Here is a 72089-nt window from a genome sequence, read left to right as displayed (position 1 = left end):
ATTGTAAATAGTGCCACGATGAACACTGGGGTTCATGCATCTTTTCAAAGTAGTTTTCATCTTTTCCAGATACACAGCATAGAGTTTGAATCGTGACTCACATTTATTCAGGGTGTGCGATGGGCCAGATGCCATAACAAGTATGTCACATGTATTCACTTAGTAACTTTCTTGTTCTTTTTTTAAAATCACATGACAGAAAATATATATATTTTACATTTCAACTCAGGAAGTGATATGCATGTGTGCGTAGCTGTAGCCATATCTGTATCTCTGCTACTGTTGAAACCGAGACTTTAAAAACAGTACTCATCTGTCCTATATGAAATGCACGTTGATAGTTCATTCTGCTTAACATACTTTTTTTTTTTTTAATGCTAGTTATAATCCACGGAACAAGGGATTGGCAGGCAACTTGAGGCTCTGGGGCCAATCCAGCTTGCCACCTGTTTTTGTTAATAAAGTTTTATTGGGACACAACCACGCCTATTTATTTATGCATTCTCCATGACTGGAGAATCTTTGCATAACGCAAGCAGAGCTGCAACAGAGACTATTATACCTGCAAAGCCTGAGTAGATACTATCTAGCTCTTTAAGATGGAGAAGGAAATGGCAACCCACTCCAGTGTTCTTGCCTGGAGAATCCCAGGGACGGGGGAGCCTGGTGGGCTGCCGTCTATGGGGTTGCACAGAGTCGGACACAGCTGAAGCGACTTAGCAGCAGCAGCAGCAGCAGCTGTTTAAGAAAGAGTTTGCTGACACACTAAAAACTTGATTTCAGATTCACATAGGAGTTGCGAGCTACAGGTTTTTGGCTCATACGATTTTGACAACTGCCCTTTAAGGGTGGTGCAAGTAATCCTCAGTTCCAAGTGAGTACCCTGAGAAGGAGAGTATGACACTTGCTCCCAGACGGGCGTCAGCCTGCAGAGCTATGGTCTGACTTAAGTCACCCCAAAATGGAGCCCGTGGCAAGTTAACTAATGTGGAATTCTTCTCTGCTTTAGGATGACTTGAATGTATGTTTGTTGGTCAAAGGAACAATCTACAGATTGCATTTGTAACTTTAAAAAAATATCTCACAGGTAAACTTTGGAAGAAATGTTTGTCTATTTCTCCATCATATTTCTTGGCTAAACAAGTAAGGAAACGATACCAAGGAGTGTTTAGTAGGCAGTACAACCTTTTAAAATTAAGTCATTGCATTTTAATTTCTTATTTCAAATATAGGCTTGGCTGCCTTGTTGGATTTGTTATTTAAACCTGACCTGTAGCACTGATACATACACACATATGGCGGACTGGCAGCGTGGCAGGGCTCCCAGTGACTCATACCCTTGTGTAATCCCCTTCCCTCTGAAGAAGGAATTCATAGGGCCTGGACTCCATCTTAGGCCTGTTCATGATGATCATGCTCGGCCACCTTTCCAATGGACTCTGAACTCTGTGTTGAGTGTCTAGGAAAACAACAACAGAAGGATAAGACCCCCTCCTGACCGGGGAACCTTGAAGATCATATCTAGGTTACTCATTGCCTAAGAGAAAACATACACTAATCACCCCTTCCTCCAGACAGGCCATAAATTTTTCTGTATCTATCGGAGTGTAACCTCAGACTTATTGATTATTGGCTAATTGTTTGACTGTTTGAGCACATGAGAACATAGCACGTGAATGATGGGGTTATTGGGACTGTATTTTCCTCAGTTTATGTAAGTCTCAAGGAATTTGGAGTGGTGGGTTCAGACACGTATACATGGGGTATAAAAGATTTTCACAAATGCTGGTCGGGGTCCTTGGCTAAGAGGAGACTATGTCTTGGGCCCGCTGGTGTAATAAACTGCACTCCACTATCTGCATCGTCCTTCTGAATGAGTTTGTTTCCCGGAACGCGTGGCTACAACACCTCCAGTGTGGGGTAGACCTCCTGATATCCTCCTTACCAGTGGAGGAAGCAAAGGGATGGGACGTCATGTCTGAGGCCAGGTTGGAGAGGACCGAGACTTCCATCTTGCTGGCATGTTTCTTGGCCTCCACTGGCTGGCTCAGATGAAGTCTGTCATCATATTGGGGGCTGCCCCATGGAGGTGCCCACCTGGCCAGGAACTGAGGGAGACACCCAGTTCAACAGCCTGCAAGGAACTGAGAGCTTGCAGGCAGATTCTGCCCCAGTTGAGCTTGAAGATGACTGCAGTCTTGGCAAACTTCTTGACGCCTCTGTAGAAAACCTAGGCTGGGGGATCCAGCTAAATCATGTCTGGATTCCAGGCCCTGTAGCAACTATGGGATAAATAAATGCGTGTTCGTCTCAGTCACTAAGTTTTGGAGTAATTTGTTCAGCGGTAATAGGTGACTAATACATCCCACTTCTCTTTATTCAAATTTGGGTTTCTGGGGTCTTCATCAATCAAAAAAATATATCTTCAGCACTTATTAGGTGCTCAGACCTAAGAAGACAGAGCAGACGACCTGCTCACAGCCTAAGATTCCTACCCTTAGGACCTCACGGTCTGGTGAGAGACGAAAATATTGGAGCTAGGTCTCATTTTCTTAGCCATACTGGTGACTGTTAATCCATTGCCTTTCTCCTTCCATCTAAGAAGGTGCCCAATGGACTTTGCTTATTCTCTTCAGTTGAATGCTGCTTTCTTGTTTTTTTTTTTTTTTTAATAGATTGTCACAGCATGGGTCCCCCTTGGCTGTCCAGCTTGGAAACCCTTTTATAAGAGCAGGACACAGGAAGCCCTCCCGACATGGCTTTGGACTTCCTTAGTCTGACACCCTGAAACTGTAAGTTGGTTCAGAAGAAGCAGTGAGCGAGGCCTGATATTACCACAAATAATTTGGTTTCTGAAAGTCGAAAATGAACCAGATGGCTTTTAAGGAAAACAGGACACACATCAGATTCCAATTATATTAAAATGATGACCCAATTTAGGAAAACACAAAGTGTAATAAAAAAATGTTTAAGTAAACAAAATCTGCATATTTATGAAACTATAATATTCGCCGGGCTCCTCACTTTGGATAATGAATTTCTAAACTAGACGGATTGCATTCCAAACTCACCGCCGAAGGCAGGCTTGGAGGAGCCTGCAGTACTGTTTGGAATTGCAGACGATCGGAAGAGGAAAGGAAAAAAAAAATTTTTTTTAGCGTGTGTGTCAGTAGCCAATTTCGGAAAAGGAAAGGTCAGTCCCGCACAAATGTGAGAGATCCTATTCTAATGCAACCAGGAATAGTCAGCTCTGTTGGCTGAACATTTTGACACCTCTCGCTGGCGGCAGCCGTTAGTCACCCGAAAACCTTCCCCACTGCCACTGGCAGACCCAGTGCTGGGCTGGCTTGGCAGGGAGCACCTCGGATTTATCTATTTATTTTTTTTCTTGATAAATTAAAAACTCAGGGGGCACTTAAAATAAATTAGCAACTGCTCCTGACGGTGTCTTTCTTGCGGTGTCACACATTCAGGATTTTGGCAAGGACCAAGTTGCCTTGCCTTCCCATCTCTCCCCACCGAGCACAAACTGCTAACCGAACAGTGAGGGCGTGCGAACAGGCGCATCCCGGGAGTGGTTATTAATCCAGGAGAGGGAGGGCCAGGGAGGATCCAGGTTCAGCAAGAAGCTTTCAGGGTTACCTTGTCTCTGGGGCATCTGTGGGAGACTTTTTGAAGCCGGAGCAGGGGGTGCGATGGGAGGGAAGGCCAGCCATTCTCCTCTGGAATGAAAGGCTGGGAAGCTTTCTAAGCGAACTTTCACGTATCCCAGGGAGGAGGTTGCCTTTCGTTACAGGCACAGCATTTTCAGGGGGTGAATTTTCTGGAGAGGATGATGTCCAGGTCATCTCCTTCCCTGCAGTGTATGTACCTATTGCATCGCTAATTATTCACTGATCCTCCTCTGTGGCTAATATCTAGGAAACAGTCTTGTGAAAGGATGACAACATGTGAGTCTTCCTGGGGGGACAGTCCTACAGTTCACCACCGTCTGCCGAGCGTTATGACGTCAACAGTCTCCGTGTAAACGGGCAAAGAAAACGAGCCTGCTCTGAGCATCCTTCAGTGTGGCTGACAAAGTGTGGTTTAGTCCAATTTGCCAGTCTGAGGGCTGAAATGCTAACTTCCTCCAAAGAAATCTCTCTCCAGCATCCAAACTAGCTTCCCCACCATTCACTCCTCCGGATGGAACAACAGCATCTGAGCTACAGGGCAGTACAGTCTCCCTTTTTGCTCTCAACCAAGCAGCTTCTCTGCGCCTCTAGTTCTAGTTCTAAAGTCAGCTTTTTTCTCTCTCTCTTTCTTCCTTCTTTCCTTCCTCCCTCCTTCTTTCTTTCTCTTTCTCTCCCCTGTCCTTTTCTCCCTTCCCTCTTTTTCTCTCTTTCATTTCCTTCCTCCCTCTTTCCCTCTCTTTTTCATTCCTTCCTTCTTTTTCTCCCCCTCTCTCTTCTCTTTCGTATTTCATCTCTCTCTTTATTGAATTCCCTTCCTTCCTTCCCTTTGCTTTCTCCTTTCTGTCTTTCTTTTTTTCTCTCTTTCTTTACTTCTTTCTTTTCTTTATTAGGAAAAGGAAAAAATCCAGTCACTAAATTTGCATAACATGAAATGAGAAAAGGGTTCACTCTCCTTCCACGATGTGATATTCAATCATCTCCACCTCCCAGTAACATTTTCACACTCATCATCCATGTGAACAAAGAGTTAGAAATCTAGAAATGTAAAAATCTAAATCTATTTTAACTGCATTATATCATAAAACACTCACGCTATGATTATATTCCAGAGTCGTTCCTTTTATGTGAGTAACTTCCATGGAGAAGGCCTATTTTTCTTTTCTAATTAATAAATTTACTGTCAGGAAAATCCTTCATTACGGGAACCTGTGTAACTTCCTACCCGAGTACTCATATACAATATAAATCAGATGCTCCCTAGTTTTAGGTAATTTGGTTGCAAGCATCTAATTTTATCACAATATAACATCCTCCAGAAGACTATTTTAAAAGTGCTTATTCTTCATGGTTTTTTCTTTTACTTTTTTAAAGTATGATTTTTTTTTTTTAAGTCTTGGCAGGATTGGGGAAAGTACTAATTGTCTCTTTGCCAGAGTTTAAGTGCAACATTTTTCATTAGAATTTAACAAATGTTCATCTTAAAATAGACTGACAATGGGTCAAACGGCTTCAGTTTCTCCCTCGTGAACCTGAATGCATTAGACTTGAGGCTTTTTATTCTCAGATCAATGTTGCTTCTTATTCTCGGACTTAATTTAGTATAAGACTAATATGATGGTCTCTCTACTTCTCTCTTTTTGGCTTTAATAAAATTAGAATTAATTCAATAGAATGCAATCTCTAGCTTTTTTGTCAAGCGCAGAAATGCCAAATACAACAATATGCTTGGAATAATTTTTTTTTTTTGCCAGTGGTAAACTATTGTGCAAAATAATTATATAAATACACAAGAACATCTGGTCTTTTGAACTGTAGTCACTGCTGAATTTAAACATTGTACGCGTTTGACAAAATTAAAGGAGTTTATTCTTTGTTTTTCCTAGGCTTTAAATAGCAACCCACAAATAGTACTTAGAGCTATCATTTCTAGTTCATTTTGAATATTACATCGAGAAACTTATTCTGCATTCTCCTAGACTCTCAAGTACCTGGGGTCGATGGAATTTGGGCTACAGGTTAAAAATCTATTGCATTATTAAAACAATGACCCAAGTCAAATAAAAAGAGGGGACAAAACCTACTAAATGCTCTTCTTCCATTTTCCCCACAACAATTCCTAAATGCCACTAGACAATTAGAGCAATTTTGCTATCTTTTGTAGAGTAAAGTAATTAAAATTATTACCGCCACTTTTGTAATAAACTCGTGTGACTTTAAAAGTCTGTCCCCGCTCGCTTTCATGATGGAGACATCACACAATCTGTAATTGTGCTATTAAGGAAAAGAGAGCTAATCTTTTTGCATTTGAAGTAAGCCTTCATCTGCAGCCCAACAAAGCCAGACAGATCAAAAAAGAACCAGAGAGAGCATTTAAGGAAATTAGTACAAGTGTCAGTTAAAAGGTAAAAATTAATGCACTTATTATTGAAATATGGTTGAAACCTACGTTCTTTTCATTTCTTTGATATTGCCAAGGTCTAAAACATTCAATTAACTTTCCATTGTGTTTGGGGGAGAAAAGGCAGAGGATTGTCAAGGAAGTATGAGGGGTGTAGGTGGTGCTCAGTGCAAAAAAGAATAGCATGAACAGGGGAGAGACCCAGACCACACGGCCCAGAGCACAAAGATGGATCCACTTCTCTTCCTCTTGGACCGAACTTGGTTTAGGACTTCACATGGGCTCTAGACTGCTGCCGAGTTTAGTGGGGAGATTGAAAAATCGACATGCTGGGATTCTTCGCTTAAAACTCATAGACAATGCACAATTCTAGTTGTCCTGAGGCGTCATGAATGGGTTCACTTCTCATCCTCCGATACAGTGTGATCACGGTGATAAAACACAGAAGAGTGGGAAGAGAAATGACTCTTTATGGGTGTTGAGATGAATGCATGAACTTTTGTCTTTTGACTGTAATTTTTTTTCCAATTTTTTTCTGATGCTTCTGCATTTATTTCTGTAACCAGAACACAATAAAATAAAGTTGATTTGGGGGTATTTTAATAGAAGCATAGGGTAGAGAGGGGAGGATAAACATGGGCTGTGGGGCCATGCTGAATAATTCGGCCGTTTTATGCTGTGTGACTTCAGATAAGTTATTTAGCATCTCTGACAGGTGCCTTCCTCTGTGTTCCTATATGGTGATGTGAGTATCTGCTATCAATGTGGCTGAGTGTGAAAGTGTCTTAGCAGACATTCAACAAATATTGATTTTTTGATCCTGACACTATCTCTTCACAATCCTTTCATACAAAAAAAAAAAAAAGACCAAAAAAAGACCAATCAATGAATTTTATTTGATATTTTTAGGAGTACCAGCACTTGAGGTCACCTTTTCATGCTAAGTGTGTCTTAACTCTCCATCATAAGCATCACTTTTCAGGGCCAAGTCTTTTATTTTGCTTTGAAATTTTTGCAAGTTGATTCAGTGGGGTAGATTTATAAGGCTACTTTCAGAACATCAAAACTCCTTAGCTGAACAATCATTATTTGACAATCACAATTCAAGAATTTTTTTCAATTGTATAATGAATCAATCTCCCTAAATTGTATGCATGTCAAATTGTGATCAACTTGCTGTGAAAATGTTCGGCAAGAGAAGACCTAATGTTTAAAGTGAAAATTACTGGGATCACACACATTAATTTGTCTCTACCATTAATGAAACATTGTTTTATTGTCCCAAGAAAAAAGACTCTTGCACATATTATAAAACAAATTTAAATAGAGAAATATTAAGGAGGTGACTTCAGGCCATAATACATCAGATGCAGTCACTCCACATCCCTAAATCTTAGCCTGGTGCTGGGCACATCATAGGCTCCTTAGATATATTTTAAATTCAAACAAGCAGGCATAATTCCTTTCAGAGAAGGATTCTTTCTAATCCAAGCAGCCCATTTAGGGATTCATAAAGGCTACCGGGGAACGGGGGATATAGGACCATTTTATTAGCAGGGACGATTTTGAGTTTAGAAAAGAAAAGTTCCATGAAGCAAACTCCCTTTCTACCTAAAAAACAATATAAAGTTCCAAAATGCGTTTCCAAAGAAATGTTTTTTGCAATACCTGTGCTCCTTTCTAGCCAGCTCTGCCCAGGCACTTAAGGAAAATAACTCAGTTATAAAATCCACATCACTGAGGTTGTGATTATTATTCTTATTAACATGCCTATGATAGAAGTTAGTGCCAAAATGACAGATTTATGCTTTTGCAAAGGTAATGAATCAAAGTAAGAAGGTAAAACCCACTATTACCCTAAAACCTAAAAGTGATAGACTATTTGGGTCGCTGTTTTGTTTTATTTTTTTCCCTTCCCTGTGCAGATGGCTGATAATGCTTTTTTCTTTTTTTTCTTGCAGAAACACAGTAGGAATATAATCAGGAATATAAAACTAGCCACTGAAAGAAAGCTTGTGGCTTGTGTTTTCCTTTTTTGGAGCTTGTCTGATTCTAGGTCTTTTCTGAAAGGTGCTGGGACCTGGAGGTACCGGGGTTTGGGGGTGATGAGTGCAGAAACCTAGGGATGGAACTCAGTTTTAAGAACAAGCCTCATTAACAGAATCCCATGGACAGAGGAGCTTGGTGGACTATAGTTTCGTGGGGTTACTAAGAGTTGGACATGACTGAGTGACAGACACTTTCATTTCCACTCACTAACAGAGAGAGGATGAAGGGGCCAAAAAAAAAAAAAAGAATCCAAAGTGTAAATGCACACCCTGCTTTTTTAGTGAGTATGCTCAACGGCTCAACGGGTAAAGAATCCACCTGCAATGCAGGAGCTGTAGGAGATATAGGTTCAGTCCCTGGGTCAGAAAGATCCCCTGGAGGAGGACATGGTAACCAACTCCAGTATTCATGCCTGGAAAATTCCATGGACAGAGGAGCCTGACAGGTTACAGTCCATGGGGTCGCAAAGAGTCGGACAAGAGCACACACACACACTCTAAAAGAAAGAACTAGAGAACTAAAGAAAAGACCGTGGAAATGGGAAGAAAGCCCAAGGAGAGCTTAAGAACAAACAGATCTTCCTATGCTCTTTGGGTTGAGTCCCCTCCTATCGGCTATTTCACTCGGTCCTTCATTCAGTCCAGAGAGGTGAACACAATGAGCTAGTTTAGATTCTCAATAGAAATCGGGCCCTGGGGCAAAGGGGAGAGAGGTGACCCCTCACAGTCCAAGGTCAAAGCCTAAGGATCTGTGCTGCTTCAAGACCTGAGAGTGGAGTATGGAAAGCATTTTTGGAAGCTGGATTAGGAGCATCAAATCCCTAACTGGTTCACTTCGGGTCTGGAGAATTTCTTCCTGCAAATCTTTATCCTGCTGTACTCCCTAAGGGTGGACCCAATAGCAGCCTTTTGTTACATAAAGAGCTTAGAATTTCAGAAGTAGCAGGGATCATGAAGATTTCTATTTCACAAGGCCTGGGATAGTAAATCGAGACAAATCTAGGATTAACTCTCCAGACCCCACTAAAGTGCCCTAAATGAATACAGCAACAAAAATGCTTAACATGCTTCCTAACTCTGACACTTAGATGCATTTTCTCCAGGCTTTTCAAAGCACTTTTGCATACATTTTCAAATCCAGCCCACAAAGAATCAAGTTTTTGGCAGATCTGTGTCTTGGGTAAGGAACCTCTCTTGACCTCTGCCTCATCTTCTGGAATCTAGGGGATCATAAAAGTCCTACCTCATAAGGTAATGGTGGGAATTAAGTATAAATGTTCAATGACTTAGTTAGCACAAAATAAGTACCCAATAGAGGCTAGACATCACCCCATCTTCACCACCAGCTCCATCTTCACCACCAGCTCCATCTTCACCAACATGCCTACTCCTGTGAATCGAGGCAGGACAAATTTTTCAATCCCACTTCATAGATGAAGGAAGTGAAGGTAAGTGTCTTACTCAAGTGACTCAGAGGTTGAGCCTGACCTATGTCCCTTAGCTTTTAGCCCAAAGCTTATTTTACTTGTTTTATTGGAACAAGTGCTGACATTCAAAGTGTTGTTGGGTGAGTCCCAATGGTCTTGGAGGTGGAAAGAAAGTCATGGCACACCAATAATGATAATATAAAAGCGTCAGGTGTCTTATTTTCACTCAGCCTCTTTCTGCTAGTGGAGAATTAGCAGTATTTCTTACTCTTTGAGAATTCAAAGCTGTGCCCGTGTCAAAGGCCAAAGAGCTAAGTCACAGGGTCACGCATGTTTCTGTAACCAGTGAGAGAGGCAAAAGCTGGACAGAGAACCACTACTTGGAGTTGGTCCATAATAATTTGTGCTGCAGGAAGGCACTGCCAACATAGGACTTCAGAAAATATACAGCTCCCATGGGACAGAAAGAACTGGGAGCCGCAAAGTCCAGATGACAGACCCTGTGGGACTGTCCCGTTAGCAGATCAAGTAGATTTAAGTGGGTGCTTCTGGATGTCCCAGGACAGAGACCTGTGCATCCTTCAACTCACTAGGAAGGAAGCCAGCACATTCATATTTCTGTTCCCCAGTGAGGGCGCCTGTGAAGTCAGGGACCAAGAAGCTTGGGGGGAGGGCAGGATTTCTCCCTGCTAGGCTACTCATGACTCTAATCCAAGCAAAACTGAACTTTACTCCACCCTTCCAACTTCCACCTGTGCTGGAAAAATGTGCCAGCATTGACCTCAGCCCTGAGGTCAGAATTCACGATCCACATTCTGGCTTCTACACTTGCCTGCTGCATGTCCCTGACAACTCAGTGTCTCTGGGTCTCAATTTCTTCCTGTGTTAGAGAAAAAGCAGGGCAGGTAACGTAGCCACCCTGCCAGGCACCATGAGTCTGCTGCACACAGATGCTTCAAGGCGAGTTGGGTACCTCTAGCTGTTTCCCCCTTGACTGTGCTCATGGGTGTTTGTACTTGGAATAATGCAGCTGCTGGAACAACCCTGACCTGAAGGCCCTCCCTAGTTACCTCTGCCAGTGAAATATCCAAGTCTTGGGATTGCTGACTGGGTCTTTAACCGTGTCTGGAGAAATGCCTTCATTTGTTATTGTTCAGTCGCTCAGCTGTGTCCAACTCTTTGAGACCCCATGGACTACAGCACGCCAGGCTTCCCTATGCCTGACTACAGGCAAATCAAGGCACTCAATATTTGTGCTTTGTATTTATTTCCTTAAAAGTCATGGAGATCACAGGCTGCTGAGGACTGAGCTTGTGTCCAGAGTCCCCTGACCAGCTACAGGATTTCCTGCCTGCTCTCCGTGCCTCAGTTTCCTCATCACTCAAACAGATCAAAGACGATCTAGTATTCCAGCATTGAGAGAGACGGTGAGCAGTTAATGGGCATGAGGCCACATGTGGTCTGTATGTTTGGCTCAGGAAAGGTACTTAATGGATGCTGGCGACTGATCTGATCATTAGAAATTATGCTTAAAAGCGGGTCAAGATAGCTGTACACTGAGGAAACTTGAAACAGAATCAGGTGCTTGTGTCTCCAGCCAGATCAGGGTCTGTAGAACCAGATCCCCAAATGCCCCAGACTTAGAAGCTTGAATCACTGCTTCCGAAAATGTGATTGGGATTTATGAAACCAATAGTCCACGTTCAATCATATTAATGCTTCCAATACCATTTTAGTAAGGAAAAAAGAAATTTGTGTCCACAATAAAAAATAATGCCAATTATTATTTTAAAAAAGTAAGTCAAGTAAGGCAAAGTCTCTTCTCCACCTGCAAAGCACTCAGAGAAGTGGATGTGATGTGAACAAATACAGAAAAATAAACGTCGAGGCAAACCCCAGTTATGATGCTCTCCACTCAAATCCTCTTCCTCACTTGGTATTCGAACTGCTACATTCATTGAAAAAGCACCAGGCACCGGTCAAGTGGGGTAACGTTATATTAATATTTCTCACACTTTCAATTTACAAAAAACAATAGCATCCATTCTTTCCTCTGTCTGCCATTAAGCCTGTGAGGTAGGAGAGATCATTCTCATTATTATCAACAGCATATTATCTCTAATAAATCTGTATCTATTTCCACATCAACGTCCTTTCATATCTGTATTTCTCTCTTCTATCTCCACGTGCATATTCCCATGTCTCTGTCTTTTCCCAATATCTATACTCAGAGCCATATCTATACCTCAGCCTATACTTACATCTATATACCTCTGTCTGTATTCTTTTCAAATCCACGTCCGCATCTGTATAGGAAACCGAGTCTTCAGTGAAGCTCAGTAATGAGACAGAGGCCACTCAGCTGGGAACTGAGAGCTCATGAAAGACTTCAAGGCTTTTGGCTTTACATCCTGTTCTTTTCGACTTCTCCCATGTCACCTCGCAAATAAATGGGATTTAAAAAAGAAAAAAAAAGGAAAGACAAAGGAAAAAAGAGAGGAAGGCGAGAAGGAAGAGAGAAAGCCAACACTGTAATTGCTTTATATTCTGTTCACAAAGCCCAGTTTAAGGCCTCTGCTGCCTCCAATCCCATGAACTTGAAGTTTTTGGTGCGGGGTAGACATAGACGGAGGAGCCTGGCAGCCTACAGTCCCCGGGGTCGCACGGAGTCGGACACAACTGTGTCGTGACTTCGCACGCACAGCACGCACAGTCAGCGAAATGGGCTTCAAAACGGCCGGTCACTGTGCAGCCGCGTGTCGTTTCCTGAGACTCTTCACCACGGACACCTTCTTGCTTTAAATTCTTAGGAAAAGTTTCAGAATGCCAGATTTTTTAAGATTAGAAAATGCAATAGGATTTTTTCTTTTTGCAGGGGGAAATTAGGTAATTTATATTGTTAACAGCCATGTATATGAAGATATTCTGGAAATGTACTGTATTAATGCAAGTCTAAGCTGGGATTTTAGAAAACACTCTTTTTTATTTCTTTCTTCTTTCTTTTCTCTATTTTTCTGCACTCACAGCTTTGATAATAGGACATGGTGAAACAGTCTAATTGGACTGCCAGGATGATTAAAATTTGTATCATTTTTGCATCTGTTTTGAGAGGTATAATGCTAATTTAAAAACAAATTAAATATTTCAGGAAGTTGGATTGAAGATTACTCTTTATTCTCTCAAAATTTCAAGAATTGAATTGTTGTGAATAATTGGAGGGTTATTTTTTTGTATTTACCTGATTGAAACCCCAGCTTTCCTTCTGTTCAGAAAAGCTTACATACCTGCTCCATTTTACAATAATAATTTTTAGGGTCAAATTTCCAATCCTTCTAAACCCTTTTTTCCCCAGCTTTGAAATTTAGAGAAGGAAGAAAGCATAGATATTTCATTTTTGAAATTGAGTAGTAATGTTCTAAAGAATATATTTTAAGAGTACCTTCTAGGCTAGAGGTTTGCAAAACATCAGCTGTTTCTCCTTGTGCAAGGTTTTGTTTATGCGCTTCTTTTAAATCTATTTTTGGTCTCCCGAATTTAGCACAGGTTGCTTTAAAAATCAAAAACAATTATAAAATTTACCTGGAATCTGCCTTAGAACTTGAGTTTAAGCCATAGTATAATTTTGTTTTCTGTTGTTGCTTTTAACTGTATGAATGGTTCATGCCGCCTATGTTTTTGGGTTCCTGTATGGCAGAGGAATGCCTTTCTCACTCACACATTTTACTTACTCTCTCCTTGTTCTTCACTACCTTGTCTTTGCAGAATTATTCAACTCAGACTGCCATGCAAGGGGGAAATCATGAACCCTTAGGTGTTGTGTTTTAGCTTTTAGAGGTAAAGGTTTACTTTTTCAAAAGTCCTTTTCCCCCCTTAGAAAGAACTATCAGAGCAGCTATATTATCTAAGAAGAAGAGGCTGTCTCCTGGTTTTTGTTGCATTTATTGAAAAACTTCAATTTCTTTGCAGCAGGTTCTAATTTATTTTGCAATTCACACAGTGCACAGTAAACATAATGTAAAGTTTTCGAAGCTTCATTAACAGCTAAGGATAATGGCAGGCCAAGTTTTTAGAGGCATGTATTTAAGCTTGGCTCCAAAAAAATGAAGAGGCTTCCATGCAGGAAGCTGTGAACTTGAACCTCTTAAACAATATAACTGAGGATTCAGAATCCTAACTTTGCTTTTGATGCCAGGACCAGCACACCTGCTTAACCCCATAGGACCAAGATTCTTCTTGCAGGAGCCCTGCTCTGGAGCTGTTTTTCATTTACAGAGATGAGGCAGGAATAAGACAAAATTCCACAGCATTTCATCAAAGGTTCAGAACAATCCACTTTTAAATTCCACAGCGATGGAAGAGGGGGGGTCACTGATCTGAACAGAGTCACGGCAAAGTGGAACAGCGCCCCAAGTCTGAAGATGGGAACAACTGGGAGTGGTCCTCAGTCCTGTGGCAGGAGCAGAAGAGGCAGCATTGCCTGCGGTGTTGCAGTTCTGCCACTCCTAGCAGGAGCGCTTGATGTGGTCACTTAGTTGCTCCCAGCCTCAGTTTTCCCATCTGTAGCATGGGGCCGAGAATCTTACAAGTTGGGCATTGTGGGTTTTTTATTTTTCTGATGTGGACTATTTTTAAAGTGTTTATTGAATTTGTTACAATATTGCTTCTGTTTTATGGTTTAGATTTTTGTTGTTGTTGCCCCTGGTCACAAGGCATGTGGGATTTTAGGTCCCCAACCAGGGACTGAATCGGCACCTCCAGCCTTGGAAGGCAATGTCTTAACCACTAGATGGTCAGGGAAGCTTCAAGTGCTGTGCCCATTATCACGGAGAACTAGGTCAAGTCTGGTTTTGAGTCACTCCTTCACCAGCCTTGGGCAAGACCTCTCTGGACCTCAGTTTACCCATTTTGTAAATAAATGTGTTGCATTTTGACTTCATCTTTTCTCCAGGGTGGGTGAAGGGGACCAGTTTTTCCAGACCTCCTATTCACTGAAGATCTCAGTCTAGACTTTTGATTGCCTCAGCAAATGGGGACATAGGGTCAGCGTCCAGATGAAAAGGCACTGTTCACCACATGGTACATTGTGTCTCAATCTGCAGTCACCTGCCTGAAATACACAACTATTTGCTTATTATAACTCTCTCAATTACTTTGTCACTGTACACTTTTATTCCATTGTATTTGTGTTAGAAGGTTACTTTATTATTTGAGCTGTTTGGCATTCTCTCATTAAAAAACAAAACAAAACAAAAAATAACCCAAGCCCCTGGAGGGGGAAAAAATCAAGCTCTTACAGTTTAATGAATCTATTTGTACATCAAAGCGGAATTTTTATGTCACTTCAGTAATTCGTCTTGCATCCCTTCTAGACAAAGTGCTCAGGGACAGTTCGAAGCCGCTGCCAGGTCAGCAAGGCCCAAACCAGCAGGAAGCACCCGGCAGTGGGGCACTCTCGTCAAAGAAAGGACAGGCTACCGCCCCGCGCTGGAGGGAAGGTAGGGACTCCTGAAGGGGATGGTGGCAATCTGCTGTAGAAGCCAGTGCCCCCAGCCACCTGTGGTTCACCCTGAGGAAAGCCTCTGCCTTTGCAATCCTGAAGTCAAGGGGGGAAAGGAAGACCCGGCGAAAGCTGAAGGGTCTGGAGGAGGAAAGAGTTTCCTGGTCTCCTGGGGAGGAGGCGGAAAGGCTCATGCGGCGACCAGAGCCCAGCTCGGCTCCGAATTTTCACTTCGTGGCGGCCGGTGAAGAACTGAACAACAATCATTTAAAAAAAAAAAAAAAGACTAAGTGAGGCCAGGCCGCCAAGATTAGTCCTGCGGTGTCGGGATCGCCTGGCCCGCGCAGGGGTGGTGCGCCCTCCCCTAGCGTAATGGCATCCGCCCAGGCTCTCCAGGTTTCGGGGTTCCTTGATGAATGTCCGCCTGGGAGGCAGCCGGAGCAGAGACCCCCCCGCTCAGAGAAGTCTTCTCACCCCGAGCCGGTTTGCAAACTCGAACGTGTGCCAGGGCGCCCTGCGTTGGGTGACAGCGAGGGGCAGCGTGGGACCAGCGCGAGAGTCCGCTCCCCTCGCGATGCCCTCGGGCAGTCTGCCCGGGGCGGGGGTGGGGCGCGGTGGGGGTAGGGAGCCGCGAGGGCCCAAGTTCCGAAATCCACCCAGCCTGTATAACTTGTCGACTGTGACTTTTTTCTTTTTCTCTTTCTAAAGTGCGGGCTAATTTGACAAGATCGGTTCTCCGCGCCTTGACAATTCTTGTCTCCAGCTGCGGAATTGCCAGGGGTGGGCGCAGATATCCCTTGGGGTCCTTGCCACCTGAGGCCCCAAGGTGCTTCCCAGAACCTCAGGCCCGCGTGCCTGGTGGGGGTGCAGCGGGGTCCAAATGGGAGTTCGATGTTTGGCTTCTGGGCACGGTGTTTTCAGTCTCTCGTGTGTTTAACTGGATTTGATACATATTTTCACTCTTCTCACGTTTCTTCTCCGAATCTACCCTTCCGCCTGGAGCGCCTCTAATCTCCCGCGAATCTCAGGCGGGGCGCAGCGAGCGATTGCGGTTGAGGACACGTTGGGGACGCGGCTGAAGCGTCCCGGGGAAGCGAGCGGCCGCGGGGAGACAGGCAGCGAGCCGGGTCTCCAACTCAGTACCTGCCACAGCCAATGCCTCTGCGGATCTCCGGGCAACTGGTGTCTCAGCTGCCTACCTTCCCGCCCACTGCTCCGGGGTGAGTTTCATTTCAGGGTCAAGTGAACTCAGATTTCTTGTCAGTCTAAATCTGGGGAGTTTGGGTGAGATGGAGCCAGTTTTTGTTCGGGACCTACCTCGCCTTGTTCAACAGCAGTTTGAAAGAAGTCTGGGGCATCTAGCACATTCCTCCACCGTGCTTAGCTATGTCTTTGTTTGCCTTCTCTTTAAGGTACATGTATTTCTAGCCCCTCAACCCTGCTTGACCACAGAGTCCCCCTCCTTGTATTGAGTCCTAGAGTCCCTGGTTCAGTTCAGTTCAGTTCAGTTCAGTTGCTCAGTCATATCCGACTCTTTGCGACCCCATGAATTGCAGCATGCCAGGCCTCCCTGTCCACCACCATCTCCCAGAGTTCACTCAAACTCATGTCCATCAAGTCGGTGTTGCCATCCAGCCATCTTATCCTTCCTCGTCCCCTTTTCCTCCCGCCCCCTATCCCTCCCAGCGTCAGGGTCTTTTCCAATGAGTCAACTCTTCGCATGAGATGGCCAAAGTACTGGAGTTTCAGCTTTAGCATCATTCCTTCCAAAGAACACCCACGGCTTATCTCCTTTAGAATGGACTGGTTGGATCTCCTTGCAGTCCCAGGGACTCTCAAGAGTCTTCTCCAACACCATAGTTCAAAAGCATTAATTCTTTGGCACTCAGCCTTCTTCACAGTCCAACTCTTGCATCCATACATGATCACAGGAAAAACCATAGCCTTGACTACACGGACCTTTGTTGGCCAAGTAATGTCTCTGCTTTTGAATATGCTATCTAGGTTGGTCATAACTTTTCTTCCAAGGGGCAAGCGTCTTTTAATTTCATGGCTGTAATCACCATCTGCAGTCATTTTGGAGCCCCCAAAAATAAAGTCTGACACTGTTTGTACTGTTTCCCCATCTATTTCCCATGAAGTGATGGGACCAGATGCCATGATCTTAGTTTTCTGAATGTTGAGCTTCAAGCCAACTTTTTCACTCTCCTCTTTCACTTTCATCAAGAGGCTTTTTAGTTCCTCTTCACTTTCTGCCATAAGGGTGGTGTCATCTGCATATCTCCCAGCAATCTTGATTCCAGCTTGTGCATCTTCCAGCCCAGCGTTTCTCATGATGTACTCTGCATAGAAGTTAAATAAGCAGGGTGGTAATATACAGCCCCTGGTGGTTTCCTCTGATTCAGAAATGAGCACTTCCCGCTTGTGGGCAGTACCTCCTACTTGTCCATAAGACCAGGCATCATAGCCGAGCAGACAGTGGGCCCTTGAGATCCTTACGTAATACAGGGGGGAAGAGCTTTAAAGTTCCTACCCTGATTCAACCTGGACTAGTGCCCCACTAATGGCTCCAAAGAACCTCCCCAACTTCCTGCAGGGGTGGGTGAGGAGGGGAGAGGGGGGGAGGGGAGGAGGGAGAGGGGGAAGGGGAAGTGGGGAGAGATATGTGGTAGGTAGAAACTCACCTTCTCCCTAGTCAAAAATCCTGAGTTGATATTCTTCTACTACAGTGTGACTTTTTAGGCCAAGTCCTTACTTTTTTTTGTCTATTTCTTTTTCTATGAAATTGATAAATAATAATATGTACTTGCCTTGGCTAAGGGGGGGTCTTTGTGAGGATGGGAGATGGTTATGTATTTGTAAGCATTTTGAAAATTTGTAAGCACTTATTTTAAATCACCTGATTTTAGGTGATAGGGATAAGGATACTTTTAGGAAGGTGGTGGTGGTGGTGTTTAGTCACTCAGTCCTGTATGACTCTATGAACCCATGGACTGTAGCCTGCCAGGCACCTCTGTCTGTGGAATTTTCCAGACAAGAATATTGAAGTGGGTTACCATTTCCTCTTGGGGATCTTCCTGACCCAGGGGTCGAACCTGGGTCTTTTGCATTGCAGGCAGATTCTTTACTGTTGAGCCACCCAATTAGGCTCGTCTGCGCACAGTAGATATGGGAAGCTGAAGGGGTCTCACTGATCAGCCTAAGTCCGTGAAAAAGGAAAAGCTGAAACCCACTGGTGCCTGGCAGAGGGGATATTTGCAGTTAACTGTGACTGCAGCCATGAAATCAAAAGACACTTGTTCCTTGGAAGGAAACCTATGACAAGCCTAGACAGCATAGTAAAAAGCAGAGATAGTACTTTGCTGACAAAGGTTGGTATAGTCCAAGTTATGGTTTTTCCAGTAGTCATGTATGGTTGTGAGAGTTGGACCATAAAGAAGGCTGAGTGCTGAAGAATTGGTGCTTTTGAACTGTGGTGCTGGAGAAGACTCTTGAGAGTCCCTTGGGCTGCAAGGAGATCCAACCAGTCCATCCTAAAGGAAATCAGTCCTGAATATTCACTGGAAGGACTGATGCTGAAGCTGAAGCTGAAGCTCCAATACTTTGGCCGCCTGATGTGAAGAGCTGACTCATTAGAAAAGATCCAGATGCTGAGAAAGACTGAAGGCAGGAGGAGAAGGGGATGACAGAGGATGCAATTGTTGGATGGCATCACTGACTCAATGGACATGAGTTTGAGCAAGCTCTGGAGATGGTGAAGGACAAGGAGGCCTCGTGTGTTACAGTCCATGGGGTTGCAAAGAGTCAGACACAACTGAGCAACTGAACAACTGTTCTTGCTTGCATGGTGGCTCAGATGGTAAAGAATCTGCCTGCAATTCGGGAGACCCAGGTTTGATTCCTGGATTGGGAATACACCCTGGAGAAGGGAATGACAACCCACTCCAGCATTCTTGCCTGGAGAATTCCATGGATAGAGGAGCCTGGTGGGCTACTGTCCGTGGGATTGCAAAGAATCGGACTGATTGAGCAACTAACACAACACAATAACTGTTTTTGCAAGAGTTTAACGGTTCTGTTCTTTGCAGAATCTCCTTTGAAGGAAGTCTGAGTAAAAGAAGCAGATCTACTGTGTAAAAGAAACAGATCTACTATGGAGTCAGATTTGTTCTTCCCTATTACAGAACAGTGATGAGGCAGAGAACTGGGGTGTAGTTTGTCTGCCCCTCCTCCCACCCCAGGGAATCAGTAGAGCTGTGTTTCCACCCAGGCCATTGGAGCCCAGAACCCCGCTTGGAACCTCCTGGGGGACAGTAATTGGCACCCAGACAGCACCCAATCCAGGGAGGCACATCTTGAAGTTTTAAGGAAAATCGGACTTGTCCCAGCATGTCCCAGTCCCACCCACTTGCTATTTCCCTTTATGAGTTTAATTTTGAAGTTGCTGGCTGACGCCAACAACATTCGTCCCTGGAAGCACTTTTATTAGAACTGAAATCTTCCAAGCTTGCATTGACTACTTTAAGACTCTGCGGACGGTAATGAATATGGATGGCCGGAAGTTTCCTATGAATATGGAGGAGTGGGTGGGGGCATGTGGCGGATGGATTACTCTTTCACATTAACCACTGGTAACCTTTCCTCCTGTCTGACTTCCCCTGCAATATTATCCTGAGAAGGGTCAGCCCTAAATGCTTTTTAGCAAAACACGATTAGTCACTTTTGGCCACATGTGCTTGCCCCAGACCTTATTTGCCATCCTATATAATTATTAGAGGATCTTCTAATTTTATTTGAAATTCTAAATTGACACATGGGTCAAAGTGCCTTGACCCAGCATTGTGTTTAATTTCTCTTTTGTTAGCCTCATTTGGGCTGCTAAAGAATTACACTCAAAGGAATCATTTACCCTGTTCACTTTCTCATTGCCACGGTTACCTGTTGGAGCTGTGAATCACAGCCTTGAGGATTCGCTATGAATAGGTCCTGTGCCTATTCTCCGTCACAGGTACACGTGAGGGCCTATCTAGATGGCTTGGTCATAGCTTGAAACTACAGGTCATGGTGTTTAGAGCTTTTGCACCTGCTGTTCCCTCTGTCTACAATGCTTTTGCCTTCTCTTCATCTGCTTGGTGAACTCCCTCTGATTGCACATATATAATTTTTTAAATTGAAATATAGTTGATTTACCATGTTATGTTAATTTCAGGTATATAGCAAAGGAATTTGGTTATATATATATTATTACATTTTTTTTGATGTGGATTATTTTTAAAGTCTTTGTTGAAATTGCTTCTGTTTTATGTTCTGTTTTTTTTTTTTTTTTTTTTTTTGGCCACAAGGCAGTGGGTTCTTAGCTTCCTGACCAGGGATCGAAACTGCACCCCCTGCATTGGAAGGCGGTCTTATCCATGGGACTCCCAGGGAAATCCCTAAATATTCTTTTTCAGATTCTTTCCCCTTGTAGGTTATTACAGAATACTGAATGTAGTTCCCTGTGCTACGTAGCAGGTTCTTACTGCTTATCTGTTTTATATGTACTGGTGATTCTTTAAGACGTGACTCAAGCCTTCCTCTTTGCATCCTTTCCTGACCTCCATGAGTTGGCCATGTCTTGCTGTGCACCCCGTGTCCCTCTCTATGTCCCTCTCTATGAGAGCATGTATCGCCCTCTGCGGCTACCTTATTTTTACGTTTCTGTTCAATTCTAATTGTCTTGTGCTGTATGGTTATAAATGGGGACCATGAAAGCAAATTTCCTGGGTTCACATTTTGACATTCTGCACAGTCCCTTACCGTGTGACCTCATGTGTATTATGAGAGTAATACTGTTGCTCGACTCTTGGATTGATAGGATTAAATGAGATATGTTATTCAAACCACATTACCTTGTAGCAGGCACTCAGTAAATATTCAGTATCATTAAGGCATTGTCTTCTTATAGGCTGTGAGCTTCTCGGGGGCTGTGAGAGATGCCTTTGTATTCATAGCAATATTTATTCTCATTTCTTTGATACATAGTGGACGCTGTATTCCCAATACTTGGTTCATAATATGTGCTCAGTTACTCTTACAGAAAAAAAAAACAAAAAACGAGAGAGGCAGAGTTTGTTGATGAAGATATTAATACCAAACTTCCACTTATCATGCTTCATCAATTACTCAGCCTTATTGTAGCACATACTCTGCATGAGACATTGTGCTCAATTCTGCAGTGGATGAAAATGAGGCATCAACGCTTCTATATAATTTACCATCGACTCAGGGTGATAAACAAGCTCAATGCCCACAGGATGGCACAGGAGAGAAATAACTATATGCTGCGAGGCAGCGATCTGGTTGCCTTTCTAATTCATCCTCCTCATTCTTGCCTGGATTTTCTTCTTACCAGGCAGAATTAATCATACACCCAGAAGCTGAGGAAGCTGAAGAAATTTAAGACAGAGCCACGCACCTGCCTTGACCCCTCTCACGTGTTTCCAGGGTGGCATGGTTTTAGTTTCATTTTCTTAAAGCACCCCTCACCCAAACTGTTTAAACTTCAGGCCCCATAAGGCTTGAATCTGCCCCAGTTGTGCCATGGTGTGGTTTAAATAATTTGATGGCTCTCCAGTGTCTTGAACAGTGACCACCTGCTATGAGCCACGCAGTGCATGAGTTTGGAGCAAGTAACATCCAGACCACAGCGGTAAAGAACGCACCTGCCAACGCAGAAGATGCAGGAGATGCGGCTTCCATCCCTGGGTCCGGAAGATGCCCTGGAGGAGGGCATGGCAACCCACTGCAATATTGTCTCCTGGAAAATCCCATGGACCTAGGAGCCTGGATGGCTGTAGTCCACAGGGTCTCAAAGAGTCTGACATGATTGAGTGACTGAGCACGAACATATACACACAACGTCCAGACACTTAGCCTGGGATATTATCACTTCGTCATCTGACTGAACCCCACATTGGCCCAGCTTACTGGAGTCAGCTGGGCTGCTTGCTCTTCCCAAGTGTACTGGTTTGTCTCCACACCTCTAACCAGGCTCTCCCCTCTGCCTAGGATGTCCACCCCTTCCCCCCGCACCTCCGCCTGTGAAACAGTCATAGTATCCTCCAGCTGTCTTCCATGCCTCTCATCCCCAAGTTCCCCCACCAACTCCTGACTCCCGACTCTGAGTTCCCCGGCACTCTGCTCAGCCTGCTTCCATGGCCCTCCCCGTGTGGCATGCTACTTTGTCGCTGATGGTCTGTTTCCCTCTGTGACCCTGTGCTTTGCCAGCAGGACTGTCAGAGTCCCATCCACATCGCTGGACTTTGAGCCTGAGGTCTGCTTACACACTCTGTAGCCTCTCTGGGGAAAGAAAGAAGGGAGGAAGCGAGGAAGAGGCAGCGAAGAGGGAGGAATACACACAGGGAGTGACACGTTTTCGTGCATTTTGTCAAACAAGTGTTAGAAATGATAGACTTTATAGTTTCAGAAGAGGAAGAGATTATTGGAGCAGTGAATGGTCCTCAGCTTGAGTCTGAAGCCTAAGGAGGTAACTCCAGTTCAAAATGACCAGTGGAACAGGAGGGGTCACTTTTTGGGGTTTACAAAAAGACATCTGTGTGTTTTTCAATTTTGTACCCACCCTGATTTAAGTCGTGAACATTAAAAAAATAATAGATTGGAAATGATTGTCGTTCACAAGCAATTTCCGAAGTATTTACTTTTGAAGGAAGTACTTCAAGAAACAATGGCTTTTTGTTTTCAAAAATCACATATTGCTAATCTCAAAGAGCATTTTGAAAGGAGTCTTCAATGTCGTGTGAAAAATTCAAGTATTACTATAGATCAGAAACTGGAAAAGAAGTCTTTTCTATTCTTTCTGAGTCACATTATGCTGGAACTATTTGAGAAGATAGCCTATAAGTTAAATTTTCTTTTAGACTGGCATGCGACATGGCAAAAATCAAACGCATTGTTTTTTGACAAGGTTTGAGGACTGGAATTTAGAAAAGCACTTGGTATGGGAGACGGCTGAATTAATACCGTGGAGATCGTGGTTATAAAGATTGATAAGGAAGGTTCATTCACTAAAAATATAATGGCAGATGTAATAATGACGGCATTCATCATCCGTCAAAGGCATTTATTAAGCACCCACAGGTACTTGGCAGCCTGTGGTGTGCCACGCAAGTGAGACAGACATGGTCCCTATTCATCCAAGAGCTTGCCATTGTGTGTCTCCCTTGTCAGGAGCATAACATCCCCACTTGTCATTGGTGCCTGAAAGACACTCCTTATCATTATTTACGCTGTCTGAGTTTCTGATTTTCAAGCGTGGGGGGCGAGTCTTTTTTTGTTGTTTCTTTTAATTACGCCATGCACTGTGGTGTTCCACCCTCCAAGGAGATGTTGCCTCTGTTGGTGGGTGAGCTTGAAGGTGGGAACCAACCTGATGTGCATTCATAGCATCTGTGGTAACCCCTCTTCCCAGAGCTTCTGTCTGTCCTGGTCTGACTGTCAGCAAGCTGAGGCACAAAGGTCCCCCAGAGTGCTCAGCACCCAGTCGGCAGTTCCATCTCCCCAGAGATTAGAGGTTTATTGACTGACTGACTGAGGCAACAGAAGAACCCACAGAGTGATGGAAGGTCAGTGGCACATCTTATCCACTGCTTCCCTCAACTCCTGACATAACCTGCACACATGGGCACAGTGGTATCTGCTCAGTTGCCTGTCCAATAGGACGTGCTGCAAGCTCTAGGAATTAAAAATTGACTCTAGGCAAATGGAAGACGGAGGGTGGGAGATGTTCTTCAGAAGCATTTTCCTACAGCATGTTATCAGCTGGCCGTCATTGTGGGGATCATGACCTATGACCCAGAAGCTCCAGGTCACAGTCAGTGGCAGGAAAAAGAAATGCATCCACTTCATGATATTTCAAAATAGTGTGATTGGGGGGGAAGAGTGCCTATGCTGAGCTTTCATTTCATGTTATACCCTCGAGTTTTAAAAATGATTTTGATATTAAAAAAAATCCAGCTACAGAACATTTTTATATTTTTTGGAAACAGTTGTGGATGACTTTGCTTACTGTTGTGAAGAGTTGAGTTAAATGCATCCTGAGATATTTTCAAGGTCATGTCTGTTCTTCCAGTTAACTTGTAGGCTTATTGGTGAGTCCATGGGCATAAGTAGTATGGTGGCTTTCCTTTATCACCTTGGCCGGTAGGGAGCTCACAGTTACATGTTGTCATTTATGAAAGGAGCTTCCTGGCATAGTAGTTTTTCTTAAAGGCAGAATCTTTATCGTCTCTTAACTTTTGTCCTAGTTCATGTGTTTACTTTTCTTACAAACAGCTTCAAATCCTTTTGAAAGTTAAATATATATATTTTCATATTTAGAAGTAAATGTTAACTATATATAATATATGGGTACATGCATATTTATACAGCTATTACATACACATACATACATGTATATATATAAATATATAATCTTTATATCTATATCCACGAACACACACAGACCATTCATAAATCTACTCAACAACATTTATTGAGCATCTGCTAGCTGCCAGGTACTATTTGGTGCATTGACGGATCTGACCATGACAAGATAGCTTCCTTCTTTCACCCAGCTCACCTTTTAAAGGGGCTGGACTATAGTGATGATGACATAATAGGCTAATATGCTTTTGGAACAGGACAGAGGGAAGGACTCTGGGATTTGCCGTTTCTTAACTTCTGCCCTTTCCCTCATCTTCAGCACCTAAACCGTCACCCATTCCTGTCGTTTTGGCCCCCCTTTTCCCATCCATGGCCATCCTCATTAAGTTGCACCTTAATTGCTCCAGAAGCTTCTCATGTGACTTCTCTTCCTCCATTCTTCTTTTATACTTGTCTGATGAGTTTTTTCTAAAACTGCATTTTTATCTCTGAGGCTTCCTACTGTGGACCTCCTGCTGTGGTAATAATAGTAGCAGTTGATCAGAGGCAGTGCTTACTCTGAGCTCCTAGCTCTGCATGTATTATCTTATTTAAACCCTACACAATCTATGAGGTCATGGGGGTTATTAGTCCCATGTCACGAGGGAGGAGATTGGGGCTCAGAAAGCTGAAACCACTTGCCTAAGACCTCACAGATGCTCTGGGGGCAGCTCCAGCTTCAAGCCTGTGGTCTGAATTCTCCTGATATTTGTTCTCTTGCTGCTGCTGTCCCAGCCTTGAAGGTAGAACTCTGATGCTTAATATCAACCCTGACTCTGAGCTCATTCCTGTACTTTGCTATTTTCCTTAAAGAAAATGGTCTCACCTGTCTTCTCTTTTTAAGGAATCCTTCCAGTGGCCCCAGGCAGATCTTCTTGGGGCTGGTAGACCGAGCCATGACTGAGGCTGCCAACATGGCAGCATTACTGGGAGCCCCAGGTTGCTGATGACCCATCTTCACCTGGAATTCTGCGTTTCCATTCTGGGTTCTAGATTTCTGCAGGGGTGTCCTGGAGTAGGTTCAGAGGAGTAGATCATGAGGCAAACAATATTCGCTGATGAAGTGGAGAAGAAGTTTCAAGTGTTCAACAAGAGACGTGTGCTTCCCCAGGCTGCTTTGGGGCTTGAGAATCCACAGCTCAGACACGAAGACTTGGCTTGTGTTTATGTTCATGCATGAATGCTCAGTCGCTTCAGTCATGTCTGACTCCTTGTGACCCTATGGACTGTAGCCCACCAGGCTCCTCTGTCCATGGGATTCTCCAGGTAAGATTACTGGAGTGGGTTGCCATGCCCTCCTCCAGGAGATATTTCCGACCCAGGCATCGAACCTGGGTCTCCTGCAGCTCCTGCACGGGCAGGCATATTCTTTACCACTGAACCGTTGGGGAAGCTCTGCGTTTATGTTCCCGCCTCCCCAAATTCTCATTTCCGCAGCATTCCATGAGAAGCAGCACAGACAGGTGGCTCTTATCAGTTAGACGCCTTTTGGTTGCAAGCAACAGAAACCATCCTGAGCCGATATAACTACACAGGACACTTTCCTCTTTTCATTTGGCTTGCAATTTTCTTGAACATGACAGCGGGAGCTAATGTTGTCTTCTTCCTCCAGCTTTGAGCTTCTCATCCATTACCCAACAAGGACTCACTGCTTGATGCCCACAGAAGCCAATACGATGGCACCAGCCTCAGAGAGAAAAAAAAAAAAAAAAAGAGCTTTATTGTGAGGTCAACTGGCAAAGCGACAGTAGGCAGAGCTCAAATCTGTCTCTTTGATCCTGGAATCTAAGCCAAATTTAAGTGGTTAGGAGAATAAGCTGATTGGCTCATCTCAGAATCAGTCTGTAAATGATAATCAGCTGCTGGAAGCCAGATTTTCCTTACTGAAGTACTCCTCACTTTCTGGAGAGCTTCTGTGACAACACTTCTATTCTTTGAGCTCCTTAGACTGAAGATTCTTGGTTCTGAGGTCATCCTGGAGACCTGGATTCCCAATTTACACATGCGCAGTACTGTCTCTGGTTTAATTAATCAATAATGCCGTTTTAAGGAAGCAAAATCAGTTTCAGCTGTGCTGTTTCACCCTGAGCACAGAGATGACCAATAAATTCATTGGCACCACTGAAGGCATTTGGGATGCCAGTAAATACAAGAAGCCCTGCCTTCCTAGAACTTACCTTCATCAAGGAGGAAAAGAATAAAAGGCAAACATAATCAATATGGAGTTAAGTATATGCTACAAAACATCAGAGCAGGGTAAGGAGGAGTCTGGGAGGGACAGAATGTGATATTAAAGAGTGCGGTCAGGGCAGGTCTTATTGAAAAGGGAGCAAGGGTATAAAGGACCGTGGAAGGGAGCCAAGTGGTTATCCAGGGGAGGAACATTCTAGAAGGAAAAGCCAGTGAATAGGCTCTGAGTTAGGAGTGTATGGTGCAGTGGAGGGATAGCACGGAGGCCAGTGTGGCTGAAGACTCATGTAATTTCTTCTTGAGCGTGGAAGGAAAAGTCATCTTTTGGTGAGGACTTCTGCTGCGTGCTGGTTGCTCTTGCGGTTTCGAGAGGTCAGTCCTCAAGCAGTGTGTGTGTGTGAGTCTCCCAGTTGCGTCTGACTCTCTGCAACCCCTATGGACTGTAGCCTTCCAGGGCTCCTCTGTCCATCGAATTCTCCAGGCAAGAATACTGGAGTGGGTAGCCATGCCCTTCTCCAGGGGACCTTCCCAACCCAGGGATCGAACCCGTGTCTCCTGCACTGCAGGTGGATTCTTTACCACCTGAGCCACCACAGAAGCATGAGGCTTCCTTTTAAACTTGAGCTCTTTTGTTTTTCGCAGAGGGAGGCCCATCAAGGTTCTGGCCGTGTGTGTTCCGAGGGTTGCTTGTTTTTTGTTTTCCTGAAAAAGCCTAGCCTGGGGAGCTGCTCCTGTTTGTAGATAAATTTCAAAAACAGCGTCTTCCAGATGCTGTGTCTCCACAGCACATTTTGGATGCCTGACATTTAAAATCCTGGAAACGAAACCTCCAGTGTCTTGTATCTCTTTGGAAATGATGAATTTCAAATGAACTCAAGTTAATGTAGTGCTTGTGAAGGGTGCCAGACAAACCGTGTTCAAAACTGTAGACTGTCGACAAAACAGGTCCAGCAGGACCGGTCTCAGCAGATGGCTCTGCCCTCCCAGCCTCGCAGCAGGCCCAGGCGTTGCCTCATAGCGTGAGAAGGGAATTTCTGTTTATTTCCCTTTCACTGTTGCGCCGGTGGGTGACCAGGCTACTTCCAGCAAATCGTCTTAACCTTGTGTGTCTTAGTAATTGGATAACTAATTAAATTTCTGTTCTAATTGGAATGTTTGGTGTCAGGCTGATGCAGCCCGGGACAGTTAGAGGGTTTGATCTGGACTTGTAACTCATGGGTAACTACTTCTCTGGTCACATAAACATGGCCCCTTGAATAAATGTTAGCTGTAGACCCTGTCTCTTGACAGTGATATTGATCAAACTGAGCTCCATTATTGACCTTTGAGGTTAGATTGTTCTTTGCTCACTGGGCTGTCCTGTGAATGGCAGGATGTTTTGCCACGTCCCTGGCTTTGACTTGCTAGATGCTGGTAGCGTCTTCTCCAGTTGTGATGATCAAAATGCCTCCAGGCGTTCCCAGATGCCCCCTGGGTGACGGCATTGTTGTAGACTGTCTGATGCCAACATCTGGGTGACAGTGATCAGCCCCTGTATTTACAAAGACATTTCACAACTACGGTGCTTTTGCTACAGTTAGTCAGATAGGATTATGCTTTGTAACAAAGACAGCAACTTTATTGTTGCTGTCTACCTCTTCTTTTCTTCTTATAGATCTCTTTTCTTACAGAAGTAATATGTGTTCATCTTAGAAAACTTGTGAATAAAACAAAACTATAAGACTGAACTACGATTCATCTGTGTTCTCACCTGCCATCAACAAACTGCGATTAATATAATCTTTTTCATGCATACCTCCATGAGAATATCAATAGGTATACTTCTGTGGCAAAAATAAGACCATGCTTTTTGTCCTAATCTATCTCCTTCTCTGTGTGAAACATAAATATATTTCCTGTGAAATATTCTGTCCTATAACTATTAAATATTATTGCTTGTGATTCTAATAGCTGCATGGTATTGCAACGTGGAGATGGACTACAATTTACTCACTGGTTCCCACTATTGGCTTTTAGGTTGTCTCCAGTTTTCTCTGTAAACAGTGCTTTGCTGGCTTCTTTTTCACATATAGAACACTGAAACAGACTGGGAAATGGTATACTGGGATTTGATCAGAGATAAGGGGATGGGTAGAAGGGAGGGGTTAAGAATGACATTAGGTGTATGAGCTTTAGTCAATGGGGAAGAGAACGGTGGCTCCACTGACTGACGTGGGATGGAGAAAAGATGAAGGGTTTTGTGAGCTGCTAGACAACTGGAGAGTCTTCCCCGGTGGCTCAGAAGGTAAAGAGTCTGCCTGCAATGCAGGAGACCTGGGTTTGATCCCTGGGTTGGGAAGATCCCCTGGAGAAGGGAATGGCTACCCACTCCACTTGCCTGGAGAATTCCATGGACATAGGAGCCTGGTGGGCTACAGACCATGGGTTTGCAGAGAGTTGCACACAACTGAGCTTCACAGCTTCACAGACAACTGGAGGTGGCTGATGGCCAAGTATAAGGATCCAGACTTGAAATAACTGTCTGGAGTGACCTTCCTAGAAGTGAGACAAAATCCTTTAGCCTGCTGCTGTCCAACAGAAGTCTGATGGAAACCACATGTGTATTTTTTAGGTTTCTAGTGGCTGCAGTAAAAAACAATGTTAAAAAAAGGTGAAATTATTTTAATAATGTTGTTCATTTGCTAAGCCTGACTCTTTGTGACCCCATGGACTGTAGTATGCCAGACTCCTCTGTCCATGGGGATTTCCGGGGAAGAATATTGGAGTGGGTTGCCATTTGCTTCTCTAGGGGATCTTCCGAGACTGGGAATTGAACCCATGTTTCCTGCATTGGCAGGCAGATTCTTTACCACTGAGCCACCAGAGAAGCCCATTTTAATAATACATTTTATTGAACCCAGTATGTCAAAGCATGAACATTAGCCACATTTCAGGGGCTCCATCACCATAGGTAGCCCGTGGCTGCCATACTGGACAGGGCAGCTCTGAGGCATCACACCACGGCAGCGTTCACGTGTCTTCTGGGGGACATCTGGTAACACCTGGAGACCTTCTTGTTGTCATGACTGGAGGAAGTGCTTCTGGCATCTAGTGGGTACAGATGTGGGCCAGGGATGTGGCGAAACATCCTCCAATGTATAGGAAAGCCCTTCAGGGAAAGAATTATTCAGCCCAGATTGTCTCTAGTTGTGAGCACGAGAAACAGTTGTCTACAACCAACATTTGTTCAAAGGTCCATGGTGTTCCCTGGGCATCAGGCATGTGTGCAGAGCTCTGCTAGGATCATCTCGTGGAATCTTCAGAGCAACCCTGTGAAAGAAGCTTTATTACAATCCCCATATTACCGATGAATTAACTGACGTCTAGAGAAGTTAGGTGCACTTGTCCAAGGTCATGGAGGTTCAAACTCAGGCCATCTGAGTCAATAATAGAGAGAGTGTTACTTACTGACTTCCATGAAGCTTACTTACTTACTTACTTACTTCCTTCCATGAAGCTTACTTACTTACTTCCTTCCATGAAGCTTACTTACTTACTTACTTCCATGAAGCTTACTTCATGGAAGTAAGCTTGGCATTACCTTGAATAGGCAGAGTTATCCAAAACATCTGCTTAAGTTCAATATCTCATCTTTCAGTTGCGAATAAACACGGCACCACTGCACTTCTCTTCTCCTTCTGAATTTTTCAAAATTAGGCTCGTTCAGTTAGTCACATCTGCATGGCCAAATGGAAGGCCATCTCATCTCAAATGCTCCTGATCGGCTTAGCTCTGTTGACTTGCGAGAGTCAGTTAAGCATTCTGAATTCTAGGCATTTTCATCCATAACATGGGCACAGATAATGTTTACCTCACAGGACAAACATAAAGCCTGAAGGTACTAATATATTTTAAAGCATTTCCTACCTGTTCACTAGCTGCTTAATAAATTAAGCCAGAATTGCATGACCATGTCCTTGGTTAAAACTCTCTGCCATCCACAAAAGAAAAGATCTGATGCTTGGTTTGGAAGGACCAGAAGAACATGCATCCCTCATCACCTGAAGCTTCCAGTTGCGGTAACAACATGCTGGTCAACACAACTGTTTCTTGAAAATGTGAAAAGTCATTGCCAGAACTTTTCCCTGTGCCTGGTGCCTTGAAACATTTTAGGAGCTGTGTGATTTCTGAGGCAGGATAGGATAAAGCTGAAGAGAGGTGACATCCAAAAAATAGCACGTTAAAAAAAAAAAATTCTAAGCAAGGGCATTTGCAGTATGGAAGTGGAATGTTAATTGAAATCTGAGTCTGCCAACAGGAGCTTTGGAAAGAGCCCAATAAGGATTAGACTAATTAAGACATCTTTAAAATTGAACAGGTTGGACTGTTTTAAAGAAGAATAGAACCAAATGAAAACTATATGCGAAGGAATGTGACTCCGGAGGGTTGAAAAAGCAGAAACAAACACACATGCAAATAATTATCATCAAGTCAAAGGAAAGAAGGAGTGAAGCTGCTCTGTGGACCTGATGGAGTCAGAGCTGCCATCCTGGAATCAAAATGTCTAACATGTCACTGACATTGGCAGGTTGGTTGTTGGGTAGACGTGTCGTTCGAACCACCTTGGAGATAAGCTATTTTCTTTTACAGGCCATTCTAGGTGCTTTTCAGGGAACACTTCGACTATACTTGCTCCAAGACATAAAAGACCCCAGAGACCCAAATATTCCAGCAGAGCTCATTTTTAACATACAGCATTGTGTGATTTTTTTTTTTAATGTTTTAATGCCTCTTATCTCTTGGCTTTCCTTCCTTTGTTTCCTCCTGAGCCAATCAAAAAGTCTTTATTTTAACGTGTCGCTAAATAAAGTAGCAGTTCTACAAAAAGCACAGATAAGACGCCTAATTTTTAAGGTTGTGCTAAGTACTGAGCTAACCTGACAGCCTATATTTAGTATAATGATTTATTTGCTCTTCCGAAAAGCTAACAATTTACCGTAAAATTTTGGATACAAAAGGTGAGGTTCTCCCAACTCCACAATATAATCAATAGTGTGACTCGGTACCTCAGAAGCTTCCAGTCTTCTCGAAAAATATTTTGACAAGGCTTAAAACAGTTAAAACGTAATCGTCTTTGCTCATTATTGGAAACAGTAGTGTGTGTGCCGACGGCATCACAATAAATATTTCTGTGATTAAGAAACTTGTTATAGTCCAACAGCAAGTTTGCTCAAGCCTTAAATTATTTTTCATAATCTGTAAATAATGTTGACATTACTTTGGCATTATAATAAATATTAAGGCCATTTGGAAGTGAATCTGCTAGTTTAGATGCCTGCCTACCAAAACAAACTTATTTATATTATTGGCACACAGAATGAGGAAACATCACACACACACACTGCGTTTAGCTGGCATGTTTCATATGATCATTACATTTGTTTGGGGGGTTCAAGAGTCATATAATTAATACACTAATAAACTATTTTGTAGAGTTGTTTTTTCAGAAGCACATTACCAAATGCTTTTTAAATAACACAATAACCGAAGGCTTATTTGCAAGAAATAGCAATTGATAATAAAACAGTCAACTGAATGGTTTAACCATTGTTATTAACGACAAGTAATGCAACTTTAGAAGATGGGGAGGAATAAACAAGGGAGAAAATTGAAGTTTTTGGTGTAATTTGTGCAAGCAAATGGATTGTGATTTGTGGGAAAGATATGGAAAATGAAATCTAGATGCTGGTGGTTACAGACAAGGATTTTTATGCAGGCTTCTGTGCTATGTTTGTGTAGTAAATAAGAAGAGAAAGGAAAGCGGTCGTAGAGAAAGGAATAAAAAAGTTCCCTTAGAAATGTGGTTTTTAATGTTGAAGGAACTGCCCTTTTCCATTGTACCATTTTTCCTTAAATTGACCACGTTATCAACCCTTCTTTGGGCCATACCTTGTGGATGATCAGAGTCCTGTGCCCTGTATTTTGAAGAAGAAGGTCAAATTCTGGCTTTGCTACTCAGGTGGGTCTTCAACTTCTAGACCTCCATCTCTTTTCTATCAAAAGTGAGCAGCTTTTGTAGGTCTAAAATTCAGTATCATCGTTTCATATATTTCTTCATTATCCCTCCAATAAACTGACTACAAGTCTATGGGCTCACTCAACAAGTCAAATCAAATGAGAAGAATGAGCATTACAAGGACCTTTTGAAATTAAAGTAGAGTTGATTTACAGTGTTTTAGATATATAGCAAAGTGATACGGTTATGTATATATACACATCTTTTCTTTTTCAAATTCTTTTGCATTATAGGTTATTACCAGATATTGAATATAGTTCCCTGTGCTGTACCATAGGTCCTTGTTGTCAATCTATTTTATATGCAGTAATTGTGCCTGTTCATCCCTAATTTCTAATTTATTCCTCTCCAGCCTCTTTCCCCTTTGGTAACCAAAAAGGTGTTTTCTATGTCTATGAGTCTATTCCTATTTTGTGAATAAGTTCATTTGTATCGTTTTTTTTAAGATTCTGCATATATGCAATAACATATGATATTTGTCTTTGTCTGAATTCACTTAGTATAATCATCTCTAGGTCCATCCATGTTGAACAGTAGAGGAATACAGGAGAGTGAAAGATTTTTGAATTAAATTGTGCTCTAAGTTGAGAGGCTGACCAGTTGGATCCCTGCCTTGCAGGAAACCTCATGTGATGCATTCTGAAGGGGTGCCCGCCCGTAAGGTAGTTGTGAAAATGAAATGGGAAAGTGGAGGTGTTTGGAAAACTGTAGATGGATGCACAGATGTGGGCCCAGGAATATTACCATCATCATGGTCATCACCATAGGGACTGAGCCCAGCAAGTCAGACCCCTGGGGGCTTTGCGGGACAGGAACTATGTCATTCCTTGAAACTTTGCCAGATATTCACTATCTGGCATATATAGTCACTGGCACTGAACCACTGTTTAGTACTTCACAGTCTGTAAATTGCTTTCTCATTCATGGGATCATTGTGTCTATCCCAGAAATCTTGCTTCCTCTTTCTCTTATGTGCCTGATTCTGCTCATCAAGAAAATCTTTTCTGTCCTACCTTCAAAATAGAAACAGGTAGAAAATGTTCTGCCTCCCAAGCATTTGCGCTTCCCACTTAATTGAGGTCTTTGTCAGCCTTGCCTTTGCAGAAAGTTCCTCCTTATGCCCCAAGATGGCACCCACCCACTCTGAGGTTTCTCTCCATCTCTCCTTGGTTTGGCTTTTCTTCAGAGCATCTATCCCCACCTGGCACTGTAGCCTACAGAGATGTGTTTCTGGGGCTGCTGGTGTGTCAGATCCATGAGGGCAGAGACCTCGTCTGTCCACTGCTGTATGCCCTTCACCCTCTACACAGCAGGTGCTCAATAAATGTGACATCCCCATGGGGGCAGATGGAGAAGATACTGTTCCGATGTCACATGGCTTAGGGCACCCTGGGGAAGAGGTGACGGAGCTCGGCCCGGTCCTGGACCCCAGCCTCCTCCCTCTCATTCTGGTTTCCTGGTACTGGGAGCACTTGCTTTGTGCCCATCAGCTCAGACACCCAAGCCTCGCTGTGCCCTCTGTGGCTGCCATTTGTGTGTGTGCTAAGTCACTTCTGTGTGTTCTACTCTTTGTGACCCCATGGACCATAGCCCGCCAGGCTCCTCTATCCATGGGGATTCTCTGGCAAGAGTACTGGAGCAGGTTGCCATGCTCTCCTCCAGGGGATCTTCCTGACCCATCTCCTGCATTGGCAGGCAGGTTCTTTACCACTAGTGCTACCTAGGAAACCCACCATCTAGCTATCTACCTACATATATATAGCACTATATACATACATACGCATATATATATACACACACACACACATATATATCAGCAAACCCACCATATACATACATACATATATATATATATATACACATACCGGAAACCCACCATCTAGCTATCTATCTACATATATATATATATATGTGTATATAGCACTATATATATATGTATATATATATATATCAGTACTTGATATGGATCAGTAGGAAGTTCTGTGGCCAGTGAATTCACTTTTAGTCCTTGATCTTCACAGTTAGAAGTGACCCTGTGGTCCAGCCTAGTAATGTGGGTCTTGGTGCTGCAGGTGAATATGTTTGAGTCATTAAGGACTTATGGAGGGAAGAGTGGAGAGACTCCTCCATGTGCAGTGAAGGCGTTCCTTTCCCCATGCCCCCCGCCTCTCCTGGACAGCTGTGCAGACCCCTGGGCTCTGGATTCCCCAGCAGGGTGGGAATGGGCTGCTGGACAGTTCCTGAGCAGAGAAAAGAGAAGGAGCAAGGAATGGAGGGACTGTTAGAGGGGGAAAAGGGCTAAAACTGGGGGAAACGGTGCTGGGAAGTGAGGAAGGTGTTAGGAGAAAGAAAATAGCAAGAGACAGAAAAGGATGCTGCCATAGGATGTGCTCAAGTGGGAAGAGTCCACAGATGCTTGTGATTCTGAAAAAAAATGGATCCTGGGAAGGTTTCAGGAGTCAGGCTCAGCTCTCTGCCTTTGACTGCAAGATGCCTCTTTAAAGCTTGTATTTTTAAATAATATCTATTAAAAATTTACTGTAGGAAAAAAACACTATCTGTACCCTCAGCACCCAGGATCATTCAGATAAGTCCCTTCTAACTAGTTTCTTTCGCTATGTTCACACATCATACTCTGTCCATATATAATACTCTATTTACAGATTTTTCTTTGGCTTTGTGTCCTGGTCTTGAATTTTGTATTAAACCACGAGCCTTTCCCCTTCCTGGGCCCTATTCACTAAAATATAATTTTAACGACAGCTTGAGATCCCTGGTTGGGTGTGTCATAATTTAATAACCTTTCCAGATATTTAGATGGCTTCCCATTTTTCATGATTAGAAACACACTGAGGGAAACGTCTTATTTGATATATGAATCGTATGCCACGTGGATGATTGTTTTTTGGTGTCGATCCCTAGAAATGGAATGCCTGCCTTGAGAGGTATGAATAGTTTAAATCTCTCAGTGCCATTTTCAGAGGGTTTTAGGCATCGGTTTCCCCCTCTGCCCTTCTGACAAGGCTGATGTGGGGAGGAACCTGTGAGTTCTGCGGTGTGGACACAACCTGCCTTAGACAGCTTCTAAAGCAACACTGCCTACTTGCATCGTTTCTATGCACCTCGGAAAAGGCCCTCTTGCTAATGAAAATCTGGAAAACTTTTCTCCCCCTTTTTCTCAAGAAAGTCTATTCTATTCGGGAAACTGGTGGCATAAGACGCCACTTAAAAAGAGTTTTCATTTGCTTTGGGACATAAAATCGAAACACGTTTTTCAGAAACTGCTGTAAATTTCGCGAAGCTACAATGTTTTCCTTAGAAGTTGGGGACATATGGTTAGTCTTCCAGTGTTACTAGTAACAAAGTCTTGAAAATATTAACTATTTCATTCTTCCGAGGAGAGTGTAAAATTATCCTTTATTTTCTCCTCTGCCTCCCACACTTTGGTTTTAACAAAAAACGAGACATTCCTATTATAAGTAATTACAGCCCTTCTGTTCCAGTCTTTCAGCGCCATAAAATTAGCTATTGTACTAAATAATTAGCACATGCCATTCAGAATATCAGAAAAATTATACGCAGCACCAAGCAGGAACTACACACTGACACTTGGCCACATTCTCTCGAAAACCGCTCAATGAAAATTAGGTATTGGCAACAGGTGCCTTGAAAACAATTTATTAATTGTAAAAAAAAAAAAAATGTAAGTATTTGAATGACGGCATGTAAAAGCATTTTCAAGTTTGGAATTGTCTGAACTCTGACTTCTTAAATACAGTCTTGGCTGTTGGCATGCTAATTGCACCCTTGAAGAGCATCCCACCGGCTGATTGAAAGCTCACGCACAACCAGTAGAGCCTCCCACCGGCCTAGGAGGTGGACGAATGAGGATCCGGACCCCTGGAAGGTTGCTCCCCTGAGACAGAGAGGCTGCCCGGGGTCAGAGTTCTGCTTTGCTCCTTCAATCACTGAGGATTGCATTTACGTTAAATGTTTAATGCTCACTAAAATAAAACGTGGCTGTTGTGAAAGGTGTTGTGGCTTTGCAGTTGATGAGGACCTAAATGATTTTACAAACGTGAGAGGGAGAATCAGACTTGTTGTATTTTGTTAAGTAATAATGATCTCCAGGTCCTCCAAGTGGGGAAGCCTGGTTAATGAGAGCGTGTGTTTTGGAAATCTTATATCATAATTTTGACTATTTGGAATAATTGGGGAAGAGTCTGACTTCTGAAATGCTTTTTAATTGTATTTATTTGTTTTTTGGCCATGTCATGTGGCTTGTGGAATCTTAGTCCCCAGACCAAAATCTAACCCAGGCCCTCAGCAGTGACAGTGGGAGTCCTAACCACTGGACCAGCCAGGGAATACCTGCTGAAATGTTTTTTAAAAGGCAGATTAGTTTTATTTCAGTGCACAGTTAGAAAAGGATACTAAACTGACATTCAGGCTTAGTATAGGTTTGATAACAATTATTACTATATAGTTCAATTCAGTTCAGTTCAGTTGCTCAGTCATGTCTGACTCTTTGCGACCCATGAATCACAGCACGCCAGGCCTCCCTGCCCATCACCAACTCCCGGAGTTCACTCAAACTCATGTCCATCGAGTCAGTGATGCCATCCAGCCAACTCATCCTGTGTCGTCCCCTTCTCCTCCCGTCCCCAATCCCTCCCAGCATCAGGGTCTTTTTCAATGAGTCAACTCTTCGCATGAGGTGGCCAAAGTACTGAAGTTTCAGCTTTAGCATCAGTCCTTCCAAAGAACACCCAGGACTGATCTCCTCTAGAATGGACTGGTTGGATCTCCTTGCAGTCCAAGGGACTCTCAAGAGTCTTCTCCAACACCACAGTTCAAAAGCATCAATTCTTCAGCGCTCAGCTTTCTTCACAGTCCAACTCTCATATCCATACATGACCACAGGAAAAACCATAGCCTTGACTAGATGAACCTTTGTTGGCAAAGTAATATCTCTGCTTTTGAATATACTATCTAGGTTGGTCATAACTTTCCTTCCAAGGAGTAAGCGTCTTTTAATTTCATGGCTGCAGTCACCATCTGCAGTAATTTTGGAACCCCAAAAATAAAGTCTGACACTGTTTCCATTGTTTCTCCATCTATTTCCCATGAAGTGATGGGACCAGATGCCATGATCTTCGTTTTCTGAATGTTGAGCTTTAAGCCAACTTTTTCACTCTCCTCTTTCACTTTCATCAAGAGGCTTTTTAGTTCCTCTTCACTTTCTGCCATAAGGGTGGTGTTATCTGCATATCTGAGGTTATTGATATTTCTCCTGGCAATCTTGATTCCAGCTTGTGCTTCTTCCAGCACAGCATTAGTAGATAGTGATATGTTTAAAATAGACATAAGGGTACAGAAGAAGCATATTAAGTCCTAACCCCAACCCCTGAAAATGAGCAGATATGCAATGTTCCTATCAGACAAAATAGACTCACTGGAGTTAAAAGATGGTCATTTCCTATGAATAAAACAAGTCTCAAGAATGATATAATAATTTTAGGTTTAACAGTTCTAAATATAAAATCTAATATGTATGTAGAACTTAAAAGACAATTTCTTTGAACACTATAAGAAGAAATCGACAAATCCACAGACATCCCCCCAAATACTCAGGCTTGAGTTATTGATTAAGCGGGAAAGCAGATGATGTGAACAACTGACAAGTGAGACCCAAGGGCTGCATGTAGAGTATGGCGCCACTGTGCACCCAAGTTGGCACCAATATGGCACCACCATGGCGCCACTGTGTACCCAAGGTGGAGAATGCACGTTGTTTTGGAGCATACATGGAACAGGTTTGAAACTGGTCACATGCGAGCCACCGATTCTCAAATGTGGCTTCATGTTGGAATCACTGGGGTGTTTCATTGTAAAAGCAAATAACACCTGGCATTGTGATGTAGTTGGAATGGCGTATGTCCTGGGAACCAGGACTAAAATCTACCAAGGTGGTTCTAATATTCAGTCCAGGTTGTGAACCACTGCTGCTGCTGCTGAGTCGCTTCAGTCGTGTCCGACTCTGTGTGATCCCATAGACGGCAGCCCTCCAGGCTCCCCCGTCCCTGGGATTCTCCAGGCAAGAACACTGGAGTGGGTTGCCATTTCCTTCTCCAGTGCATGAAAGTGAAAAGTGAAAGGGAAGTTGCTCAGTCGTGTCTGACCCTTGGACTGCAACCCACCAGGCTCCTCCGCCCATGGGATTTTCCAAGCAAGAGTACTGGAGTGGGGTGCCATTGCCTTCTCTGTGTGAACCACTGCTCTAGCTTAAAGTAGCCCCACTGATTTCGAAGCACTGAATTAGATAGGCCACCATCTCTGACCAGATTGCAATTAACTGAGAAATCAAAATCAGTGAAAAATATAACTGGAAAAAGCCATACATTTGACATTTTAAAATTACATGTCTGCACAATATATGGGACAAAAAGTAAATAAAAAGAAAATGATTAACTGTCTAGAGCTGTTTGATGACAAATGTCTGTAAATCATGGTGTGTGGAATGAAGCTCCAGCAGTAAAAAAGAGAGAAATCTACTTAGATTAGAAAAGTAAGAGACAAAATTAATGAGAAATTAAATTTAAGAACAGAGATAAAGAATAGCAGATTAAATCCCAGGAAACTAGCAGGCAAAGTGAGAGTTTCAGAAGTCAATAGAATAGAAAATAAGCATACAATTAGAGAGGACACACAAAGCCAAGAGTTGATTGTCTGAGAAGATTAATAAAATTGACAGAACTCTTTCAAAGTTAATTAAGAAAAATAGAGAAGGAAGACACAAACAAACGATTTTAGAAATAAAAAGATGATACAGAGATTAAATTGATGATATTATGAATAAAACATGGATGCCAATAAATTTGAAGTCCTCGATTAAATGAATAAAATACCAGGAAAAAATATAACTTACCATAACTGATTCAAGAGGAAGCAGTTCTATTAACCATTAAGGAAATTGAATCAGTGGTTAAAAGTCTTTTCATAAGGAAAGCAATAGAACCAGATGATTTGAAAGGGAAGTTCTATCAAATATTTAAGGAACCAATGATTTCAGTTTATATAAACTCTTAACAGAAAATGTAAAGGAGGGAAAAGTCCTCAACTCATTTTGTGAAACTGTCCTCATTTTGATGGCAAAACCAGATCAGGAACAACAAAAAAGTTAAAAAAAAAAAATTACAACTCAGCCTCACTCATGAACATAGATGCAAAAACACTTAACAAAATGTATTGGCACAACAAACCCAGGAACATATCAAACATGTAACACATTGTGAAGAAGTTGGGTGTATTCTAGGAATGCAAGATTGATCCTTCAGTGGAAAAAAAAATTAGTCCATGGAATTCACCATGTTAATCAAATAAAAGAGAAAACCTGTATGATAATCACAATACAGGCAGGTAATATCGTGAATAAAAATCCACACCTCTTTGTAAGAAATAAAAAATAGTCTAATTAAATTGGAATCGAAGAGAACTTTCTTTATATGACACAGGACATCTGAAAACTCCCACAGAAAATATCATATTTAATGGCTAAATACTGAAAGCAGTATGTAAGTTGGGAACAAGACAGCAAGGAGGATACAGTCATCAAAGCAGGCAGCTTTGTGTTGAAAGTGTTGCCAATAAGAAGGAAAAGAAATCAAGTATAAAGATTGAAAATAAAGAAATAAAATTCTCATTACTTAAAGGTGGCATAATAGTCTATATTTTTAAAAAAAACCCTCAAATCCACAAATAAATCATGAGAATTAATTAGAAAGTGAGATTGATAGACTTCCAATTCAAAATGCGAGAGTCCATTGCATTTCCTTAAATCAACAAAAGGTCTTAGGAAATGTAGGTAAAATCTATAGCGAATAGTTTATAAAATTTCAAAAAAATCAGTTTGATAACACATGAATAAGCCCTGTATTGAGGAAATTATAAAATTTTACTGAAAGAAAGTGAGGTTACCCAATTAAAGACATAAAGAGAAAGACTCAATACTGTTCTCCAAGTTGATGTATAGATTTGATGAATTTCCAACCTAAGTGCCAAGGGGATTTTTTTTTAAAGACAGCACACTGATTCTAAAAGATATATGAAAGAGTCAAGAAGAGCCAACCCACTTTGGAAGAAAATTAAATGGGGAAGCTTGATCTTAAAGCTTGAAGTAGAAAGCTTGATCTTTCTACTTTTCTTAAAAGTAGAAAAGCTTACTTTAAGTTATCAAAGACCCAACCAGTTATTGGTGCAGAAGTAGAAAAACAGACCAGTGGAACAGAATAGAGAGCCTGGACATTAACTCACACGTATGTGGGAACTTGGCTTACGATAAAGCGGGTGCTGAGAAACACTGTGGAAATGATTGAATTTGGTAGTTTGGGACAACTGGCGTATATCTATCTATCTATCTATATATATATGGAAAAATACTACTTTTACTTCTCTGTTTCATACCACACACAAAAATTCAGTTCCAAGAGGATTTAGGATGTAAGTGGCAGAAAGAAAACTCGTGGGAGAATATCTTCATGACCTTTGGGGACGTTTTCTTAAACAAGATACAAAACAGAAGGGAAAAGATAAAAAGCACAAGACGGAAACGTAGGGGATAACATGAACGTGAGTACATGTATGCTCAGTCGCCAGTCATGTCCGACTCCTTGCGACCCCATGGACTGTACCCTGCCAGGCTCCTCTGTGCGTGGGATTCTCCAGGCGAGAATACTGGAGTGGGTATCCATTTCCTTCTCCAAGGGATTTTCCCGACCCAGGGATGGAACACAGATCTCCTGCATTGCAGGCAGATTCTTTACTGACTGAGCCAGGAGGGAAGCCCCTGTTTTACTGTATATACAACATTTCATTCTGCTTATTCTGAATGGGCAAGGCTCCAGGCAGAGCCTAAGAGTGGGAAAAAATGAGAACGTAAAGACCCAACCCTATCAGTCCTCCAGGTTCCTGACCACATTCATAGTCAAATCAAGAAAATCTTTACAAATGCAAATCTGAGCTAAGCCCCCCTGTCCTTTAACCCCTGACTTCTCACAACACTTTGGAGTTGTTCCCAAACCCTCAGGGCCAGCGTGGTCCTGTGGCTGCAGCCCTCCAGCCCTGCCATCCCTCTGCGGGTCGGGGATGCAACCTGCCTTCAATTGTCTGAATGTGCTGCTAAGTCTTAGCCTTTGCTCTGTGTAGAGCGAAGGAGTCGTTTTCTTGCGAAATGATGGTCAAGTTCACCAGGGTTAATTATAGAACTAAAATGTTACATAGATATATGCTCTCCAGCAGTGTCTGGCACATAATAAGAACTTAATAAAAATTTTAGCCTTTATTAGAAGAGATTTTATGGTTCAGCTATGAGCCTGCCTGCCATTTCTCCGTTTGCTGTCCGTTTTCAAAGTGGACTCCTTTCCTTCTGAGATAGAGAATTCCGCGGGGAGAAAGGGCCTTCTGATGTTGATGCCAAATGGACCACTTGGGAGGCTGCATCCCTTGCTCCCAGTCGGATCTCTGGTATTATATACATTATCGCATGCGTGCGTGTGTGCTCAGTCACTTCAGTCGTGTGACCCTGTGGACCACAGCCCACCAGGCTCCTTTGTCCATGGGATGCTTCAGGCAAGAATACTGGAGTGGGTTGACATGCCCTCCTCCAGGGGATCTTCCCAACCCAGGGATCGAACCCATATTTCTTATGTCTCCTGCACTGGCAGGCAGGTTCTTTATCCCTAGTGCCATCTGGGAAGCCCATATACATCATTAGTCTCTTCTAAAGGTGTCAGAGCTGAGTTTCAGTTTGGAACCACCAGCTTGGCTTCCCGATTTGGAACCAGTCAATCAGATTTTTAAAAGGTGAATTTGTTGATATTTTCATTTAAATTTTTTATTTTCTATTGGGGTCTGTGGTGTTGGAGAAGACTTTGAGAGTCCCTTGGACTGCAAGGAGATCCAACCAGTCCATTCTGAAGGAGATCAGCCCTGAGATTTCTTTGGAAGGACTGATGCTAAAGTTGAAACTCCAGTACTTTGGCTACCTCATGTGAGGAGTTGACTCATTGGAAAAGACTCTGATGCTGGGAGGAATTGGGGGCAGGAGGAGAAGGGGACGACAGAAGGTGAGATGGCTGGATGGCATCACTGAATCGATGGATGTGAGTCTGAGTGAACTCCGGGAGTTGGTGATGGACAGGGAGGCCTGGCGTGCTGTGATTCATGGGATCGCAAAGAGTCAGACACGACTGAGCGCCTGAGCTGAACTGAACTGATAGTTGATTGACGATATTGTGCTAGTTTCGGGTACAGTAAAGTGATTCAGTTATAACACATACATATATCTATTCTATTTCAGATTCCCTTTCCATATGGGTTATTACGGAATACTGAGTAGAGTTTCCTGTGCTATACAGTAGGTCCTTGTTGATTATCTGTTCTATATATAGCAGTGTGTATGCTGATATTTTTTAGGACTAGATTTCACAGCATCGGTTGAATCTCTGGCAACTGCAAAGGCCACAAGGCCAGGTAGCAGTGGTCCTGCTGGGATGAGCATGCCTCCTCCAGTGTGAGTTTTTGTTATACTCAGAAGCTTACCCACCTGGCCCTGGCAGGCCCTTGAATTTGAGACCCGTAATCCACACTCTTTTTTAGGTCTTCGATCCTTGAAAGAAAGCTGTTATATGCCCCATCTCTTGTCTTTCCTGTTGTAAACTTCCCCATCTTCTCATCACCTGCTCTTTCTTCCCTGCTACACTGGCAACCAACCATAGACATTTTTCCTTTTCATGGATTTTATAGAGAAGCATCTTGAGGAGGTTGGGATAACAAAAACATTAACTATAAGGAGATAGTTTGTGCAATTGGGCAAGCTTTTTTGAGTTCTGCCAAAGTTAGCCGTTTGGTGTTGTTTCAGGGAGAGATATCACCTGCGCTTCAAGACAGAGGACCGTTAGGGGCTCACTGCCAGGCTGTCTCATATCTCTAAATTGAGAGGAAGCCTGCTGAAGAGGACCCCACTGTGGTCACTCCAAAGTCAGGCTAGTTCCCCTCATTGCCAGGAGAAGCAGTTCCAAGGTGTTCTTGTGCTGATCCAGGACTCCTGGCTGGATGTGGAATGGGGGTGGCAGCAGGCAGGCTTCAAGGGCACCCCTTGACTTGAGGTTTCCTCGGGGTCAGGGATTCCGACAGAACTCGCAGGTTCCAGCAGCTGATCCCAGGAGCTCAGGGTTTGGCTGCAGAGGGAACGAGTATCCATCCAGTGCGTGTCATTCTTGATTCGATTATCAACACTTCTAGTCAGAAAAGTGCTCGGGGTGGTTTTGCTGGACGAGTGATGAGACGTGAAACGGCATGATTGTCTTTGATCGTCCTTGCCGGGGAGTTTGCAGGAACAGAAATTCAAATGATGGTGAAAAGTTCATTTTCAGGAATTAATTCTTTTTTCTCTCCAACTCTTGCCAAAGGAGCACCGGCGTCATCTGGTTGCAGCCCCTTAGGCGATGCTAGACCGGTAAGGATTCAGAGTGTGCTATCGATACTTCCAGAATTATTTTTTTTTCTTCCAGAAATTTTGACATGAAAATCAGAGCTGCCAGGGTCTGTTTCTTTTCACATTCCAGTGTCAGAGGCTGTCTGTTTAAGAATGGTATTCGGCTGCTGCGAGATCGACCAGCGACCCTGCCCCGATGAAAAGTTCTTGGGAGCGATGTTGGTGTCTGCAAAGCCCCTTTGCACACCTTTCAGGATTTTCTAAATAAATCCATGCAAGGTGGCTCCTTCTGGGGTCACGCAGTGACAGCTGTGAGCCGAGCTGTGTGACGTTCAGAACCTAGGAGTTGTCAGAAGTAAAAACATCTTTCAGTTCTACTGAAGTTAATAAGTCAACTTAAATCAGCCACATATGTGGAAACAGAAGATTTTCAAAGCAGCGCCTTCATTATAAAAAATGTGTTAAAATTAGTAACTATTTTATATCTTGCCTATTTTCCCCATCCAACCTAGTTTTTTTTTTTTTAAATCCAAATATAGATTTTTGCAGTATTAAGGTAGAGATGCACAGAGTCAGTGAGAGATGAGATCGGGGTTGAATTCCTTACCCTTAGGTAAGAAGTGCCCCCCGGATAACTTTGACAACTATGTTTTGGGGAGTGTGGCCCCCTGAAGTGGTAGCTTTCTCCCTCTCCACCTGAAGAGTCTCAGAAAAGGTTTTCTTGTCCCTCATTTCTTATCCTGGGGGCTTTCTGATTTTCATTACTTCAGCCTAGAGTCTTTGGGGAGCCGTTTTCTGGTACCTTCTCTGAACTTGGGTTTTTGTGCTGGGATTGGAGTCAGCTCCTTATGACATTTGTAGAAGGATTAATGAATATCATTCTTTATTGCCTCATGAAGTCACCTCCTTGAACTTTTTCTCAGCTGTAATGTAATTTCATGGAAACTGACAGCCTTTTTGAGACATGGACTCAAAAACCACCCTTGGGATCTGAGCTCTTAAGGCATTTTGTAGTCAGTGTAGGGACAGCTGGCTGCATTTTCCTCTTGGAAATAGCACAACTATATGCTTTTGGAGAACTGCCCCCGCCCACAGTCGGAGGTCTTGTTGGACTGTCTCGTGCCCCTCCTTCCATGTATGAATTTGTGAACCAAGGTGAGCCAATCAGATATTTACTCTCTCTCTGTCTCCCTCCCTCAACTTTGAGTTTGGGTCTCAGTGAGCCAGGATGGGGGCAGAAGTGGATGGAGTGGCTTCCTCCAAATAACAACAAGGTCATGTAGTTCCTGCTGTAGGGTCCTCAGACTATGCTGTTCCTGTCTTCTCTGAGTCTGTTCCTGCCACTGCGACAGCCACACCAGGTCCCTGTTCTCTTCTTTGTGCCTGGGGCAGGGGAGGGGTTGGGCCAGAGTGAGCCAGAGTCAAGGTCATAACTGATTTTGTGCTCACTGTGGCCCTGGCACCAGGCTGACTGCTCTGAAATCTTTCTCCCATTTGAGCTTCACCAGATCTTCCCTGGTGGCTCAGATGGTAAAGAATCCGCCTGCAATGTGGGAGACCTGGGTTCGATCCCTGGGTTGGGAAGGTCCCTTGCAGAAGGGCATGGCAACCCACTCCAGTATTCCTTCCTTGGAGAATCCCATGGACAGAGGAGCCTGGCCGGCTACAATCCATGGGGTCACAGAGTCAGACAGGACTGAGTGACTAAGCACATTTGATCTTCAACACCATCCAGTGAGGAGGGCAAATTGTGTGGTGAGTAGAACGGGCTCATCTGGCTGTAAGGAGATGCTGGAGACGAGGGTTCGATCCTGGGGTCAGGAGGAGGAAATGACAACCCACTCCAGTACTTTTGTGGGAAAAATCCCATGGACAGAGGAGCCTGGCAGGCTACAGTCCATGGTGTCACAAAGAGTCGGACACCACTGAGTGAGCACACACACACGTATCTCATCCTGTAATCTGAGGACAAGGCTTTTTGGCACTCATGCACGTTCTGTCCGGCTGTATTAGCATACCTGGACCTGACTCGAATTTTAAAAAGTCTGTTTACACAAATGAACTTATCCATGAAACAGAAACAGATTCACAGACATAAAGAACAGACTTGCGGTTGCCGAGAGGGAGGAGGGTGGGGGAGGATGAGATTGCTGTTGCTTCTGCTGCTGAGTCGCTTCAGTCGTGTCCAACTCTGTGCGACCCCATAGACGGCAGCCCACCAGGCTCCCCTGTCCCTGCGATTCTCCAGGCAAGAACACTGGAGTGGGTTGCCATTTCCTTCTCCAGTGCATGAAAGTGAAAAGTGAAAGGGAAGTCGCTCAGTCGTGTCCGACTCTTCACGACCCCATTGACTGCAGCCCACCAGGCTCCTCCGTCCATGGGATTTTCCAGGCAAGAGTACTGGAGTGGGGTGCCAGTGCCTTCTCCGAAGGATGAGATTAGCAGATGCCAACTCTTACGTACAGGATGGACAAACAACGAGATCCTGCTACATAGCACAGGGGGTATATTCAGCATCCTGTGAAAACCCATAATGGAAAAAAATATGGAAAAGATACATCTGATACACGTAGGCTGACATATATGTATAACTGAATCACTTTGCTGTGCCCTAGAAACTGATACAACATTACGAAATAAGTATACTTCAATAAACTTCCTTGGTGGCTCAGATGGTGAAGAATCTGCCTGCAATGCAGGAGACCTGGGTTCGACCCCTGAATCAGGAAGATCCCCTGGAGAAGGGAATGGCTAACCACTCCAGTATTCTTGCATGGAGAATTCCATGGACAGAGGAGCCTGGTGGGCTACAGTCCATGGGGTCTCAAAGAGTCAGACACGACTGAGTGCCTTGAATAAAATAAAGAAAGAATTGTCTGTGTACGATGACAGTGAGCCTTCCATTTGCTTTTTCCATTTTAACCTAAATAGATCTATCTAAAGACACTTTTTTTGTTGTTGTTTTTGGGAAACTTACACTGATAGGTAACATGTTACCAAGAACCGCTTTCTAAAGAAATAAAAGGAAGTCATTTACACATTAAAGCTGACCAGACCCAACACCTTCCTAAACCTCTCAACTTAGATATGTTTAACGTAAGAATTCCAATGGCTCCAAGATCGCCCAGGGAATCCTGAAGCACAGGCACTGCGTTTAACCCCAGGTTTGCTGTGAACACGCTTCTGTCTCATGAAAATGACCCTATCTTAAAGGATGCCCTGTGGTTTGGAATTAATCACTGAGCTGCACCAGCATGCTTAAGAGTTGGTGTTTCCTGCCCTTCAAGATTCCCAGTCTCTCCTACCTGGAAAGTAACCCCAAACCCCTCTCTCGACTCCAGGTCCCCTTCAGCTGCAGCCTTACTTTTATCTTCATTTTTATGGGCAAAGCTCTAGAAAGCACTGTCAGCACTGTATTTTTCCATTGACTCTATTGCCATCTGGCTTCCTCTGGTCTTCTTTCTTTCAAGTCATCGCTTTCTAGCGGTCATGTCTGGAATGAGAAATTTAGAGGAGGGGACCAACTAAGTGGCAGTTTTATCCCCAGCCCCCAGATAGCACCGGTGACAGCCTTTGTTAGTCCATGATAGATTCCCCTTTGGAACCCCCCCTTTTATAAGATGGATTTTATTTTTTGGCTGTGGCAGGTCTTTGTTGCTGCACGCACGCTTCCTCTGGTTGAGGCCAGCGGGGGCTGCTCTTCATTGCAGGGTGTGGGCTTTTCATTGCGGTGGCTTCTCTGTTGTTTGAAGCCCTAGTTCTAAGTGCTCAGGCTCAGTGACTATGGCACACGGGCATAGTCGCCCCACAGCATGTGGGATCTTCCCAGACCAGAGATCGAGCCCCTGTCCCCTGCATTGCAAGGTGGATTCTTAACCACTGGACCACCAGGGAAGCCCCTGGAATCCGTTTTGAGATGGCCTCCAGCAAGTAATCAGAGTAGTACAGGGATGATGCCTGTTACCATCCTTGGCTCATCCAGTCCGTGCAGTGGGAGGGCACAGACCAGCCTTCTAGAGAGAAGAAAGCAGAGGGGCCATGCCCCAGGTGAAGAGACTGCAGAGAGAGGTGGGCTCAAGGTTGGCCTTTCTGCTTCCTGGAAAATGGGCTTAAGCGGGTCTGCTCTGGGCCTCAGTTTTCCTTAAAAGGGGATAAAGAACACCTCCTTTATTAGACATCATCATAAGGCCAGGCTTTCAGTTTGAACCTCACTAAGTGTTTAACTCTCTTTATCTGCAAATGAAGCAGAGTAAAAGAGCAGTTGTCACTAAGCAGCTGGTTTGCAGAGGCCGTCACAGGGCTTGTCCTGGCTTTTTTCTCTTCTGTTCATGGAACCAGGTGGATCTATGAGGCCCTGCCAGGCTGACCTATGCCAGTCCACCACACCGAGCTTGGGCTTGAAAGCTGGATGCCAGCTTATTCACTTCCAGTTATGATTCTAATTATCCAGTAAAATTTATTTGTGCATTTGCTGTGCAAGGTGTCCTCTCTTCGCCAGACACCAAATTACTGTCTACAACTGGGGATACACTTGGCCAGGAAACACAGCATCCCCGGTGCTCTGTACAGGCATTCTGTTCAGGCACTCACCTCGACTCAGGAATTCAGATCAGATGGTAGAAATGAGTTTCCAAGGGACATTCTCATCTCACCATCGGCTGAGCCCCCAAAGGGTCCATGGCTCCTTTCCAGTTCTATCTGCTTTTAAAATGTTATGAGTCACGATACAAATAATTCCTCTCCAGCAATGCCTTCAAGAAAACCTTACGTTTGAGAAAGACAAATATCATGTGATATCCCTTGTATGTGGAATCTGAAAAATAGTACCAATAAACAGAACCGAAACAGACTCACAGACACAGAAAACTTATGGTTACCAAAGGGGAAGTGGGAGAGGGATAAATGGGAGTAGAAGATTAACAGATGCACTTTACCATATATAACATAGGTGAACAACAAGGATTTACTCTATAGTACAGGGAGCTATATTTAATATGTCGTAATAACCTGTAATGGAATAGAATAAAAATATATAGCTATATACACATATGTTGTTGTTCTGTTGCTAAGTCCTGTCCCACTGTTTGTGACCCTGTGGACTGCAATGTGCCAGGAGCCTTTGTCCTCCAGTGTTTCCTGGAGTTTGCCCAAATTCATGTCCATTGAGTCAGTGAAGCTATCTAACCATCTCTTCCTCTTATAGTCTTTCCCAGCAGCAGGGTCCTTTCCAGTGAGTAGGCTGCTTGCATCAGGTGGCCAAAGTATTGAAGCTTCAGCCTCAGCATCAGTCCTTCCAATGAACATTCAAGACTGATCTCCTTTAGGATTGAGTGGTAGAGTTGATTTCAAGTTCTCAAAGCTTTTCTTATTAAGGATTTAATATCAGACAAACTTATCTACCTCTCTGAGTCTTATTTTTAAAATGGAGAAACAACCGTTCTAACCTTGTCACAATGATTAAGACTCGTAAAAAACTAAGTGTTTGGCACTGAATAGGTGCCCAGTAAATGGGAACTGTGAATAACAAAATTAGAAATACCCATTTGAAAATAAATAGGACTCAGTTTAAAAGTATTATTAATATCATCATTATTGTTATCAATATCAATAACCACAGTTGTTATCAATGCCCTGGTACACAGTAATCCCAAGAAATACATCTTGTCTCCTTTCTCCCTCTGTGGTCCTTGCTTCCAGTGGGGCCATCATCCCCCCATCAGGTGGCCCTGATTCCGGCCCCCTGCCCCCCGCCACCTCCCTGTGTCCCTGTAGTCCTGGGAGTAGAGGGCATCTGCTGACCTCTGGCTACCTTGTTTCCTCTGTTTAGTTCCTCGGCTTCTTCTCTCATCTGTAACACCAGCTCACTGTAATGCAACCCCTCTGCTTGGAGTATCCAGCTTGCTCTCTGCTTCCCTGAGTGGACCCCATCGTGCACACATCAATCTACAAATGGCACTGGGGCTCTGTTGGCAAGGATGAGCAGGGGTGAGGCTGAGGATTTGGGTAAGAACAGTCGTTTTCCTCCCTCTCTCTTCTCCCCTTCCCTCTCTTTCTTTTCATTTTTGTTTTCTCTTTTATAAAGACGATCATATGAGAGATCCTCCAAATCTTGCTGTTTTCACAGTAAGTTCACATGAGTCTAATTCATGCCATTCTAATTCGTTTAAAAATTACTGTAAGCCGACTTCCTGGTGATACAGTGGATAGGAATCCACCTGCCAATGCAGGGGACGTGGGCTCCATCCCTGGTCTGGAAAGACTCCGCACGCGACGGGGCAACTAAGCCCATGAGTCGCAACTACTGAGGCCATCACACCTAGAGCCTGGGCTTCCACACAAGAGAAGCCCCTGCTTGCTGCAATGAGAGAAAGCCCGCGCTCAGCAAGGGAGAGTCAGTGCAACCCAAATACATACACACAGAAATAAAGCTGTGTGGCACTATATACAATAACCAAGAGATGGAAGCAACTTAAATGTCCATTGACAAAGGAGTGGATAAAGAAGATGTGGTGCATATATATTCTCAGCCATTAAAAAGAACGAAATAATACCATTTGTAGCAACAAGGATGGGCTTAGGGATTATCATATTAAGTGAAGTAAGTTAGAGACAGACAAATATTAAAGTATCACTTATATGTAAAATCTAAAATATGACGCAGATTAACTTATCTATGAAACAGAAACAGACTCATGGACAAAGAGAACAGACTGCAGTTGCCGAGGGGGAAAGGGTGGAGGAGGGATGGATTGGGAGTTTGGGAATAGCAGATACAAGCTATTCTATGTGGAATGGATAAACAACAAGGCCCAAAACTATACAGCACAGGAAATGGTATTCAATGTCCTATGATAAATGTTCAGTTCAGTTGCTCAGTCATGTCCAGCTCTTTGCGACCCCATGGACTGCAGCACAGCAGGCTTCCCTGTCCATCAACAACTCCTGGAACTTGCTCAAACTCATGTCCATTGAGTCAGTGATGCCATCCAACCATCTCATTCTCTGTCTTCCCCTTCTCCTCCCACCTTCAGTCTTTCTCAGCATCAGGGTCTTTTCAAATGAGTCAATTCTTCGTATCAGGTGGCCAGAGTACTGGAGTTTTAGCTTCAGTATCAGTCCTTCCAATGAATATTCAGGACTGATTTCCTTTAGGACTGACGGGTTGGATCTCCTTGCAGTTCAAGGGACTCTCAAGAATCTTCTCTAACACCACAGTTCAAAAGCATCAATTCTTTGGTGCCCAGCCTTCTTTATGGTCCAACTCTCATATCCATATATGACTACTGGAAAAACCATAGCTTTGACTAGACTGACCTTTGTTGGCAAAGTAATGACTCTGCTTTTTAATATGCTGTTTAGGTTCGTCATAGCTTTTCTTCCAAGGAGCAAGTGTCTTTTAATTTCATGGCTACAGTCACCATCTGCAGTGATTTTGGAGCCCCCCAAAATAAAGTCTGTCACTATTTCCACTGTTTCCCCATCTATTTGCCATGAAGTGATGGGACCGGATTCCATGATCTTAGTTTTCTGAATGTTGAGTTTTAAGCCAACTTTTTCCACTCTCCTCTTTCACTTTCATCACCCAGCAGGGGAGTCACCACAAACTCAAAGGTAGTTTTCCCAGAGGAGGACTATCCATTGTGTTCAACCCTTGCAATTTCCCCAAACATGGGAATCTCGACTGCATAATTTGCGGTGACTGGGGACTGCATTTGCGCTCTCCCCTACATTAAAACATAGCTGCATGGTATTCTACATGATGGACGTGCCGAGCACATCTGTTCATTTCACTGTTCACGGTCAGTCGGTGGTTTACAGCGTTTGGGTTTTTGCTACAACAAATAATTCAGCAGTAACCACGTGTTTATGCACATATATCCCTGTAGGTTCACTCTCATTGCTATAGAATGCATTTCCAAAGGTGGAATTTCTGGGTCAAAGAGTATGTGTATTTTCAATTTGTCAATTAAGAAATATTTTTAAATTAAGAAACATCAGCAGATTACTTTTCCCAAAGGTTGTATTATCTATCTTCCTTTAGCAACTTATTTCCACTACTTATTCAGCACCAAAAGACCTCCGTGCTTTTATTTGGATAACTACGACTAGACTTGGCCCTAGAAATGGCTATTCAATGAATCAAGGATTTGGAGAGTGAAGAATAATAAAAGCCATGCCCAAATTTGCTGATTGAGATAGGTTTTTTTTTTTTTATTATCTATGGGTTTGTTCTTTTTTACCCCCTGCATTCTATTAAAAGTCAGCCTTTAAAAATGGGCCTTCTCTAGACAGAAATTCTATCCTCTAATCTGGGAGGCCATGTAGGTGTCCTTGATATGTTTTATAATAAGGCACTTGAGAGGCTAATTGCTTTGTATTTATAGCCTATAGATGTGGTTCCCACTTCAAATGAGGAGTTTCCTTGGTAATATACTGATAACCACAGGTTCTGAGAGGCTAAACTGAGACTAATGCAGGAAAATTCAAAGCTAGGCTTGCAGGGGACCCCATAAAGTCACTGAAGGGAACAGACAGACCACAGGAGAGAGACACGAGAAGCCCGGGGAGAGGGTGTGTTTCACTTGATTCCTTTGCATTCTGAGTTTTCCACAAACCTGGGGTTTAAAATCAGCACTATGGTTAAGTTTGGTATTGACCATTCTGAACTCCTGCTGTTGAAAAGCTCCGAATGTCTCTATAGGGTCTGAAAAGCAGCCCCTGATTTCTGGTCCACCCAGATCCTGCTGTCCTGTGTTGTACTATTGCCCACTTCCAACTATTCCCACGTTTCTGGGAGATTTCATCTCTCCTTCAGGACGGCTGAAATAGCTGGCCTGTCTCGCCTTGCTCTCTCTCTTTATCTCTCTTCAAATCTCCATTAAATTTTACTGTTAACATTAACCAGTTCTAAATCACTATGACTCACTGAATATATGTCATTCCAACACTTATGTAACTACTGTTACATTTCAAACCAACTGTTTGAAATGACAACAATTATATTAGTAAATACTAATAGAAAACAGGGCTTCCCTGGTGGCTCAGCAGTAAAGAGTCCACCTGCTAAGGCAGGTGATGTGGGTTCGACCCCTGGGTTGAGAAGAATCCTTGGAGAAGGAAATGGCAACCCACTCCAGTATTCTTCCCTGGGAAATCCCTTGGACAGAGGAGCCTGGCAGGCAACAGTCCATGAGGTCGCAAAGAGTAGGACAGGACTTAACAACCAAGCAACAACAGAAAACATTTTGTGCCATCTATGTTCTAAGCGCTAAGCTGGACACTTAAGACACAATACATCTGTAAGTAGGAATAATGATGTGTTTGATAGAGAATGGTCACAGAGAGGATTAGTAACTTGCCCCAAACTGCACAGGCAGTAATAAGTGGCAGATGTGGGCTTTAACTGCAAACCTTATTGGACTTTGACATCCATGCTGCCGTTAGACTGTCCCACCTCCTGGCAGTGTGCCAGGTGACACCGGCTTGTCGTCCTTTTGAAGGGCACGCACCGTCTCTGCCATGTCCCTTAGCTCTGATTCATCTTCATTCTCATCATCCCACGTGGTGAAGACTTATGTGTGCCCGGCTGGGTGAGGTGCCTTCATAGACCGGGTCATGAGCCATCTTGTATGATCCCTGGAAAGTGCGGACCCCATCTTGTGCATGAGTCCCTGCAGTTCCTGGCCCAGTGCTGAGGGTCTGGTACAGACTCAGCCCAGTTATTTCTTCTTTTCACTGAAAGCATTTGGAGCGTGCAGGGCTGCTCACCACTTTCTTACAGATCTGTTTCCCTCTCTGTGCCTGAGGCAGAGCAGACCTCCACCCTAACCATTTCACGATTAGTTACCAGTTAACCCTTTTATGGCTTTTATATCATGTGTTCACAAGTAGCTGACCCTCTTCTGGAGAACAATGAAATTATTAAATAAATTCAATGAACTAAAAAAACAAAGCAGAAAAAATAAGAAAATGAGAATAAAGGACAAAAAAAAAAGTAGCAATTTTGTAGACTGAAATTCAACCATATCAGTAATTATACTGATGGTCTAAATGTAAATGGTCTAAGCACCTTCATGGGAAGAGTCGTTAATATTAAAGTATATTGATTCCATAATATATCTCTAGATTTAACAAAATCAAAATCATTCCTATTTCACAGGTAAAGAAACTGAGGCTACGAGACACTGACACTCATCTGAGGGAACTGCATCTGCACAAAAGATCATATCTATAGAACTGGGGTTCTCGACCAGGGGTGATTTGCTGCCCACCCCTAGGGATGATGTTTGGAAATATCTGGAGACATTCGTTTGTCACCACCAGGAAACTGCTCCTGGCAAATAATAGGTAGAAGCCAGCTTTGCTGCTATACATCCTACAGAGCTCAACACAGCCCCCTGCAAACTAAAATGATCGGAACCAAATGTCTATAGTGTTGAGGTCGAGAACTCTGCTGTAGAAGAAAGAACGGAGGCATATCATGTTTTCTGCTTTTGGGTATCTTAAGAGGTGGAGGTTTTCCAAAATACTCAGAGAACATTGAATGCTTGCTTTCCCTCTTGAGATGTGAAACCACAGAATTAAAAAATAACTGTTAATCATGCATGGGGTATAAGGGACAACATACACTTTCATTCTTGAAGTAAGTGAGCCTTAATTTTCTTTTTTTTAAATCAGGATATAGTTGATTTATGGTAATGTGTTCATTTCAGGTGTACAGCATGGTGAATTTTTTTTTTTTTTTGCAGATTATATTCCATTATAGGTTATTAATGAAGCTTAACTTTCAGTTGAATTTTAAAAATTATTTATTTGTTTGGCTGCACTGGGTCTTAGTTGCACACGCAGGATCTTGCATCTTCCTTGTGGCACACAGGATCTTTAGTTGCAGCACGTGAACTTTTAGCCACGGCACATGGGATCTAGCTCTCTGACCAAGGATCAAACCTGGGCCCCCTCCGTGGGAGCTCAGAGTCTAAGCCACTGGGCCACCAGACAAGTCCCTTGACTGAATTTTTAATAAAATTTAAAAAAACAATGTGTATCTTCCCTTCTTTCCCTTTTGAAGAGACCAAGGACAACAGATGGTATTATGGGATAGTATTATTATGACATGGGCTTTGTCGCTCAGTCAAGTGTTAAAGTTTGTTTCAAGTCATATGGTTCCATTCTCTAATAAGGGGAGAATTTTGAACCTGGACCTCTTTCCATTAAGATCTCCTGGTCCTATACTTATAATCAAATGAGAATTCTAAATGACTAGCTTGAGTTCTAGCTGTCAAAATTGTGTGCCATTGATGGATGGAATTATACGACATCTGGAGTTTGTTATAAAATAGACCAGCAAAAACAAAAAAGAGGTTAGAAATGAACAAGTTCAGCAAAATATTGGTACTTGTTAAAGCTGGATGATGAGTACATAGGAATTCCTTTCACTTTTCTTTCTACTTTCATGTAAGTTTTAAAATTGCCAGAAAAAGCATCTAAAAAATATATTTTATGACCATCTGCAGAGTGATAAGCAATGTCATTAGATAGAACTTGTTTCTTGCTCCATCTAGGTGGATTCACAGACAATTTCTTGAGCAAAATTCCATTCATGTGTCTAGATATCATTTAATCCAGCAGATTGTGTATCATCTCAGTATTTTCAGGGAACTTTGAAAATTAAAAGTAACCACAATACGGGTGACAGTTAAACAGATACTTCATAAAGGAGTCACTGTGAATGACAGAAGAGCCCAGGAAAATATTCTCAACATCATTAGTTATTTGGGAAATGTGATTAAACAATGAGACAGAAACCTCTATACAATGATTAGAAACTTAAAGTGAAAAAATGAAAAACTATCAAGTTTAATCAAGGATGAGGAACAACTATAACTTTTATATTTTGGACATGGAAATTATCATAAGTAGACCTACTCTTCCCAGGTGGATCAGTCAGTAAAGAATGCAATGTGGGAGACCTGGATTCAATCCCTGGGTTGCAGAGATCCCCTGGAGGAGGGCATGACAACCCATTCCAGTATTCTTGCCTGAAGAATCCCCAAGGACAGAGGAGCCTGGCAGGTTATAGTCCATGGGGTCACAAAGAGTCAGATACAACTGAGTGACTAAGCACAGACCTACACTAGTCCATGGGGTCACAAAGAATTGGACGTGACTTAGTGACTCAACAACAACAGACCTATACTAAATAAAAAGGTTAAATAAAATCCTTGAGTTAGAAGAAAATGATTCCAGATAAAAATATGAAACTGTACTTTCTACTTTCATGTAAGTTTGAAAATTGCCAGAAAAAGCATCTAAAAAATATATTTTATGACCATCTGCAGAGTGATAAGCAACGTCATTAGATAGAACTTGTTTCTTGCTCCATCTAGGTGGATTCACAGGCAATTTCTTGAGCAAAATTCCATTCATGTGTCTAGATATCATCTAATCCAGTAGAGGAAGTATTGGATTAAAGTAGAGGAATGAAAGGCATTGGACACTGTGGGTGCTTGAATGCTATAGGTGGATGTAGAGCCACAAGAGAAGCCCAAGAACACTGGAATGGGTAGCCTAGTCCCTCTCCAGCAGATCTTCCTGACCCAGGAATCAAACCGGAGTCTCCTGTATTGCAGGCAGATTCTTAACCAACTGATCTATCAGGGAAACCCCTTTAGTACTTAAACCTCTTTAAAAAGATAAGTGCTTAAAAAAACACAGTACCAATGTAGTGTGGTACCTATAACACATACAAGAGTAAAATGCATGACAATACACAAATGTCAGGAAGAGAGGAATGGAGGTTGTAAGGTTTTTATGCTCCATGGCATGATATCACATAAAGGCAGACAGTGCTAAATTAAAGATGTACATTGTAAACAGTAAAGCAACCATTAAAATAATGGTTTAATGCAGGATACAGGATGCTTGGGGCTGGTGCACTGGGATGACCCAGAGGGATGGTACAGGGAGGGTGGTGGGAGGGGGCTTCAGGATGGGGAACACATGTACACCCGTGGCGGATTCATGTTGATGTATGGCAAAACCAATACAATATTGTAAATTAAAAAATAATAATAATGGTTTAAAATAAAAAATCAAAGAGTTACAGCTAATAGGCCAACAAGGAGAATAAATTAAGTTATTAAATCAATTCAATGAATTCAAAATAGAAAGAGATAAAGGGACACAAGGAAAGGTAGATGCAAAATCAGTGTCAGTATTATAGATTGAAACTCAACCATACTAGAAACTACACTAAATGTAAATGGTCTAAACTCCTCTTTGGAAGACTGTTTATTATTATTAAAGAATATGTATTCCCAAAATTGACCTATAGATTTAACAAAATCTAAATCACAACAGACAGAGAAATGGATGAGCTGATCATGAAATTCATATGGAAATGGAAATAACCTAGAATAGCCCAAACAGCTTTCAAAAAGAGGAACAATATTGGTTGGCTAACATAACCTGATTTCAAGCCTTCTTATAAAACTGCAGCTATGAAGAGAGACAAATGGATCAATGGAATAGAATACAGAGTTTAGGAAGCTTAGTTTATCCACGTGCAAAAAAAAAAAAGAGACTTCAATTTATGCCTTGCATTATAACAAAAATTAACTAATGTTGGGCCATATGACATATATTATATTTTAAAACCTAAAAGTTTATAAAACTTTTAGAAGTAAAAACAGTTGTGACCTTGGATTAGGCAAAGATTTCTTAGATACAAAAACATGATTCATAAAAGAACAGATTGCCAAATATTTCAAATCCGTATCATCTGCTTCTTGGAAAAATGCTGTTAAGACAATGGAAAGTTAAGCCACAGTCTAGGAGAAACTATTGTCAAGTCATCTGATAAAGGGTTTGTACTCAGAATGTAGTAAAGAACTCTCAAAACTCAATGCTAAGAACACACAAACTCAATAAAAAATAAACAACAGATTTCAATAGACCCTTCACTGAAGAAGACATACCTGAAATAAGGATGTGAATATATGCTAGATATCATTCATCATTAAGGAGATACAAGTTAAAACCACAGTAAGATACCAAAATACACCTATTTGCACAGCTGAAATTTAAAGGATTCATAATAAGAATATGTTATCGAGGATGTGGAGCAATCAGAATTCTCATACACTTCAAGTCGGTACAATGACTTTGAAAAACACTTTACCAGTTTCTTAAAAATCTCATCATTCACCCACTTTATGATCCAGCCATTCCACTTCTGGGTATTTGCCCAAGAGAAAGGAAAGCACATGACCAAATAAACAGACGGACATGAATGCTCACTGTGGACTTGTGTGTGTATGCGCTCAGTTGCTTCAGCTGTGTCTGACTCTTTGCGACCCTGTGGATTGTAGCCCGCCAGACTCCCCTGCCCGTGGGATTCTCCAGGCAAGACTACTGGAGTGCGTTGCCACGCCTTCCTCCAGAGAGCCTGCTCGACCCAGTGTCTTCTGCGTCTCCTGCATCACAGGCGAACTCTTTACCCGATGAACCAACTGGGAAGCCCCTATCTGTACTTGAATCCCAGCAATAAAAAGAATAAACTATTGATAAGCTATTTAGATGTTTTGAAATGATTATGTTGAATTTAAAAAAGAGCTAGTCCCTTTGCTGTCCACTACTACAGCATTATTAATAGGCTCTTCTCCATGTTGTTGTTGTTCCGTCACTAAGTCATGTCCGACTCTTTGTGACCACATGGACTTCAGCACACCAGACTTTCCTGCTCTCCACTGTCTCCTGGAGTTTGCTCAAGGTCATATCCATTGAGTTGGTGATGCTGTCTAACCATCTCATCCTCTGCCACCCTCTTCTCCTTTGGCCTTCAATCTTTTCCAGCATCAGGGTCTTTTCCAATGAGTCAGGTCTTTGCATCAGGTGGCCAAAGTGTTGGAGCTTGAGGTTCAGCATCATCCCTTCCAATGAATACTCAGGGTTGACTTCGTTTTGGATTGACTGGTTTGATTTTGTAGTCCAAGGGACTCTCAAAAGTCTTCTGTAGCCATATAAAATTAAAAAATGTGTGTGTGGGGGGGAAGGTAAGCCAAGCAAAACAAGATTTTATATATGATTCTACTTATATAAAATTTTAGAAAATAAAAACTACTCTATAGTGGCATAAGTCATGTCTGTTCTTGCCTTGGGTAGGCAGTGAGGAAGAGCTTACCAAGGGGCACAAGAGTCTTAGGGTGATGGATATGTTCATTACCTTGATTATGGAAAATAGTCTCAGGAGTGTGTGTATATATAAAAATGTATCAAAATATCTTTTAAATATGTTGTTTATTGCATGTCAATTAAGCTCCAATAACACTGTGTAAGCTTTTTTAACAGTTTGCTCATTTCACTTTATGTAAATTTCACTTATAAAAAAAACCAAAAGCAAAGGTTGATCTTGAGTTAAGGATAGGCATGATGCAGTGTTTATGGGTAAAGTGTTCTGATGTCTGCAATTTATTTTGAAATGCAGCAGCAACAAGAAAATGGACAAATGGATGGGTAAATGGGTGGATAAATGGATAGATGTGTAATAACACACACAGACTTTTTTCTTTTTCCTGATGCAGATTTTCATATCAGTTTATTTCTGTATCAAGCCCACCACAGAGACTTCTGGTAGATGCTGCCAGCCTGTTTCCTTAGCCCAGTGTCCATCATGCTTCCCAACTGGAAGGTTTTCTAAGGTTTTCTGATTCTTCCTCGTTTTTACCCTTCTCACTGGCCACTAAGGAAATCACAGCTGCTTATCCTTGGAAGGTCACAGCCACAAAGAGCATGTGTTTCATTAATCCATATGTGAGCTACAGCGGAAAAGTGTTCATCGCTGCGATTTACCTTATCCTCTAAATCTCTCACTAATGGGTTCTGTATGAATGTTCTATTAGTTGCCTTGGGTTGTCATCACGAAGCAGTATAGATTGAGGAGCTTAAACAACAGAGAAGTATTTTCTCATGGTTCTGAAGGCATGGAGGTCCAAGATCAAGGTGTTAGCAGGCCTGGTTTCTCCCAAGGCCTCCTCTTAGTTTGCAGATGTCACCTCTTGCTGCCTTTTCACCTGTGCTTGAATCCCTGGTGTCTCTCTGCACCCTAATGTCCTGTTCTTGTAAAGATACCTATCAGATTGAACTAGGACAGACTCTAATGGCCTCATTGCAACTTAATTATCTCTTTGTAAAGCTTAGGTCCAAATACAATTACATTCTGAGGTACTGAAACCAAGCAGGACCCTATGGAGAAGACTCTCAAGAGCCCCTTGGACTGCAAAGAGAACAAGCCAGTCAATCCTAAAGGAAATCATCCCTGAATGTTCATTAGAAGCACTGCTACTGAAGCTCCAATACTTTGGCCACCTGATGCAAAGAGCTGACTCATTGGAAAAGACCCTGAATCTGGGAAAGACTGAAGGCAAAATGAGAAGGGAGTGGCAAAGGATGAGATGATTAGGTAGCATCACCAACTTAATGGGCATGAATCTAAGCAAACCAATGTACAGTGAGGCCAAACAAACCAAACCACTGGCATTTGGAGCAGAGGAAGATTTGTTGCAGGGCCAAGCACAGAGAATTGGTGGCTCGTGCTCAAAAACCCCAAACTCTCTGGTGGTTTTGAAACAGGAGATGATCTCAGTTAAAAGACTGTGGGGTCAATCCCAATATGATTAGCTAAAGAATTAGTTAAACAGTTTCATTTTGTTCAGAGCTTTCATGCGGGCTGCATCTCTTGTCTGGATCCCTCCACTCCTACCATCTAACCTGCCCTATTAGCATGAGGAAATTCCTGGGAAATAATATCTCTTGACCATCTCACCCCTCTCATGCAGACTAGGTCAGACCCCCAGATATACACTTACTTTACTGTATATACACGTGCTGTGTCTTTCCTTATTCTTCTTTTCAAGGTTGTTATTCATTCTACAGTTGTGTGTTGGGAGCCTTTCTCCTCTCCTATACCGCCAACACCATAAAAGCAGGGGAAGCATTCAACACGTTCATTGTTGGAAGCCACTGGTGAACCTAATCGCTCACCAATGCATCACACATACTAAGTGCTCAATAAGTATTTGTTGAATGAATGAAAAAAACCATGGAAACCTATAAATCAATGGATCCTTCCCTGTTTGCCACCATTTACAGATGATCCCTTCTGCTCACCCTTTGATCATCTTATTCCCAACTTGAAGTTTCATCAGTCGGATGGTTGGAAATGAGGAAGGGGACCGATGAGTCATTTGCGGAGCGGAGCGGCTGTAGTTAAGGTCGAGCAGGATGGGGAGGGAGGGGGAGTGGGCAGAACACAAGGCTGACCACTGAGCCTGTGCTGCATTGGTTACTTTTGATGGATATTCCTCACGGCTGCACCGCCCCATTCATTAGCACGGGTAGGTGAGGGTTGGATGTAATTTTAAACAACAGTTTGAAGCATTACTATTCTGGTCCTGAAACAGCTTAAATATTTTATGAGTTTTTAAGATTGGGAGAAATTAAAGCAAGTATGTAATCTTGCTCTGTGTGTGTATAAATATATACACATATGAAATTTAAATATACTCACACAAAATCTTATTGTAGAGAATCTCATAAATCTAAAAAAGATAGGGAGGCTAAAAAAAACCCTACCCATATGTAAACATAATATGAAAATATATTCAGTGTTAATTTCAGAATTTATTGCAATCTGCACTACATCTTTAACAATTGCACATACACTCTCCCGAGAGCGAGAGTGAATTTTTTAAAAATGAAATATTTTGCATAAAATATTTTGATATTTAAAAAAACCAATATAACTTTTAAAAAACCATAAAAGAAATGTCTAGCAGGAGTTGTGAGGGAACAGTTTTTAAGGGGAAAAAAGTCATTTCGCTATAGTTTTTATCCTCTGAAATTGGGACCAATGTACTAGATAATTACGTACTTTGGGATCATTAAGGGGCTTTTAGCAAATAATTTATCTAGTGTTCAAATGGGAATGTAAATAAATGAGTAATTTTTCCTTGTTAATTATAATTCTTGTGAATTACAATGTCTAGGCACCTCTCCAGGACCGCAAATCCACCCATGAGTCAGAAAATGCCACCAACAATGTTGATGTTGCATTTGATAAAGTTTTTTTTTTTTTCATGAGTAATCATTATCTTCAATTTTAGACTATTCCAGAAATAAAAACTGACAATAAAGGTAACTTCGGTTTCATTCCATTTCTTGTATGCATTTTATGGGTTATAATATGTTTCTATATCTCAATGAAGCAATTTATAGCAGAGGTGTTACTTTTTATTAAGTTCATATTATGCATATTTTACTGCAGCTTGTTACAGTCAAACATCTTCTAAAAGATTAACTCGAGAGTCAGTTCCTGCTTCTGCCAAAATGAAAAACAAAGAGAGTACGTTTCAATGTGACTTAGGCTAAAAAATTCTATCAACTATAAATGTTAGAACAATTGCGATTTAGATCTTATTTAAGGTTTCAAAGCATTTTGCCACCGATTTAGTTTGATTACCATATTATCCGGTTATGTGCATTAGAAAATGCCTCTGTGATGTGGCTTCCGCAAATGATCCTGTGACATATGCACCCCTTTTCCTTTAAAAACCAAATGCAATTCACAGAAGAGGCTTATGGATTTGCAATTAAAATAGGAGTGTTGCCTGAAACCAGGGAGGGTGCAGCCTGACCTTCCGTTTGTATATTGTAGCAGATCCTAATAGTATACTTGCACGTGTACACTTTTTTTTTTCAGATTCTAAGGAAAACAATTTGCAAGTGCAAACAGGGTAAGTGGTCTCAGGTTTTTGAGGCTCTGAACGGTTTATAAATGCTAATTTTGTAAAGGGTACTCAGAGAATTCTTCATGCAGGGGAGGGGGAGAGCTAAGGATGCTCTCTGCACCCACTTAATGAGAGTTGAGGTATCAGAAATCCCAAAGATTAAAACTGTAGCATCAGCTCCTGTTTGGGGAGTGTCTATGATGTGCTCAGCACCTTCTCTGTTCAGTCTCCGTTCCCAGCAAAAGTTTGGCAAGATCGGTGGCATCACCATTTTCACTAAGAGGAAAGGTGGCTTGCTCAAGGCCACACAGCAAATGAGAGGTGAAGTAGAGATATCAAACCAGTCAATTCTAAAGGAAATCAACCCTGAATATTCATTGGAAGGACTGATGCTGAAGCTGAAGCCCCAATACAAATGCAAAGAGCTGACTCATTGAAAAAGACCCTGATGCTGGGCAAGATTGAGGGCAAAAGAAGAGGGCAACAGACGATGAGGTGGTTGGATGGCATGACCAACTCAGTGAATGTGAGTTTGAGCAAAGTCCAGAAGATAATAGAGGATAGAGAAGCCTGACATGCTGTGGTCCATGGGGTTGCAAAGAGTCGGACATGACTGAGCAACTGAACAACAACAAGAGACACAGATCCAGGCCAAGCTGGCTGCCAAGCTGGGCTCTTCTCATCCCCACCTCCACTTTCAGCACAGGCAGTTTGCTGGAGGAATTAAAGAAGTCTGTGACCAGTGCTTGATTTCCCCAACTGGTACAGTGGTAAAGAATCCGCCTGCCAGTGCAGGAGACGCAAGAGACATGGGTGAGATCCCTGGGTCTGGAAGACCCCCTGAGTATAAAATGGCAACCCACTCCAGTATTCTTGCCTGGAAAATGGCATGGACAGAGGTATCTGGTGGGCTACAGTCCCTGGGGCTGCAAAGAGTCGGACACAACTTAGCAACTAAGCACAGCACAGCACATGACCAGGTACTCTTCCTAGGCTGTGTAGCCTTATTGCTATAATTACCTCCATTTTGCAGGTGAATCACCAATGATGTAAGTATCCATTTATCCCTCCACGCATCCATCTACCCATCCTTTCCTCCATCCATCCAACTGCATCCATCCATTCATTTATACATTCCTTCCTCCACCCTCTACCTATCATCCAGATAGTCTAGGGGTTTAGACTATAGTGGAGGGAAAGGTAGACAAATGGAGTCAGAAGACCTGGGTTCAAATCCCAGTTCCACCACTGATATGCCTCAGACAAATCAGTCAGCCTCTGAGAGCCCACGTCACTGCTTGGGAAAAACAAAACCTGTACATCCCTTGCAGGGTTTGTACTAGGACTGCATGAGGGTGCCCAGGTAGATGCTCACTACATGCTAGCTCCTTCCCTCTCCTTTCAGTGAAGGAGGTAATTCACGTTATACAGAAAGGTAGACAGTCTGTGGGATAGAAACAAGTAAGGCACCATGTTGAGAGAGGAGGGAGGGATTCCTTTGGACTGACTGAAGCAGGGAAGGCTTCCAAGTAGAAGCTGGGCTTGGCACCTAGTTTGGCTTGCAGAGTCAAGAGCAGTAACAGCCAAGAAACGGAGACGGGAAAGCACAGGCTGTAGGGTGGTGGGAAAGCATGGGGAACAGAACCAAGTGAGGGTGGAGAGGATAGCTTTGGACAGATAACAAAGGGCTTGCAGGCTGTTCTAAAATGGTTTTACTTGACCCCAAAGGCATTCAGATGAGTCATTTAAAGCTGTGAGAGGCCAAGTAGAAAGACTAGGAGGTGGGCTGCATGTGAAGCAGCACTGCATTTATTCATTCCTCCACCCATCAACTACTCATCCATTCTTCTACCCACCCATCTATCCATCCATTCCTCCACCCATCCATCTATCCATCCATGCCTCCACCCATCCATCCATCCATCCACTCATCCATCCATCTATCCATCCATCCATCCATCCATGCCTGCATCTATCCATCCATCCATTGACCCATCCATCTATCCATCCATGCCTCCACCCATCCATCTATCCATCCATGCGTCCACCCATCCATCTACCCATCATCCCTCCACCCATCCGTCCATCCCTCCACCCATCCATCTATCCATCCATTCCTCCACTCATCCATCTACCCATCATCCCTCCACCCATCCATCTATCCATCCATGCATCCACCCATCCATCTACCCATCATCCCTCCACCCATCCATCTATCCATCCATGCATCCACCCATCCATCTACCCATCATCCCTCCACCCATCCATCTATCCATCCATGCTTCCACCCATCCATCTACCCATCATCCCTCCACCCATCCATCTATCCATCCATGCCTCCATCTATCCATCCATCCATCCATTCTTCCACCCATCCATCCATCCATCCATTCCTCCATCTATTCATCATCCATCCATCCATCCATGCCTCCATCTATCCATTCATCCATCCATGCTTCCACCCATCCATCTACCCATCATCCCTCCATCCATCCATCCCTCTCTCCATTCATCTGCATACATTCATTCATTTATAAATTCAATTATCCACCCTCTGTTTGCCTATCATCCATCCAACTCTCTACCAGCCCATCCCTCCACCACCCACCTACCTGCTTTTCCTTGCTTTGTTCCTTCCTTCCTTCTTTCCACCCACTCACCCATCTACCCACCCATCCATCCATCCGTCCAGCCATCCATTTATCCATGTGTGCACCCATCATCCATTCATTAATTCCTTCCTTCTTTCTTTCCTTTTATCTATTTATCCCTCCACCTGCTCTTCCATCCATCCATCTACCTCTTCATCCATTCAGCCATCCATTCTTCCATCCTTTCATCTAGCTATCTATTCTCTCTTTACAAAACCCCAGACAGAAAACTATAAGGATTTTGAAGATATATTCTCCTCCCTCCCTTTGTGGTAGTAACACAGCTCTTGTCACTACTATTACTACTAATACAACCTTTAGTACCTACTCCTTGTGGCATTAGAGTCTTCTGCTTCTATAGAACTCATTTTTTGTACTGTTTTATTTGAGCCTCACAGTAGTCACTTCAGGTAGTCAGTACAGGTGTGTGTGTGTGTGTGTATGTGTGTGTGTGTTTATGTTACTCGCTCAGCCGTGTCTGACTCTTTGTGATTCCATGGACTGTAGCCTTCCAGGCTCCTCTGTCCATCGAAATTTCCAGGCAAGAACACTGGAGTGGGTCACCATTCCCTTCTCAAGGGGATCTTCCCAACTCAGGGATTGAACCCACATCTCCTGCATTACAGGCAGATTCTTTACCATGTAAGTCACCAGGAAAGCCCCAGGACAGGTATATTCACCTCAATTACAGATCAGGGCACAATTCATCACACTAACGAGGGCTATAGGAGGCATAACAAGAACTTGAAATGTGATTTTCTGGTTCGGGATTTTTCTGCTTTAGCTCATGCCTTACTTACCTCCCAACAGTACTGGCCCATCAGGCTCAGGTAGAGGGCCTCCTTGCAAGTTTGAGGCCAATGGGGTGGCCGCTGAAGGGCCATCTCTGGTTCTGAGCCTCTACTCATGAATGGGAAGATGGCTGCTTATCATGCAAATGTACACGGCGTCTGAATGCTGTGTGCAAAGAAATGTCCCCATTCATGGAGTAGGAGACAGCTGGAAGTAATCTCAAATGCATTATGCATTGTGATTGCATTGGCAGAGGGCTAAGAAATGTTAAAGTTTTGTTACAATAATAATAACCATTGTGACAATACGATTTGTTTTACTGACGCCCATTTTTTGGCAACTCTGTCGTTATAAACACAGCATGTGACTATACTTTAATGAGACTGCATAAATGTACGCGTGTTTATGAGGATATATTCGTCAAGCCATTCTAGGTCCCCAGTTTCTGGGGCACTTCTCTCTCCACAACTGGCAGCCCTGTGACCTCCAGCTGCCCGCCTGGTGTGGTCCTGGTATACAAGGTCATGCCCATCCTAATGGAAGTGTTCTGATCCAAGGGTTGGGGTGGTGTTTGCATCCTGGCTACACGTTAGAATCACTGCCTATTCTTTTAAAAAGGATCTGCTCTTGAGCACTGCTCCAGACAAGTTAGAAGAGCTTCTCTAGGAATAAGGAACTGAACTGAGAACGTTTTTGAAAATTTCTGTTAATTCTAAAGTGTGGTCAAGTCTAAGAACTACTGCCTCTTAGCTCAGCGCTTCTCAGCCTGTCGTGTGTGTGCATGGCTCACCCTGGGGTCTGTTTAAAATATAGATTCTGAGTCAGTAGGTCTGGGATGGGGAAGGGGCAGGAAGAGGAAAGGAGACAGAGGGCCAGGACAACCTTGCATTTCTAATAAGGTCCCAGGATGCTAAGGCAGTTGGATTCTGGACCACTGTTTTGGATAGCAAGGCTCTTATCACAGCCATATGGACCTGCATGTGGGGTTTTCTGTGAAACCCAGCCCTGACTTAAACTTGATTAACATTCTCTGGTCTCGATTTTTTAAACACACCTTAGGAACTGACTAATGGAAATTATAGCTGAGGCTGACATTGTCAACATTGGAAACACCATGCAGAAAATACCATAAGAGACAGGAGGTGGGCACACATTCTGATTTTGCACAAAGAACAGGTCAGACAAGTGTCTGGCAAAATCAGGAAGGCATTATTTAACAGATGGTTGGTGACACATGGGAAGGGAAGAGGTGGTCGCCAAGACTCAGTTCAGGCTTTTCATTAATCAGGAGTTATGGGCTTTCCTTGGACAGGGAGGCCATTGGAAGCCTACTGTCCTTTTATCTACCTTAAAGAAATATCACAAGAAGGACTACGTTTATCGTGGTTTTCTGCAAAGCGTGACACAAGCATCAAATGTGAATGATTGGCTTGAACTTGCCTGCTTGCTGGCATCATCTCAGTAAATTGTCAGAGCACCCGTCTCTTAGGGAGCAAGGGGTCAATTTCAAGAACGGGGAAACTGAGGCTTAGAGAGACATAAATACAGACACTTTATCTGAGTTGCATAGGTGAGAGGGCTGGAATTCAGACTCAGGTCGGGGTCTTGCCTAGTGGTCCAGTGGTTAGGAATCTACCTGCTAATGCAGGGAACATGGGTTCGATTCCCTGGTTCCAGAAGACTCCACCTGCCAGAGGACAACTAAGCCCGTGTGTCACAGCTACTGAAGCTCATGCGCCCTGGAGCCCGTGATCTGCAGAAAGAGAGGCCCCCACAGTGAGAACCTGTGCACTGCAGCTAGAAAGTATACCCCCTCACCGCAACTAGAGAAAGCCCAAGCACAGAATCAAAGGCCCAGCACAGCCAAAATAAAATAAATAAGTGAATTAAAAAGAAACTCAGACGTGTCTGATCCAGGCTCTACTTGCCTTCCCAGTCTGCCCCATGGCCAGCTGGGGTCAGAACTTTGACTGAACTGGACAAAGCAGGCCTTCCATGGAAGAACCGGCTGCTGCATGTGTAAGGAGAGCCCTGCTCTTGGAAGGGGATGAGCAGGGTGCAGCACCCCACGGAGGGGAATGACGCAGGGAGAAAAGCAAGACCTATTATGTAGAACTGCTGCAAAGAATTAGGTGAGAAACTGTTTGCAAGGCACTCAGCAGGGTTCCTGACACGTGTAGGCTCTCCCCATGTCACAGTTGAGGTTGCTTTTGTAAGTTAGATAAACATGGTAGCTTAGCTGGTAAGAATCTGGCTGCAATGCAGGAGACCTCAGTTTGATTACTGGGTCGGGAAGGTCCCCCGGAGGAGGGATAGGCTACCCACTCCAATATTCTTGGGCTTCCCTGATGGTTCAGACAGTAAAGAATCTGCCTGCAATGCGGGAGACCTGGATTCAAATCCAGGGCTGGGAAGATGCCCTGGAGGAGGGCAAGGTAACCCACTCCAGTATTCTTGCTTGGAGAATCCCCATGGACAGAGGAGCCTGGAGGGCTACAGTCCACGGAGTCACAAAGAATTGGACACGACTGAGCTACTAAACACAGCACAGCTCAGATAAACCTGATTGGCATAATTCCTTCCAACTCCAATTGCCCTGTAATCCTTGGCTTTTCAGACGCTGGACACAGTACTGCTGCTGTTCCTTTGCTGAATCTTTGCTGATTCCACCCTGTCACCCTTTCTTCTTCTCTCTGCCTCTCCCAATCACTGGCTTCATCCAAGGGCTGAATACAGCCATTCAGCCTTTGCCTGAAGCAGCCTAGTTCATTTCTTCAGTCACTAAATTTGAAAGAGTTTATCCTTCCCAGTAGTCATGTATGGATGTGAGAGCTGAATCATAAAGAAAGCTGAGCACTGAAGAATTGATGCTTTTGAGCTGTGGTGTTGGAGAAGAGTCTTAAGAATCCCTGGACTGCAAGGAGATCAAGCCAGTCAATCCTAAAGGAAATCAACCCTGAACATTCATTGGATGGACTGATGCTGAAGTTGAAGCTCCAATACTTTGGCCACCTGATGGGAACAGTCAACTACTTGGAAAAGACCCTGATGCTGTAAAAGATTGAGGGCAGGAGGAGAAGAGGGTGACAGAGGATGAGATGGTTGGATGGCATCACTGACTCGATGGACATGAGTTTGAGCAAGCTCTAAGAGATGGTGAAGAACAGAGAAGCCTGGTGTGCTGCAGTTCATGGGGTCACAAAGAGTCAGACATGACTTAGCCACTGAAAAACAACAAATTCTTGTCACAACAACCCACTTACTACTCAGTTATGTTCTTCAGAAGGTATGGTTCTGCCATCATTTCTTGGGTGTTTGTTGCATCTTCTTGAACGACTCATCAGCATCTTTTGGGCAAATGACCCAGGCGATCACGGCTCTCAAGTTCTGTGGATGGATTCCTGTTTCAGGGGATTTAAAACTTTTGGATGATTTTTAAAGGTCCACGTTTCAACACAAAGTCTTTATACCAGCAGATGATGAACATTTTCCTAAAAGGATAGAGGAAATTGACAACCACGAAGCTCCCGTTACATGTTGTTAACAGATCCTGGATCAGATTATTTTAAAAACATCTCTGTGTTTCAAGATCCCCTAAGACAATCAGCTGAACCATGGTGTTTTAGCCTGATGCTGTCTGTTCCTCACAGAGTCGGGGTGGGAGGGTTGGGGGAGCTGCAGGAGCCTCCACAATTCAGATTTTCATATTTACAGCTTCAAGACACAGCACAAAACAAAACACAGCTGGCAACACCATGCATCGCCGCCACACCCTGTAAGGTGACGTGTGTTGCTCTGCGCCTGCTGTCTGGGCATCACGTCTGGAACAATTTCTACCACACGTCACATCAGATGTTCTCACACTTTAGTAACGGACACTTCTATCAGGAACGAAAATTGCCACATGTGGCTTGAAAACTTATATCTTTAAAGCGGATGGCCGCCAGAGGCTTCGTTGTGCCCTTAAGAACACGGTCCTCACTCAAAGGTTTTCCGGTCTATCTATCCAGGTTCCAGGGAAACGAGCGTCCAGACAAGCCAGCCATGGTCACCTGTGTTTAAGGTTCAGTTAAAAATCTGTGCCTCGGGCGTCTTTTGTTTTTGCCACAGTAGCTGCAAGCCCACTTAAATCGGTTGACTGTCAGATGCACTTTGGGTGGCTTTAAAAAGCATTTTACAACAAGTGTGGCCATCATCAGCGTCAAGGAGAGGGCTCATCACACCGGGGATATGAAAGTGCTTTCTTATTTAAAACACTCTACCAGGGTTTCTCGGCCTGCATTGTGAGATACTGATATATTAAACTGAAACTGACAAAATATATCAAGTTGTGCTAAATTGCATTTCAACTGCTAAGTGATCCTAGTGGAAGTGGACACAGGAGGTTTAAGTAAAAATCATGGGGAAAGATTGACATTTATGGGACAATTTTGAATGATGAGAATGCACTCCCATCCTTTCTTTTTTTTCTCTGCAAAATAGGAGAAGAGCATCATCACTTGACCTTCGTGGGTGGGCACAGATGCAGGTGGTGCTTCGTAGGCATCCAGACACTGTGTGTGCATGAGAGCGTGCTCAGTCGCTTCAGTCGTGTCCAACTCTTTGAGATCCTATGAACTGCAGCCCGCCAACCTCCTCTGTCCTTGGGATTCTCCAGACAAGAATACTGGAGTGGGTTGCTATGCCCTCGGTATGGGCCAGACACGGTACTGTGCTGCTGTAGATGCTGGGGATTGAGATGTGCTTTTGGTCCTGTAGGCTGCTGAGGACACTCCTTGCTCTCAGAAGAGTGATGTGACTTGTCTGTCACTTCAGCAAGTGGCTTGTGACAGTCAGAATGCTTAGACTATACTGCAGTGACAAATAACCCCCAAATCTCAGTGCCCTGACAAAGGTTCATTCCTCACCAGCACTTAGGGTTGCTAGACTTAGCCAATAAAAACAGGATGCCCAATTAAATTTGAATTTCAGAAAAATAACAAGCACATTTTTTAGTATAAATATGACAAATATGCCCTAAGATTGAGGGCAGGAGGAGAAGTGGGTGACAGAGGATGATATGGTTGGATGGCATCACTGACTCAACGGACATGAGTTTAAGCAAACTCTAGGAGACAGTGAAGGACAGGGAAAACTGGTGTGCTGTAGTCCATGGGGTTGCAAAGAGTCGGATGAGACTGAGCAACTGAACAACAAAATATTGTAAATGGCATGTTTATGTGAAATTCAAATTTAACCGGACATCCTGTATCTTTCTGAGCAGGCCGACTCCCACTGTATATCCACTGTGGTCTGCTGGGGCTTCTGCTCACCTGGGTACCAGATAAGAAGAGAGTTCCAAAAGATCTCACATTGGTAACTCAATGCTCCAGCCAGAAGAGAAAGCATATTGTCTTGCTTGTAACTCATTGGCCAGAACTGGTCATGTGAGTTTGCCCAGGAACAAGGAGTCCAGGAAGTACAGCCCTGTGGTGTGCTGGAAAATAGAAGTGAAATCACAGTGATACAGGGTCAGCCTGGAAGGTCAGCCTAGCAGGAAGGAAGGGGAGGGCCCTCTGGTAGCATAGATGGTGCCTCAGTCCATTAAGGCTGCTCTAACCAAACACCAGAGACTGGGGG

The 72089-nt window shown here is 43.2% G+C and overlaps 1 long non-coding RNA gene across 2 annotated transcripts; it reads left to right on the top strand.

Moving 5' to 3' along the window:
• The first annotated feature begins 26642 nt into the window (after positions 1–26642).
• On the top strand, positions 26643–55245 carry LOC147349026 (uncharacterized). Of its 2 annotated transcripts, none has more exons than XR_015150302.1 (3): positions 26643–27065; positions 50070–50245; positions 54402–55245. It is a non-coding gene; the product is annotated as an uncharacterized LOC147349026 (long non-coding RNA). The 2 variants fall into 2 exon arrangements; XR_015150301.1 differs by lacking the exons at positions 50070–50245; positions 54402–55245 and adding exons at positions 31051–31260; positions 36527–36783.
• Positions 55246–72089: the final 16844 nt, after the last annotated feature.

This window comes from Bos grunniens, chromosome 21, assembly GCF_055505025.1.
Source record: "Bos grunniens cultivar Pamir isolate PY7600 chromosome 21, Bosgru_T2T1.0, whole genome shotgun sequence".
In the NCBI taxonomy this organism is placed as follows: domain Eukaryota; kingdom Metazoa; phylum Chordata; class Mammalia; order Artiodactyla; family Bovidae; genus Bos; species Bos grunniens.
Note: the sequence above shows the minus strand (reverse complement) of the source record. Positions and strands in the feature narration are given on the sequence as shown.